The following is a 72,089-nucleotide window of genomic DNA, read 5'->3' as shown; positions in this document are numbered from 1 at the left end:
GTTCTGGGGTCCACATAATAGGGTTGTCTAGCTTCCACGTACCCTGATTGTCTGCCAATTTAGACTACCACTCATGTAATTTGCATGGAAAAGAGGAGAAGAATATCTCGTGTTCGTATGCGAATCAGTATCTATTCAACTACTCTTCTTTTGACAGGCACAAATTCCTATTTTCTTGGGCTAAAAACTCGTGCAGTTTCCGATCTATCCAATTTTTGATCTGTTTCTTAGTGGGGAACCTCTTATTCAACATCACACATTCCTCAGACAGATCTCGGTCCCAGTAACAGAACCATTTGTTGGCTTGAGGTTTCCTGAACCAAGTTTAGAGTTCGCTGCGCCAACCAACAAAACCCTAAATTGCTTGCTCTTTGGGAAAAAACCCATGTAGCATAGGCTAAAATCTCACCCAAAGCAGTATTGGGGGATGGCAAAACTAGGTTTCTGGATCTAGAGGTTAGTGTGATGGGTTCCTGTGGATTCTAGGGCTTATTTCCAACCGTCATGAACCATAACCCTTAAAATACAGATAATTGCAGTAACTTGCAGAAACAGAATCTAACACTTCGCGAAGTGCATTAAACATTCATAACACCAACTAAATGAGAATATATACTACTTTCGTGCATCAATTAAAATGGTATTCATATAAATTTAGATAATTGAGTGAATACATACAAATTGCATAAGTAAACACAAACACACAGATACACAATTGTGGCTTCAAAACAATCTTTATTAGATGTATTTCTTTCTGTTACAGACTTTGCTTCATTATGCACAGAGCTGCAGGGGCTCGTGCACTCAGCCTACGAACTTACCAAGGTCTTTGTGCACTCAGCAGTAGGAGCCTTCCCCTTTGCCTAAGTACAGGAAATAGACTTCGTCAGCTCAGACTACTTTCCCATACAAATATTCTATTATATTATGACCTCTTATGACTCGCTAAGACTTCTTTATAGCTCTTTCCATTACGATACCATGGTTTGTGAACCATGGGTGGGTCAAAAAACATCCTATCTTCTAACAAACTAAGGGAATAAATACCCTTTGACTCCTATGACCTTCGCACTCCGCTCCCTCAAAATGCGGTGACTTTACATAATTAACAAAAATAATTACAAAATTTACCACAGGGGACCCTATCCCAACAAACTATGACATGACATCACACACACACACACACACACATAACATAGTTATATAACTATTTAACATAATATGCTCTTCATAATAACATAAGATGGGTGACACTCAATAACTTTCTAAGATTCAATTTTAGATCTATAAACTATAATTTTCCTTAAAATTTTCACTACCAATATTTGTAGAATTATTTTAATTTAATGATATGAAAACTATATCTCTTAGTTCCCATGCTTATTAAATTTATTAGTTGAGAAATTATTTTGTAAGTTATGCGTCCTTTATTACTTATAGATTAAATTTAATTAGACCCTACTTCAAAATAATCCAATGTAACTAAGGTATGGTATAACTACTACAACCACATTAAAAATATTAATATGGATAATATAGCCAAAGGATTCATAAATATATCTAAAAAAACTATTGCAACATGAAGAATGCCTTACCAGTGCACACATTTACCTAATTAACATGTATAAACACTACAAGAAAAAAGGTCATTGGTGAGGGTCATGCCTGTGACGAACCTTTAAGGTCCGTCACCAATGTGACATATGGTGACGGTCTTTAAAAAAAGCGTTGTTGTAAGTGTATATAGTGATGGTCCTTTAAGGTTTGTCACCAAAGCCATTTTCAATGACACTTTTGGTGAGGGTCATTAAAGGCTCGTCACTAATTCTCTCTTTGGTGACACTTTTGGTAAGGGTTGTTAAATGCCCATCACTAATTATCTCTTTGGTGACACTTCTAGTGACGATATTTTATTGACAGTCACCAATGATCTTTTTGGTTACTTTTGGTGACGATCAATAAATGTTCGTCATCATTGATCATTCCAATGAGTTTTTTATGACACTTCATGTCTGTGACGGACCTTTAAGGTCCGTCACCAATGTTACATATGGTGACGATATTTAAAAAATCGTTGTTGTAAGTGTATAAAGTGATGGTCCTTTAAGGTTTGTCGCCAAATCCATTTTCAATGACACTTTTGGTGAGGGTTGTTAAAGGCCTATCACTAATTTTCTCTTTGGTGACACTTTTGGTGAGGGTCGTTAAAGGCCCATTACTAATTCTATTTTTTGTGACACTTCTATTGACGATATTTTATTGACCCTCACTAATGCTCTTTTTGTGACACTTCTATTGACGATATTTTATTGACCCTCACTAATGCTCTTTTTGGTTACTTTTGGCGACGGTAAAAAATGTTCGTAATCATTGATCATTCCAATGAGTTTTTGATGAAGCTATGTACTTGTTACTATATTTTTTGTCAAAAAATAACAATATGAGACCATTGTTGTGGAGTCTTTTTTATTATGTGTCCAAGGTCATAGTGGTTATAATAGTCAGTCAATTTGTAAAGAATTAATTAGTGTGTATCATTTCCCTCAAGTCATAAGAATATAGTTTTCCTATGAGTCAACACATGATTCATTTCTATTAGGTTTATTATCTAGCAAATTTCCTTTAAATAAAGTTGCACTAGTGTGTGTAGAAACTATATTATTTAATACATAATCAAGCTCTATCAATTTTATTAATGAGAGAGACCTAACACTCCTCAAAACTCATGGAACACCTTAACATGCTCTGGAATAGTACAATAACATTCCTTGGCACCTCGCATGTCTTGGAACATCTTTGTACCTAGAACATCTTGCCATGAGTAGGATGCCCAAGCACATGTTGGCATGCCCTAGCACAGCATAGCACTCCCCTATCATGTGTTGGCATGTGCTGGAACACCTTGGCAAAATATTGCATTGAAAAACATTAGAACATGGCACACATTGGCACTTGGCATGTATTGGAACATATTATAAGTGTGCCTAGCATGCCCCTTTTGAAAAAGATAAAGTCCCAACTTATTAACCCTCTTATTTGTTCATTTCCTTGCATTTTAGCTTGTTTATTCCTTTTTTTTCCTTGAAACTCCTAGACGCATATTGGCATACTATGGCACCATGCACATTGTTGGGCATCCCAAATGTCTTCAAAATGACATCCACTTTCACCTTTATCGCCACCATTTCACTCACATGTCGCAACTCCATAACCATATAATCTTTCATTAGCCACCATTTTCATAAATATATGGGTTAGGATCCATATTTACCAAAGTTATTTATTTTATGTATTTAAAGTGAATTTATGATTAAAAAACTGCCCTCAGAGGTTTGGTCTCGTGGCTAGTGGACGATCTGCTAAGTCATCCATGCCACTATGCAGGTCATGAGTTCGAGTCTCGTCTTAACCGAGGGTCGTTCTTGCGTCCTGGGCAGTTCCTCCTAGAGGTTATAGTGGTAGCCAGTGGGATTCGAACCCATGTAACACGAGTACGATACCATCTCCATTGCCGATTCCGCTAGTCAACAAAAAAAGCCCGTAGAGGGTTGGTCTCATGGCCAGCGGATGATCTGCTAAGTCGTCCGTGCCACTGTGCAGGTCACGAGTTCGAGTCTCGTCGTAACTGAGTGTCGTTCTTGCAGGCTGGGCGATTCCTCCTAGAGGTTATAGTGGCAGCAGGTGGGATTCGACCCTGTGTAATGCAAGTACGATACCACCGTCATTGTCAATTCCGCTAGTCAACAAAAGAAAAATTATGATTAAAAACTAGGAAATTAACAGTTTCATGTATCTATATATGTGGCTTGAGTTTCATAACAAGTGTAGGTCATTTGGAAGCTTCCAAGGCACCCTTATGTGGCCTCCAATGCTCAAATTCAAATCCCCTTCAAAGGAGATTTGGATAAAGGTCAAAGAGGGATATGTGTCCTATTTTGATTGTAACTCTATGAGGTGTCTCATCATTTCTTATTTGGATTAGAACTCTATGAGACACTTAGGGGATATGTGTCTCATTATGAGCTATTTTGTTGTAACTATATGAGATTTTAGTGGATCTTCATTAAATACGGTAGCTTCTTATGTTTTTGTATAAATAGGAGAGCCCTCTCCTTTGAAAGACATGTGTAAAGTTGGAGAAATTCTCATGTTTTTAATAGAGAATTTGTAGCTTATACTTGGAGATTTTAAGATTTAGTTTTGCTTGCATATGGAGGTTCTTCAACTTGCCATCTCTCTTTCTTTTGGATTGGCCACCTACAATGTGTGAGATTTAATTACTTTTATAGATTAAAGTTCATTTGTTTTCTTAGTATTAGTTTTAGTATGATTGTCTAATCTTTGCTTTTCTAAAAACATTTCAATAGAGAAGATTTATGTATTTTCTAATTGGATTAAGTTTGAGGCAAGGGCTCATAGTTATTTAGTTTCTTTTCGTGTTCTTTTATTTACTTTCTGAGATCAAGCTATCAATTCATTGTATAATTGAATAAAGGATCAGGCCAAGAAGGTGACTTCAAAGTGGGTGATTGATGTTCAACCTACGTAATCATTGAGCTTTACTTTTTCGTGATTTTATATTTGCTTTTAAGATGCTCATTTAATTGCATTAACTGATATTCCTAAAGATCATTCTAAGAAATTGATTTAATCATATTTCAAGATTGAATGGTTGAATATTTAATACATGCAATTACTGAGTTATTTTCTGCACACTTTACTTGATTTTCTAGGACATTAGAAGTTAAAGTATAAATAGTTGCTTATGCATCATTCGAAGAAGGTAAAACTTCATAATTGAATGCTAGAGTAACTAAGTATACATTAGTTGTTTTTTATTTCACATGTTAGTTGAATTTCATTTTCATTATTTGATTTCATAGATTAGATGAACTGGTTTTCATTATTTTGTAGTTAGATTGATCTAAACTGAAAGACAATTTCTAGCACATATGGTTAACGCATGCTTCACAAGTTTACGAAACCCTCAGGTTGACAAATTAAATGACAGGTAATCCCTTTGCCCCAACGTTTTGGTGTTGTTGCATTTGGTTCCATTCAAGGCTATTGTGTTTTTTTAATGCTATATGGCATATGACACATGTTGGAGTGAATTCATGCCCATGAGGCATTGCAATTATCACTGGATTTTGGCTCCAGTAAACCACAACATTGTTTCTTGTTCTTTGAATTCATTTTTGGTTATTTACTGACTTGGGTTGTTTGTTCAGGATTTTAGCTACAGAAACTGTGCACATTCTGCAGCTGAACAACGATTCTGCAGCTAATCGACAATTATGCAGCTATGCATTTAACTCAATGATTTATTTGTCAAACAATGCATTCTAACCAGAAATTCACAATCACCATGCCATTTCATCTGCTTACATCATCTTTCACTGTAGCATCATGTTCCCATGCCACATTTTACATGACAATTTTCACTGTTTCATAAAAATTTCAAAACAATCTAACTTTCTCATACGACATCGGAATTTGATGATTTAAGCATCGTTGGAAAGATCTCGATGAGATCTACAAAATGAGGAAGCTATTATCAAATTTTGAAATAGTAAAGAATGAATAAATGGCTGAAATAAACAACAGGTAACTTGAGGAACTACTTTCGACACAAGCATAAACTCTTTTGGTTTTCTTTCATGAACTTGTTTAATAGTATCGATTCTTATTTTTTCTTTATGTAAATGTCATTAATAGAGAGATTGATCGCCTCTCTATTTTGATAACCTTACAATCCATTGGAGAAGAAGTACTATTTTTTGCAGGTTCCAGGAGGAAGAATAGATGACTATAAGCAAATAGCGTCTCTCAAAGACCACATTTATTTCACAAGAAAATGATCATAGCAGCAACAGAGATGAAACATCGATGCATGAGCACATGCTAATGCATATCAGATCCAGCAGTTGCAAGCCTTTTAGATGCCAATGTTTCCAATGCATCCATACTCCTTCATTCAATAAAACCTTCATCTCATTTCCTTTGCAGTTGCATTGAATTTCACTTATTCAGTCAATAAAAATTCTCATCTCATTTTCCTTCACTGCTCATTTTTATTCATAGAAACTATATTTTCCTGCCTTGCTTTCACTAACTCATAACCCATTTTCATAAAGACATTCATCTCACTTACATGCTGATTTGTCCTTTTACTTTCCATTCACTTGTCATTTTCCTTTCTGTTAAATAAACCCTGATCGACTGCAAAATTGTCCATTCATAGTCCTTCAAAATCATTTTTTCATGCTCTCGTTAGATGATGGAGGATTCCTTGAGGCATTCCTTCAAACAAGCTTTGGCCTATCGACATCGACACATTATCTAGGTCCAAGGCTAGAGTCCTCATTAGTACCTTGAGGCTTGTATGCCTTAATGACATGCTCTCTCGCCAACAATCATGTGAATACATCAATGTCCCTTGATCGTTGGATCTTGTAAGTGGCTCGACATCGACTTATTTATTCGCCCTTCGCAAGATGTACTTAGGTACCTTGGCACTCATTGACATTAATGGCGATTTTGCCTTGCATTAGTTAACGACATTCATCAGTGGTTGGTTATCCGATTACCTCTCTTCATGCTCGACACTGACACATTTATTCGCATGACTGGAGTTGTACCATCAGTTTTATAGCGATTGAAGACTATATCATTTCAACATTTTGCAGCAAATACAATAGATTTAGAAGCAGAAATAAAGAATCCACTTCACAACCTCATCAACCATTTATGAAACCAAGAATTAGATGAATTCTACATTTCATTCCATGATCTAGAAGCAACCACACTCTTCAATTCCATAACTCATGCACATTGAAGGTAAGTGAAGGTATGCAGTTTTCTAATTTTTAGTCATGCAATTCCTTAAAATACTAAAATTGTAACTTTGGGAAATTCCTCACTTCCTCTTTCACATTGTCATATCTTTAGTTGGGAGGGGGGGAAGGGGCATCATTTCATATTCATATATCATACACCATCACACATTTTCATTTCATCCTAACATACTTGTCCTAATCAATTATGATTGCATTATGGTTCAAAAAGTTATATGATTTGCAAATAATGCCTAAATTATGAGCAGACTATATGGCTAATTTTAAAGATGCATTCTTAAATATGTTCAATGAGTCTTGCTGCAAAAAAAAGAAACAAGGTATTGAAACAAAAGAACCAATACCAAATAGAATTTGGTTGAAACACAAGAACCAACCAAACATGTTGCAATTCAATGTATGACAATGAATACTTTGCAAAAATAAATAAACTTGTCAAATGCAAAGTTAAGGACATATGATATAAGCCAAGATCATTCAAAAGAAAAGATGGTGCGAGCAAATCAAAGGAATTAATGCAATATTTGCATGAGAACATGCAATTACTCTAGTTGGGGGGTATGTTGGGCCTCCAAAATGTCTTCAAAATGACATCCACTTTCACCTTTATCACCACCATTTCACTCACATGTCACAACTCCATAACCATATAACCTTTCATTAGCCACCATTTTCATAAATATATGGGTTAGGGTCCTTATTTACCAAAGTTATTTATTTGATGTGTTTAAAGTGAATTTATGATTAAAAACTATGAAATTAACATGGTTTCATGTATATATATATATATATGTGGCTTGAGTTTCATGACATGTGTAGGTCATTTGGAAGCTTCCAAGGCACCCTTATGTGACCTCCAATGCTCAAATTCGAATTCCCTTCAAAGGATATTTGGATAAAGGTCAAAGAAGGATATGTGTCCTATTTGGATTGTAACTCTATGAGGTGTCTCATCATTTCTTATTTGGATTAGAACTCTATGAGACACTTAGCGGATATGTGTCTCATTATGAGCTAATGGTTGTAACTATATGATATTTTAGTGGATCTTCATTAAATAGGGTAGCTTCTTATGTTTTTGTATAAATAGAAGGCATTATCCTTTGAAAGGCATGTGTAAAGTTGGAGAAATGCTCATGTTTTTAGTAGAGAATTTGGAGCTTATACTTGGAGATTTGAAGATTTAGCTTTGCTTGCATATGGAACTTTTTCAACTTGCCATCTCTCATGCTTTTGGATTGGCCACCTACAATGTGTGAGATTTAATTTCTTTTATAGATTAAAGTTCATTTGCTTTCTTAGTATTAGTTTTAGAATGACTGTGTAATCTTTTCTTTTCTAAAAACATTTCAATAGGGAAGATTTATATATTTTATAATTGGATTAATTTTGAAGCAAGGGCTCATAGTTATTTAGTTTCCTTTCATGTTCTGTTATTTACTTTCTTAGATCAAATTATCAATTCACTGTATAATCGAATAAAGGATCAGGCTAAGAAGGTGACTTCAAATTGGGTGATTGAATGTTCAACCTATGCAATCATTGAGCTTTACTTTTTCATGCTTTTATATTTTATTTTAACATCCTCATTTAATTGCATTAAATGATATTCCTAAAGATCATTCTAAGAAATTGATTTAATCATATTTCAAGCTTGAATGGTTGAATATTTAATACATGCAATTACTGAGTTATTTTATGCACACTTTACTTGATTTTCTAGCACATTATAAGTTAAAGTATAAATAGTTGCTTACACATCATCTCAAGAAGGTAACACTTCATAATTGAATGCTGGAGTAACTAAGTATACATTAGTTGTTTTTGATTTCACAGGTTAGTTGAATTTCATTTTCATTATTTGATTTCATAGATTAGATGAACTAGTTTTCATTATTTTGTGGTTAGATTGATCTAAACTAAAAGACATTTTCTAGCACATAGAGTGCACGCATACTTCACAAGTTTACGAAACCCTCCAGTTGAAAAATTAAATGATAGGCAATAACTTTGCCCCAACACACATCCTAGCACGTTTCAACACCTGGAATGCCTTGGCACTATTTGGCACATGCTAGCACACCCCAAAAATACCTAGCACACTCTATCACTTCTTGACATTCCCTGATATTACCTGGCATGCCTTACACGTGCTTAGCATACCTTGTGTATAATTTCCCACTATAGATCACCTGATAATGAAATATACTAAAGAAAAATACTTGATCTACTTCTACAAATAAACTTGCGGATGTTAGAAAAATTATATATATGACAGAGAAATGAAAGACATATAATATGAGGAAAAACGCAAACACATAAAACCAGAGAGACACAAATATACGTGGTTCACCCAGTTTGGGCTATGTCCACCACGAACAGCTAGTCCTTCCTTTCTATTATCCAACAAAATGAAGAGACACAACCTACAGCAAATCCAATGTAATATCCTCTGTTTTCTCTCACAGTCTCACCTCTCTATTTCTCGCTCTGAGAATACACATCTATCACACAGCCTCAATACAATGCCCTCATACAAAGAGAGGGGTTTCCTTCTAGGGCAAAAAACCCTAAACTAAACATAAGTTCTACCATCAGATCATCTGCCTAATGAACGACCTAGATTGACTAGAAATTACCATACTTTTACAAGGAAAAGATGGAGGGGTGTATAATATTCTTGGGGTATACATTCGGCTGAAGCAAAGACCTCTAAATAATCATGCTCCACACCCAACAATCTCCCACCAGGAGAATGATTGTAGCAACTCCACCGCTACTTCATTTGCTGGAAAATGTCTCCTCTTTGGACCTGGTTGTTTCTCATCTTCATTGTCATCCTTGAAGACCAATTGAAATTGAGCATATTCTTAGTTTTTCCTGGGTTACAACTTTTGTTAGCATATCTATAGGATTTTGGCTAGGGTGTATCTTTTCTAGCTTCAACTCTCCATCTTCCAACACTGATCATATGAAATAGTACTTGAGCTGTATGTGTTTAGTCCTGGAATGAAATGCTGAGTTCTTTGTAAGATGAGTGACACTTTGGCTATCATTGTATAACGTGCCCATATCATGATCCTTACCCAATTCATCCATAAGCCTTTGTAACCAAATAATTTCTTTACTAGCCTCTGTAGCAGCAACATACTCTACTTCTGTTGTTGAAAGTGCAACAACACTTTGGATTTTTTAAACCCAACTGACAGTTGTTCCACCTACGGTAAATACATATCCTGTAGTGCTCCTCCTATTATCTCTACAACCTACCATATCTGCATCAACATATCCATGTAGAGAAATGTTTGAATCACCAAAGCATCATGCTTGATTTGTGGTACCTCTCAAATATCTAAGAATCCATTTCACTGCCATCCAATGTTCTTTTCCTGGATTGTTCATGTACCTGCTTACAACTTCCATTGCATGTGCAATATCAGGCCTTGTGCAGACCATTGCATACATTAAGCTTCCAACTTCTAATGCATATGGAACTTTATACATATAATCCATGTCTTCATGGGTCTTTGGGCACATCTCCTTACTAAGTTTGAAATGGCTAGCAAAATATGTACTAACTGGTTTTGCATTGTGCATATTAAATCTTTTCAACACCTTTTGTATGTACTCATTCTGAGAAAATGTTAATTTGTGATTTTTCTTGTCTCTAGTTATTCTCATACCAAGGATTTGTTTTGTAGCTCCCAAATCCTTCATTTCAAATGAATTTTCCAATTTTCTTTTGAGCACATTTATTTCCTACATGTTAGACCCTACAACAAGCATGTCATCTACATACAATAACAATATAATATAGCTACCATCATTTTTATTTTTTAGATAAACACAATGATCAGAGTGACATCTAGTATAACCTTGTTCAGACATAAACTTGTCAAATTTTAGATACCACTACCTTGGAGCCTGTTTTAAGCCATACAAGCTCTTCTTCAACCTGCACACTACTTTCTCCTTCCCTTTTACCTCATATCCTTGTGGCTGTTGCATATATATCTCTTCCTCCAAATCCCCATGGAGAAAGGTTGTCTTTACATCTAACTGCTGAAGATGAAAATCTTCAACTGCTACTAGACTTAAAATAGTTCTGATTGAAGTCATTTTAACAACAAGAGAAAATATTTCATCAAAATCAATACCTTTCTTCTGTGCAAACCCCTTCACCACAAGTCTAGCTTTGTACCTATGTTTTCCTTCATCTTCTTCCTTCAACCTGTAAACCCATTTATTCTGCAATGTAGTTTTACCTACAGGCAACCTGACTAAGTCCCAAGTCTGGTTATGCATTAATGAGTCCATCTCTTCTTCCATGGCCAGCTCCCACTTCTTCCTGCTTTCAACCTACATTGCTTCTTCATAACATTCGAGTTCACCAGAATCAGTCAATAATAAATAATATAATGAAGGAGAGTATCATTCAGGGGGTATACTTATCCTAGTAGATATTCTAACACCACTTTCAGGTGTTTGGGGTGCCTGTTGCTATTGTGGTGGTTGTTGTTGTTGTGGTTGTTGATTATTATTATTTTCAGGCACCTTTACTTTTTCAGTGATGTCATCGAGAACTGTGTATTCCTTGTTTTCTTTTTCCTTTTTCTTTTCCTGCAACTAATTCTTATACAAGACTTTTTCATTGAATATTACACCTCTGCTCCTAATGATTTTGTGATTTTCATAATCATATAAGCGATAACCAAATCATTAACACCATATCCAATAAAGGTACATTTCTTTGATTTTGCCTCAAGCTTTGTTCTATTTTCTTTATTAATATGGACAAAGGCCTCACAACCAAAAGACTTTAAAAAATAGTAGTTTACCTTTTTACCTGTCCATGCTTCCTCTAGAACACCACCATCCAAGGAACTTGAAGGCCCTCTATTTATTAGATAAACAACAGTATCTACAACATCTTCCCAAAATTGTAAAGGAAATCCTACATGCAATCTCATGCACCTTGCACGCTCCATTATTTTTCTGTTCATCCTTTCTGACACACCATTTTCTTGTGGTGTTCCTGGAATTGTCTTCTCTCTATGAATTCCATGCTTTGAATAGTACCTATCAAACTCTTTGCTACAATATTCACCTCCATTGTCTGATTTGAAACACTTCAATTTCTTTCCTGTCTCAATCTCAACCAAATCTTTCCATTTCTTGAAAGTATCAAATACATCAGATTTATTCTAAATACAATAAATCCATTTTTTTCTAGTTTCATCATCAATAAAAGTAACATAATAACTGGAGCCACCGAGAGATGATACTTGAGTAGGTCCCCATACATCTATATGCTCAAGCTCTAAATTTTTGCTCTTCTTTTCTTTCCCAACTCTGAGAAATCTGACTCTCTTCTGTTTTCCATAAATGCAATTCTCACAGAAGTCCAAATCAACATTCTTCAAACCCGACAACAAATTCCTTGAGTGAAGAATCTTCATCCCCTCCTCACTCATGTGTCCGAGCCTATGATGCCATAATGTTGCATCTTCTCCTTTAGAAGTTAAAGCATTAACAAAGTTAGAAATACCATTGCATAAATACAATGTACCAACATTTTCGCCTTTTGCTATTACCAAGGCTCCTTTGGTGACCTTCCAAGCTTTATCTATGAAATTTGTCGCACAACCTTCAATGCATAACTGCCCTGTTGAAATCAGATTTTTCTTCAGATCTGGAACATGCCTTACCTCCTTTAGTAGCCATTGGTTTCCATTCCGCTATTTTACAAGAACCTTACCCATTCCAACAATTTTACAGGGTTTATCATCACCCAAACAGACTTGTCGAAAATCTCCTTAAACATAGTCATGAAAATATTTCTTATCAAGTGTGGCATGGAATGAGGCTCCTGAATCTACCACCCAAGAAACAGTAATATTTTCCAAAGAAAGAATCAAAGCATCTTGTAACACCTCACCTGTCACATTTGCTTCATGATTGTTTTCTTGCTGTGCATCTCCTTCTTTTCCCTTCCGAGATCTATAGTCTATATTTAGGTGTCCTTTCTTTCCACATTTCCAGCACACTATCCTTGATCTAGACTTGGATCTACCTTTCCTTGATTTACTGCAATATTCTGAGCTATTTCCTCTTTCCATTCTTCTTCCCCTAGACTCTACACTCAAAGCATTACTTGATGTCTCATCGGAGCTTTTCCGTCACATTTCCTCACTAAGGATAACACCGACAACATAATCAAACTTTAAAGTAATAGATCCAGAAACAGAGTTACTAATGGCCATTACTAAACCATTCCAACTTTCTGGCAATGAGCACAAGAATAACAGAGCTCTAACTTCATCATCAAAGTTTATCCCTACAGAACTTAATTGACTTGTAACTGTATTAAAATCATTTAAATGGTCTGCGACAGATCTACCTTCTGACATCTTCATATTAAATAACCATTTCATAAGAAATACCTTGTTTGAGGCCGAGGGTTTTTCATATAGTTTCGCCAATGCCTGAATCAAACCCTCTGTCATTGTTTCCTTCGAAATGTTGAAGGTGACCGACACTGCGAGGCACAACCGTATTGTTCCGAGTGCCTTTCTATTAGGAATGTTCCATTCTGCATCTGTCATAGCCGTCAGCTTCTTTTCTTTTCCGCTCAATGGTAGGTACAGATCTTTTTGATACAAATAATCTTCCATCTGCATCTTCCACAACGGGAAGTTTTGGCTATTAAATTTCTCGACCTTGAACTTACCATCTTCCAACCATTTCTCCCACTCGAACAAGGAACCCTTCTTTCCTGCGAGTTTATCAGCCAAACAGACCTTTGGCTTTGATACCAGTTATTAGAAAAGTTATATATATGAAAGAGAAATGCAGGACATATAATATGCAGAAAAACACAAACACATAAAGCCAAAGAGATGCAGATAAACATGGTTCACCCAGTTTGGGCTATGTCCACCGCGAATAGCCAGTCCTTCCTTTCTATTATCAAGCAAAACAAGGAGACACAACCTACAACAGATCCGCTGTAATATCCTTTGTTTTCTCTCATAGTCTCACCTCTCTGTTTCTCGCTATGAGAATACACATCTATCACACAGCCTCAATACAATGCCCTCATACAAAGAGAGGGGTTGCCTTCTAGGGAAAACAACCCTAAACTAAACATAAGTTCTACTGTCAGATCATCCACCTAATGAACGACCCAGATTGACTACAAATTACTATACTTTTACAAGGCAATTTTACATCTGTTTTTAGCTTTAGGGGCGCTGCCCCCAAAACCCCCGCCGGGGGACCATTGGCCCCCGGACCCCCCAGCTGGGGGGGATTAACCCCCTTGAACCCCCGCAGGGGGGGGGACAAGTCCCCCCCGCACCCCCCGCATGGAGGGGTGTACAATCTTCCTGGGGTATACATCTGGCTGAAACAAAGACCTCTAAATAATCATGCTCCACACCCAACAACAGAAGCTTAATCGATTTTTAGCAAGATCAAATAGAACACATATAACAAAGAATGAGAAATAAATCACACATGAACATAGAAGAATACTCTGGGGAAAGCCTCAGCTAAAAACCCCGATCTCTATATTATCATACAAGTGGAAATATCTCTAGATTACACAAAGCTTTAGCTCACAAGATATCCAAATCTCAGTACAATCCATCAATGCTACTCATATACTAAATAGACACAACATATGCCTTCCTCTTGTCCTCCAAGCCTCCTATTTCCTTGCGCAGTTTCTCCTGGGTCCTTTGGCTGCCACCTGTGTGAATTGACCTCTCACACAACTCACCAGACTCATAAGTAACTGTGCAATCTCCAAGGAATGAATTCCTTCTGCATGCAAGAGATATCCTCAATGGAATATTCCTGCAACTGATAGTACATTGTCCCATCATTTGATCTCAACTAGGTCTCTGACTAAACTAACATGCATGAGTTACTTATGAGAGAATATTCAATTATCTGAAGTGCAGTAGTTACATGCATGCATGCATTAACTAACTGAACTCACAATCAGTTCAAAAAACTATTGGAACTAATCTAACTGGACTTAACTCAGTTAACTGAGCTATTTAATTATAACTCAAAGTACAACTCATCCTGGTCTCCTTAATGAAGGGATAAATTTATCAATCAAAGGGGAAACTGTTTCATGTCTTCACATAGACTTCATGTTTGATTTTCTACAACTAATCAACTCAAGATGAATTAATCAATTATTTTACAAACAATTGCTAAAATCAAATTTGAATTTGAATTCTCAATTTTAGCACTTCTATTTTTAGCATTTCTGTTATGAAACTAGCTCACAAAAAGATAGAAAAGATTGTTGAATGCCTTAGAATTCAACCTCGGGCAACCTCCTTTACATTACACAAATTAACAATTCTTGGATGATACAAATGACAAAACCTCCTTTCTATATATAGGAGTCTAAGGGGTCACAATATAACCAAGCCGACCTAACAATAATAATATAAAGGCACAAAAATAACAATAGAGGGATTATATGGGGACAATAGGGGCACAACAATATTAATAAGGGATACAACTACAGTAGTAATGGGGGCATCACTAGTATTATAGGGACCTAACATGCCCCTCTCCTTCAAAAAAGTGGTGTTCTCAATGCTTGAGTAGTTCTGGATGCTTCTGTATAAAATTCTCATCCTCCCATGTGGAATCTTCAGCGGATAAGTTCTTCCACTTGATGAGATACTCTGAAATGGATCGATTTTGTAGCTATCGAGTTCTTGTTTCTATGACTGCTTCCAGTTATAAAATAATTTTTCCTTCCTCGTCAAGTTCTGGAAATATTGTTTGAACTGGGGGCTTGTCGCCTATAACCTTCTTTAAACATGAAACATGGAAAACTAGGTGCACTCGAGAAGCTGCAAGAAGCTCCAATTTGTATGCCATAGTACCAATCTTTTGCAACACCTTATACGGACCATAATACTTTGGTGACAATTTATTATCCTTCTTAGCTTGCTTGAGGGACACTTGTTTATATGGTTGTAGCTGTAGGAATACCCAGTCACCTACATCAAAACTTCTTTTGCTGCGATGTTGATATGTCTGTTGTTTCATTCTACACTGTGCCAACACAAGGTTATCCTTTAAGAGTTGGAGAACTTGTTGTTGACGCTCGATGTGATGTTCCACTACTTAAACCTTAGAATTTTCTCTTAAATATGATGTGATAGATGGTGGTTGATATCCATAAAGTTCCATAAATGGGGTCATTTTTGTTGCAGTATGGAAGGAAGTGTAATAACACCATTCAGCCAGAGGCAACCATTTGACCCATTGTGTCTATTTATCAGATACAAAGCAACGAAGATATCCTTCCAAACATTTGTTTACTCTCTCAGTTTTCCCATCAGATTGAGTATGATAAGATGAGATATGAGCTAACTGAGTACCAACACAAGAAAATAATTTTGTCCAAAAATTTCCAGTAAAAATGGGATCTCTGTCACTTACAATAATCTTTGGGTTTCCATGTAGCTTTTGAATTGTTTCCATAAATTCCGTAGAAATTATACTGGCTTTAAATGGATGTGATAATGCACAAAAGTGTGCATACTTGGTAAGTCTGTCTACTACCACCATGATGACACTCATTTCCTCAGACTTGGGTAAACCTGTGATAAAATCCATTGAAACCTCCTCCCAACGTTGGATTGGAATGGATAAATGTTGTAATAGACCTGGTGTCTTAATTGTTTCATCTTTATTTTGTTGGCATACCGAACATTTCGCCACAAAATTTTGAATATCCAATTTAAGGTCATCCCAAAAAAATTCCTTTTTAACCTTGTGGTAAGTTTTTAAAAATACTGAGTGCCCTCCTAAGGGAGAAGTGTGCAATTCCAAAAGAATCTTTTGTTTGAGTTGGGAATTATTACAGAGGTATAAGCTATCTTTGTACCATAACGAATCATTTTTCTAGCTAAATGTATCAGATGTACTGGAATCTTTTTGTAACTTTTGAATAAGTTCCCACACTTCTTCATCATTCTTCCATTCCTCCCTTGCTTCATTTATCCAATCTGGTTGGATCATAGAAATGAAACACAAAAATGCTTCCAAATCCTCATCCTTTCTTGAGAGTGCATCTGCCACAACATTTTTCTTCCCTTTTTTGTATATGATTTCAAAGTCATAACCCAACATCTTTATGACCCATTTTTGTTGTTCTTCACAAGATAATCTTTGTTCTAAAAAGTATTTAAGGCTATCATGATTCGTTTTTACCTTGAAGTGTTTTCCCATTAGGTAGGGTCGCCATTTCTTAAGTGCATGTAGTATTGCCAACATTTCCTTCTCATAAATAGCTTTGTGTAAATACTTTCCCTTGATTGGATGACTTTCGAAAGCAATGGGTCTTTCATCTTGCATTAAAACAACACCATTTCCATTTCTGGAAGCATCACATTCCACAATAAAGGTTTTTGTGAAGTCTAGTGTAACTAAGACCGGTGCTTGGCACATTGCCTCTTTAAGATGTTCGAAGGCCTTTGTTGCTTTTGGAGTCCATGAAAATGCATCTTTCTTCAACAATGTTGTTAGAGGTGCTGCTATTTTCCCATAATTCTTAACAAACTTGCAATAATACCCTGTCAACTCGAGAAATCCTCGCAAATGCTTTATGGATGTAGGGATTTCCCATTCCTTAATGGCTTTAATTTTGCTGGGGTCTACCTTAACTCCTTCATGAGATACAATATGACCCAGATATTCCACCTCTTCTACTCCAAAGAAACATTTGGATCTTTTTGCATATAATTGTTTCTCCTCTAATAGTTGTAGTACCCTGTCAATGTGTTCAGCATGATCCTTCCAAGACTTGTTGTAGATTAGTACATCATCAAAAAATACTAACACAAATTTTCTAAGGAAGGGTTTGAAAATGGAATTCATCAAACCTTGAAATGTAGAAGGTGCATTGGTAAGGCCAAAAGGCATGAACAAAAACTCACAGTGACCCTCATGAGCTCTAAATGTTGTTTTCAGAATGTCTTGAGTCTTCATTCTGATTTGATGATATCCTGAACGAAGATCTAACTTGGTGAAGTAAATTGATCCATGCAATTCATCCAATAAATCATCAATGACAGGAATGGGAAACTTATCTTTAATAGTTAGCTTGTTGAGCTCCCTATAATCTAGACACATGTGCCATGATCCATCCTTCTTGTGCACCAATACTACTGGAGTAGAGAGAGAACTTTGGCTAGGTTGAATTATACTAGCCTCAAGCATTTTTGCAACCATAAGTTCAATTTCACATATGGTTATGGGAAACAACACTTCCATCTTTATAGTTGTGAGTGGTAGGCTTCCTGGTTGCCATAATTTTGCTTTTCATTTTTATTGCTAACCTAAATGCCTTCTCTAATGAATCAGGTTCCCAAAGGCGAACATCATGTTGGATATTTTCCTTTAAAGTCCCTATGAACACATCAATCCTATGCTCCTCTAGAGTATTTTTTACCCTTATGTTCAATTTTTGGAACTCCTCAATGTGCTCCATCATTGAATCCTTTTGTTTGAGACTTATCAATTGGCTAAAAAAATGTTGCTTTTTGTATCCTCATAATGTGCTGTTATTTCTTCCGTAAAAATTGCCCAAGTGATAATTTGTTTACGAGAGCAAAACCATTGATACCATACAAACTGATTTGGTTCCAAATATAAAGTTGCAATACGTACCTTTTCTGTGTTTTGCAAATTATTGAGATCGAAAAATTGCTCCATCTGTAGTATCCATGTTGCGGGATCCTTGCCATCAAACTTCCTCATATTGATTTTTGGAATATGGTGGGTCTTCGATCCAACATTAGAGTCTATGAAATCATGATTAACATTTATTTTTTCTCATCATGGGTTTCTTTTACTACCCTTTCACCATTAGTGACCATTTCTTGTACCAACTTATTCAAATTTATCTTCAATTCTTCCATCTTATCATCCATGCCATCCATTTTAGCATCCATGCCATTCATCTTAGCTTCCTTGCCATCCATCTTAGCTTCTATGCCTTTCTTTAAACAATCCATCTCAGCTTATACGCCTTTCTTTAAACCATCCATCTTAGCTTCTACATCTTTCTTTAAACCATCCATCTTAGATTCTGTTACTTTTTGTGCAAGTGACATTTGTTGCACTTGGTCTCGCAATTTTGATATATCATGTTGCATTTCTTCCTCTTCTTCATGAGTCATGCTAGAACTTTCAGGTTGCTTACTAGGTGTTTGCATTTTCTTTCCTCAGGGAATCAATTACCAATAATAATGCTTTACTATGCCCTTTGAATTCCTTCAAACTCATTTTTCAAACCAAGCTTATGCAAAATTTTAAAAAAACTACACACCTTTTTTCACTTTGTAGGAGCTCGATATTGAATCTGATGTATCTCTGTAATTTCGGATCATCCAGTTCTAAAATTGTGACCTGTAGTAGCCATTTGTGTCCTCTTTCTAGTGCCACTAGTCTGATCGAATTTAGATTCTCCAAGGCAGAGTTATGCACAATATCCGAAGATGACCTGATTATAGACCTTTCCAGAAGAGCGAACTTGTATGAAGTGCCCATGTCACTGTTTTGACCTTAGTATTTGAAATATATACACAAGAAACTATAGTCCGTCTTCTTTCTGTAACTTCTTACGAAATTTCAATTTGATGCTCGAAACAAAAGTTATGATGATTTTCCCAAGGTCACCTGTTTGGAATGTAATTAAGGAGTTTGCAAGAAGGCCAACTTCCTCAGATAATATCTCCACAAATATAGTGTGAAAAGCTCTAAAATTTGGGCCCGAGGTTTAGCACGATTTCGTCTGGGTCTTTTGTTTCGCTTCTGAAACATTGCAAAAAAAAAGTTATAGCGAAAATGCCACGATGACCTACTTGGAGCAGCGAAACTCTAGAATCCAAAGCTCTGATACTAAATGTTATGAAACCAAATCACAAAAAGATAGAAAAGATAGTTGAACACCTTAGAATTCAGCCTCTTCGAGGGGGCAACCTCCTTTACATTACACAAATGAAAAATTCGTGGATGATACAAATGACAAAACCTCCTTTCTATATATAGGAGTCTAAGGGGTCACATTATAACCAAGCCGACCTAACAATAATAATATAAAGGCACAAAAATAACAATAGAGGGATTCTATGGGGCACAATAATAACAATATGGGGACAATAGGGGCAAAACAATATTAATAAGGGATACAACTACAATAGTAATGGGGGCATCACTAGTATTGTAGGGACTTAACAATTTCTTGTTGCTATTTTCAACACTCCCTCTCAACAAGAAAGGGATTATCTGTCACCCCAATCCTATCTCTATGGAACTCGAACTTTCATTTTGACAACGCCTTAGTCAAAATATTTGCATCCTATTCCTCGGTCAAAACATACAACAACAGCATGATCCTCTTCACCACACAGTCTCGAAGATGATGATACCAAATATCGATGTGCTTGGATCTGTCATGAAATATTGGATTCTTAGAGAGTTTGATACAACTCTGATTATCGCAATAGACCACAGTTGGATCCATCCTCTGACCAATCAATCCAACTAGAATCTGCTGCATCCAAATGGCCTCACATGCTACCTGACTGGCAGCCATGTATTCAACCTCTATTGAGCTAAGTGCAACTGATCTCTGTTTCCTGCTGTACCAAGAAACTGCAGCTGAACCAAGGTTGAAAATTCCTCCTAAAGTGCTCTTCCGGTCTTATGGACTCCCTGTCCAATCTGCATCTGTGAAGCCCTAAAGCTTCACTCCCTCTGTTTGTCTGTACCACAATCCATACTGAGATGTGCCTCTTAGGTCTCAGCACATGATTAGCTGCCTTCTAAAACATCTTGGTAGGCTGAACCATAGCTTGACTCAGCTGGTTCACTACAAAGCACAAATCTGGTCATGTGTTCACTAAATACATCAATGAACCCAGAAGCTACAGATAAACAATGGAAGCTACTACCTCACCTGAAGTAGCATCCTCCTTCCTCCAGTTACCTGCTAGAGGAGTCTGCATGGGCTTTCACTTCTCCATGTGGAATCGCCTGAGTATCTCATTGGCATACTTGCCTTGAGACACAAAAACTTCCCCATCCTTCTGCCACATTTCCATGCCTAGAAAGTAGTGCATAAGGCCCATGTCTTTCATCTCGAACTTTCTTGCAAGGTCCTCCTTGCAAGACTTGATCAACTGATCATCACCTATCAATATCATATCATCAACATAAAGAACAATGATCAATGGCTCACCTTCTACCATGATGTGGTAAAGGTTCACATCTGCTTCACTCTTGGTGAAGCCCAACCCGATGAAATAGTTGTCGATCCTGGTGTACCAATCACGAGGTGCTTGCTTCAACCCACACAAAGCCCTCTTGAGTCGGCACACATGCGACTCATGATCGAAGGTCTCAAAACCTTCCGGTTTCTCAATGTATACCTCTTCCTCAATCTTCCCATTGAGGAACACAGTCTTCACATCCATCTGATGGATCTTCCAACCCATCTGAGCTGATAATGAAAACATCGATCTAATAGATGAGTATCTTGCTACAGGAGAAAAAGTCTCATCGTAGTCAATCCCCTTGACCTGTGAGAAACCGCAGGAAACAAACATTGCCTTATGTTTCTCAACACTGCCATCAACTGCTTGCTTTAATTTGTAAAGCCATCCGGAACTCACTACTGACTTGTCCTTTGGTCTTGCGGCAACATCCCAAACACCGTTTCGAATGATGGAGTCGTACTCCTCCACCATAGCATCAACCCAAACTAGCTGCTGCACTACTTCCTCAAAGGAAGAAGGTTCGGTCTCTACACACTCCCCAACTAGGGCCATGTAACCAATGTACCGCTCGGGTGACCTCCTCTGTCTGCACTGAGAAGATGGTTGTCCCACATTCTCTCGTGCATCCATCATTAACCTGTCAGCTTCCCTTTAGTGTTTCTGCCCATCTCTAGAAGACTCAGCATGAGTGGATGTCTCCACTCCCGGATCCTCTACATGCGGCTGCTACACATCAGTCTGAGGCTCCTCCTCCTTAGGAACTAAAAGTTCCTCCTCTGCATGCAACTTGAGCTCCCTCTCAGGTGATACTCGCATGGCTTTCTGCTCATTGAACTTTAGATCTCTGGGTACCACTGTCCTCTGATTGGTAGGCAAGAACAGCCGACAGTTGTGGTGTGTATCAGTGTACCCCACAAGTATCCCCAACTCAACCGTTGGATCTAGCTTCTTTCAGGCATCTTTGGTCACATGGAAATAAATTGATGATCCAAAGATCCTGAAGTGACTCACATCTAGTCTCTTCTCGGAAAACGCCTCCATTGGTGTCTTCATTCCCAGTATATGATTCGGGCTTTTGTTCTGCAAGTATACTGTTGTATTGCATGCCTCGGCCCACAAATGAAGTGGTAGGCTTTGGTCATGCAACATCGCTCGAGCTGCTCCCACAATCGATCTATTCTTCCTTTCGGCCACCCCATTCTGTTGTGGGTTATGGGGTGTTGTCAACTCCCGTTTAATTCCTTCTGCTGCATAGAAGTCCTTAAACTGTTGGGAGACATACTCTCCACCATTGTCACTACACAAGGCCCTTATTTTCTTTCCAGATTATTTCTCTGCCAAGGCTTTAAACTCACAAAACCTTGAGAAGGTTTGATCCTTATTTTGTATAAAGTAGATCCAACATCTACGAGAAAAATCATCAATAAAAATGACATAGTACCATTGTTTAGCAGTGGAGGCTGTAGAGAATGGTCCACACACATCTGTATGAACTCACTCCAGGATTTCTCCAGCTCTACTGTCTTGATCCTGAAAGGAAGATTTCACATACTTACCCAAGGTACAACCTTTGCATGTATCCATTTGCTCCAGTTTTCCCTTGGGTAGTCCAGTAGAAATCTATTGCATGATCTGCAAGGCCCCATGGTGCAAGTGGCCCAATATTCTATGCCATAGCTCGCCAACATCTTGGCTTTGCACCAACTCTGCTTTAGAACTCAATGCAGCACAGTCGTCTACCTCCATCTTGTAGAGATTCTTTACTCAAATCCCAATCCTCTTGGTCTATCTAGTGCCGATATGCCTCAGGAATGCCTTTCCTTTACTAAAGACTACATCATAGCCTTTGTCTTCTAGCATAGCGACGGACACAAGATTCTTCTTCAGACCCGGCACATACTTTACATCAGTCAGGGTGAGAGGAGCTCCATGCTCCCTCTTAAACACAACCACACCTTCACCTGAAACATGGTACTTTCCATCATCGCCCATCTCAATCTGCATCTAGATGTCCTTCTCCTTGAAGGTAATGAAAAGATTCTTGTCTTCGGTCATGTGGAATGAAGCTCCACTATCCAGGTACAAAACACACCCCACCATCGATGAAACCATACATGTGATGAGGGTGAAATCCAATTCGAACTATAAGCCCAGTTCCTCACCATCTAATCCCTTCGAGGATCCCTTCTTGGATTTCATCTGTGGACAATTCGTAGCATAATGGCCCACCTCATGACAATGAAAGCATCTCACTTTTGATTTGTCAACCTTCTTCCCACCATGGGAAGAACTAGATTTGGAATGGGACACCTTCTCTTTCCATTTCCTCACCATAATCGCCAAGGATAGATTTTCTTCATCATCTTATTTTGATGAAGATCCATCTCTGGTGCTTCTCCTTATCTCCTCCTGCATCAGATCCTACCGAAGTCATTCCCAATTTGGCAGTTTCTCTCTTCCATTTACCGCATCTTGGTAGCTATGCCAGCTCTTAGGAAGATCGAGGAGAGCAAGACTCACCATGTCATCATCACCTGTCATGATCCCTACACTTCCAAGCTCATCCTTGTAGGTGGTGAGCTTGTTCAGATATGTAGAGATCGTGTTGCCCTTTTCACACTTGATTTTCCGAAGCTTGTCTTTCAGCGCCAGCTTCCTTTGATCGTTGTTATTCTGATATAGATTTCTTAATGTTTTCAACGTTGAAAATGGTGTCTCCTTCCCATGGAGACTCGAGACTATGTGGTCTCGAATTCCCTCCACAAGGATTCTCCTTGCTCTAGCTACACATTTCTTCATTCCGCTAATTCTTGGGCATTAGCAGCTGCTGGCTTGGGGACTTCTTTATCAATGAAGTCCTTCAAACTATTGTCCTCTAATACCACTTCCATGTGATCCTTCTAGGCTATATAATTCGAGCTGCCATCAAGGGCATACTCGAGTCTCAAACTGTTGAACGCCATTGGTGAAATTTGAGATGTGATAAGAATTCAAATTCTATAATCAGGAACTTCAAACTTCAAACTTCTCCCTTCTTTGTATATTTTTCTTTTCTTTGATCACCTTTGCTCTGATACCATGTAGAATTTCCCATTGTAGATCACCTGATAATGCAATATAATAAAGAAAAATACTTGATCTAATTCTACAAACAAACTTGTGAAAGCTTAATCGATTTTGGGCAAGATCAAATAGAACACATATAACAGAGAATGAGAAATCAATCACACATGAACACAGAAGAATACTCTGGGGAAAGCCTCAGCTAAAAACCTCGATCTTTCTATTATCATATAAGTGGAAATATCTCTAGATTACACAAAGCTTTAGCTCACAAGCTATCCATCTCTCAGTATAATCCCTCAATGTTGCTCATATACTAAATAGACACAACATATGCCTTCCTCCAATCCTCCAAGCCTCTTTTTTCCTTGCGCAGTTTTTCCTGGGTCCTCTAGCTGTCACCTGTGTGAATTGGCCTCTCACACAACTCACCAAACTCAGAAGTAACTGCGAAATCTCCAAGGAATGAATTCCTTCTGCATGTAAGAGATATCCTCAATGGAATATTCCTGTAACTAATAGTGCATTGTCCCATCATCTGATCTCAACTAGGTGTTTGATTGAACTGACATGCATGAGTTATTTATGAGAGAATATTCAGTTATCTGAAGTGCAGTAGTTACATTCTTGCATGCATTAACTAATTGAACTCACAATCAGTTCAAAAAAATGTTGGAACTAATCTAACTGGACTTAACTCAGTTAACTGAGCTAACTAATTACAACTCATCCTTATCTCCTTAATCAAGGGATAACTTCCTCAATCAAAGGGGAAACTGTTGCATGTCTTCACATAGACTTCATGTTTGATTTCCTACAACTAATTAACTCAAGATGAATTAATTAATTATTTTACAAACAACTGCTAAAATCAAAATCAAATTTTAATTCTCAATTTTAGTTCAGGGACTAACTAAAATTGGAATGTATCCCGAAATGCTATTTATAGCAATGCTATTTTTAGCACTTCTATTTTTAGAATTTATTGTTGCTATTTTCAACACCTTGTCACTCCCTCCTTGGCATGACAGATAGCACTCATTAACACTCCCCAACGCACCCTTATATTCATTCACTTCCATGCATTTTGACCTAGTGCTCCCTTGTGTTGTCCTAGTACTCCCTAACACTCCTTAGCATGCATTGGCACTCTCTAGCACACCTTAGCACTCTTCGATATGCTCTTCTACTTCATAACATGCATCACACTCCCTGACACACATTGGCACTTGGCACGTGTTGGCACTTGGCAAGTATTAGCATGTTTGGCATGCATTGAGATGGCTTGGTATGATTTGGCATGGTTTAATATTAAAGTTATTTGGGATCAATTACTGGAAACTATATGAGAAGAAACAGAGGCAGATTTGGCACTTAGAATACATTGACACTTGGGACTTGGCACCTAGTCTTGGTTTTCCTAGCATGACCCTCATGGAAAACATGGATTGACGACTTATTAACCGTATTATGTGCTCATTTACTTGTAGCTTAACTTGTTCCTCCTTTTTGTTCCCTTTACAGTCCCTAGCATGCATTGTCACACCCTTGTACATCTTGACATGCCTTCGCACTTGGCACATCTTATCTTGTTTGACATGCCTTCGCACTTGGCACATCTTATCTTGTTTGACATGCTTCGTACTATCTGACACATGTTAGCATGCCCTAGAATTCCATAACATGCCTTGGCAATCATGACCTTACAATTAGCATTACATTTTTCCATGACTTGGGAACATTACATTCACTAGAACACCTTGGCACTCCCTAGTTTTCATGCCCTTTGTTATCCTCCACAATGTTCCAGGCTATTGAGGAGCGACGGAGGTAATAACGGACCAAGCTTTTAGTTTGGTAGCTAGCCCTACTAAACCAGAGAGCATTTTCTCTATGAAATCACAACAAAGAGATACTAGAATGTAAAGGATTTTAGGCTAGATAGTTAGGTTCAAGTGGGTTTTGGAAAATTTAGGGTTTTGTTGCTAGATAAAGGAGAAAAACTAGGTAGCTAGGTCAAAGGATCAAAGGGTTACAACAAAAAATACAAAAAGGAGAAAGGTAGCATTACTTTTGTGATGGATCTTAGGGTTTTTCGGTGTAATGTAGTATTTAGAAGAAGCAAAAGGTATTAATGAGCATGAAACATGAATTCATTAAGCAAGAAATAAAGTAACACATAATGATTTTTCCATCAAAACAGAGCTTTATGCAAAGAATTTTGTTTATAAAATGTAAGGAAAACCATTGAATAATTGATGAATGGAAAGAGAAGATTAATATATTTCATATAAAGCTATAATAGAGAAAAAAATAACATCACAAACTTACTGCACATGAATTCCTAGATAATAGTTGCAAATTGTGTCCTTTGATTTCCAGAAAATGTCCAAGTACAAGCTACAATAGTTCTCTCCTCTAAAATCCAACCCGTTCTATCACTAAGAAACTGATACATAAAGACCAAAACAACATTGCCCCACTCTTAGGGGTTGAATCAATGACTCTAGGAATTGCTCCATGAGGTGTTCTAACCAAATGCTAATGTCTAAGGAAGTTAAAAATGACTTCTACAATTAAATTTGACTCCAACCTGTCTCATAAATGAGGTCAAATTTACATTAAAAAAAAAAAAAAAACAAAACAAAAAAAACAAAACAAAACAAAACAAAAACAAAAAAACAAAAACAAAAACAAAAAAAAACTTATAAATACTAACCACCCATTATTTACATTTACTTTTACCCCTCACGTTCATCTACTTCACCCTTTTGACTTTTACTAGAGTCAAACTAGGAATTACAAAAAATTACACAATGAAAATTTTACAAAAATCTCAGAAATTTCTAGGTGTACAGCGAGCTGTTGGAGGCCATTTTTGAGTGCCTTTCTGAAGTCCAAATCCAGATCGGAAGCCTTTTCTGGAAATCTGGGAGAGTGTATATGTCTTTAGAGTATTTTTCACTCAAAATGACCAATTTTTGGCTGAGATATGGCCATTCTCCCAAGGTGTCTCCAGGTGCGCAACAAAATGGAAAGAGAGGGGCAAAAAGGTGATTATTGGCCTCTTTTTTGCAAATTTTGTTGAAAATGCAACAAGATGATGGAGCTTAGTGAAAAGAAGTTGCCTTCACTAAGTGGGCCCGCAGGCCATTTTTGGCGCAAAGTCTATTTTTAGACATATGGATCATGGTCTATGAGTTGCAGGATGCTATTTATAGATGATTGGTCATGTTGGTAAAAATAGGTGGACCTCTATTTTAGACATACGGGCCGAGTCTATTTTTAGACTGCCAGTCTAAAAATAGAACAATCGAATATTATTAGCTCTTAATAATATTTGGACTATAAACATTATCTTATCTTCTTGCAGCACTTCAGTTCAAGATACGAATGTGGCACATGCAATTGCCAGAAGGAAATACGCTTTTCCTATGGGTTAGTTGAGCTATTGCATGATGGACTTCAGTTAGAACTCAAGTGATTGAGTTTGGTGGAGTTGATTGAGGAGTTGATGGAGTTGTGTTCAGATTGACTTAGTTGAACTAGTTGTATTTAGTCTAACTGCCAAATACACTAGTGATGAGTGATACGAATTAATTATTAATAAATTCACTAATTATTAACTCATAAATCAACTAAAGAATACATCAATTAACTCAGTGCATGGACAGTTCAGTGGAGACAAGTGTTAGAGGTGGGTGAAAGGGTGAGACTACTATTAGTTGTGACTATAGCTGTGCATGAGATTTGCACAATCATTGATCGAGATTACCAATGAGGATTGCGCAGTACAGGCCAAGGGAATTCGAACTTGGATCATTCCTATTCTCAACTTGGATTGTGTAGTAGAGGCAGGCAAACAGTGAAGGAGATTTGAACCCGTGACTTGTTCAGATCTGAGCTAGTTTGTGTGTAGCAGGTGGAGATAGTATTGAGTACTTGTGAGGAGTATTGTACTATGTATTGTTACATGTTCTCTATCATTATAATATACAGATAGTTGGGGGTTTTCAGCTGTATGCTTTCCCCGTTACATACTGTGTTGATATGTGTGATTGATGTTTCAATGTGCACATGCGATTGTTTTAATTTCACAAAATTGATGATCAATGGTAGAGGAGGTTATGTATTATGCATGCATTCCACAAATAGTGTATAATCAGGATAATCTTTGTGAATAGTGTTATATTATTCAAATTTCTACAAATTTCTCAAAACCTGAGCCCTAGACCAGGAAAGTGGGTAAATGGCGTTTTGAGATGGGTCATAAGCTTTCCAAAAATGTTGATTTTACATCATTTGGAGCCCTGAGGAAGAAGCAAAGCGTGAGCTCGCTCTGGTGCTAGACAAAAAATTGCCAAAAAATTGCAAGTTTACACCAAAACACAAAATTTTCTCCAAACCCTCCCAAAATTTGTCCAGAGATGCCTCCTTAGCACACCCAGAACTTGCTAACACTCCATATCATACACTATTATTCATTCATTTCCATGCAATTGAAACTAGTCCTTCCTTGTGTTTCCCTTGACACTACCTAACATACCTTCTCAATGCCTCCTTAGCACACCTAGAACTTTCTAACACTCCCTATCACACTCTCTTATTCATTCATTTACATGCAATTGAAACTAGTCCTCCTTTGTGTTTCCCTGGCACTCCCTAGCATGCGTTGGCACCACACCCTAGCACCTCACACTGCTTGGCATGCCTTAGCACTTGGTATGTCTTGGAATGACTAGCATGCCTTGGAACTTTCTAGCATGTGTTATTACTTCTTGGAATTCCTTGCACACCATGGCACCCCCTATTTGTCATACCCTCATAGATAGCCTTACTTTTTTTGTGACTTCAGAACCCAACCAAGTCATTGAAAAAATAGTGTTGTCCCTAGATGAAAGTCTCCCTTTGTCTAAAATTGCTTTTTCCATCCCCTTATCATAATCGTAGGCTTACCAAGTCCTATTATGAAATTATCCTAATACACTTCATCCTTGGGACACCTAAAAGACACTCTTATTCATTTGTTTCCATGCACTTTGACCTAGTTCTCCCTTGTGATGCCCTCACACTTCCCAACACTCCTTGACATGCATTAACATTGATTGGAATGTGTTATCACGCCTTTTCATTCCTTGACATGCCCTGACACTCCTTAGCTGTCATGCCCTCATAACTACCCTTATTAGTTTTAGGACTTGGGAACCAACCAAGTCCTACCTCGACTACAACATCTTGACCAAGTTACAGTTACTACAACTATACTAGCCCTTGTTCGCCTAAGAATGGCCTATAACTCATCTTAGGATACTCATGCCCAATCTTAGCTCATCTCAGTTAAGAAGTTACCAAGTCAAGGCTCACGTCGAACCATGGCCATAAAACAACTAAGAAACATAGTTTACATCTTGACATGGCATAGTACTTGGCATATCTAACAATCCCTTGGCATTATGTGGCACATGTTGTCACTCTTGCATGCCTTGGAACTACCTAGCATATAAGTTTGTCACTCCCTCCTGAGCACACTTGGAATTCAGTGACACTCCCTATCATACACTCTTATTCATTCATTTCCATGCATTTTGAACTAGTTTTCCTTTGTGTTTATGTCGCACTCCCTAACACTCCCTGAAATGCATTGGCACACCCTGACACACATTGACACACCTTGACACACATTGGCATTCCCTGGCATGTCGCCTTAACACTATAGCATTTCTTGGCACCACCTGGCATACCTTGTCATCCCCTCCTTACCACACCTAGAACTCACAGACACTCATTATCACACACTCTTAGTCATTCATTTCCATGCATTTGAAACTAGTGCTCCCTTATGTTTCCCTAGCACTCCATAACACTCCATGGCATGCATTGGCACACCCTAGCACCTAATACATCTTGGCATGTTTCCTTGGCTTCTAATATGCCTTAACACTACCTAACATACCTTATCACTCCCTCCTTAGCACACCCGGGACTCACTAACACTTCCTATCACAAAACCTTAATCGTTCATTTGCATGCATTATTTTCACCTATTACTCCCTTGTGTTCCCCTATCACTCCTTAACACTTCCTAGCATGTGTTTTTGATGGACAAAACACTGTATATAGGGCAGCTCATCCTCCATTTATGGACAAGTAAATTTGGTTAAGTAAGTCTGTAATAAGAAATGCGAAGATAACCAACCAAGAGAAGGAAACAAAGAGAGAAGATTTTGGTGTTGTTTATGGGTCTGTTTTAGGCCTAATAGATCCACATGTGCAAAGGAAGGAAGAAATATCTACTACAGAAAAGGTCGAAGATCTTGTTTTTTTCCAAGAAGTCGGATCAATGAAGAAGATAAGCAAGGTTACACACCAAATTATAATAAGAGTTCATATCATCCAAGTGAAGAAGATCAAGGTTCAAAAGGTTGGTCAATCACATGTTCTAGGGTTTATGCAAGAGGGTCAAGAACTATAGATCTGATCCATGGAACTGGAATATGAAGGACAGTTGAGTTATTGAAGGAAGAAGCCTGATCATCATTGACTTGAAAATAAGGAAGTTGAATCCAGGAGGCTTGTGACTTGGCCTTGGAGAGGTCATTGAGTCAAGTGTCTAGGCCATGGTCTTGGTATTCGTCAATTGAAGTCTATAAAAGAAGAAGATCTCGTTTGGGTTTTCCTCTCATGTTGGAGAGGTTTTGGCCCTAGTTGATTGCATATTCTATGTGTCTCTTGTCTCCTCATTGTTTATGAATTGGTAGATGTTTGATGAAGAATATTGTTTTGAGCATCGTTTTTTATTGTGGATTAGTTTTGAATGTGTTTGTGTATGAAAAATTGGTTGGGTTTGTAAACTATGAGTAGAACAGTGTTTGATTGATGCATGCTTCCTACAATAAAATGTGTCTCTTACATAAATAATTAATTTAGTGGAAACATGGGTATTTGGACAATTATTTTGGAATTTATGCACCTTACAAGTACATCAACTCATATAATGCATAAATATAATGGAAAGTTGTAACATGTTGCATCATAGAAAGGATGTTGATAGAATATGATAGCTTAAATGTACATGATAGTTTGGAAAGGTCGGGAATAACTCTTATTTAGTCATAGGTAGCCTAATCAATTCCTTTTTTAATATTTAAATGTCCATGATGATTTTGAAAGTAGGTGGGTAGAAATTCTTACTCATGTTATAGATAGCCTAACGAGTATTTTTCTCTATCTAAAATGATACTAGATACAAAACTTTTTTGTATTGTGTTCTTCTTCAATTTTTTTTTATAATATATCATGTTATAAAAACTTTAAAATAAGATTCTCACTTTGGTTCTGCATTTGTGGTAAAATCTGACTGCAACTTCTGAAAGTAGTGTTATTATGGAGGATACCAACAATATTTTTCACTCCATAAAGGTTTTAACCTATCTTTAGTCTTTGATGAGTTTTTTTGGATGATTATGCTTTAAAAATAAAGATGCATCTGCAGTTTTCTCACTTGCTAATTTAGAATCAATGAAAAAAATCAAAATAATTACTTACATTTATTTGTAGAGTTTACCTGAAATTGATGGAACATGGTGATTACATCAAATGAGTGTGAAATTGAATTTTGAAATTTTATTAATGTCCTCAACGCTTGGAAAATGTAATGGGAGTCAGATGATAAGTTAACATGTAAGGTATTTAGTGAGACATTGCTTCTCTTCTAACAAAAATATATCTAAACCAAGTGCAATACCAGGGGGAGAGGATTTTGTAGTGTGAAAAGCTTAGTTGTGTGGGTTTGGGGCTAATGCATAGTTTCTCCATTTAACTGAAGTAAAATGAGAGGAAATGACGCAATGCATACTTTGCAAATCTTAGTTATGAGGATTTGGGGTTCAAGTCTTAGTCACTTCACAATTGAAATAAAATGAGATCAAATGAGACAAGGACTTGCAAATTATTAGTTATATGTAATGACATTAAAGTGAGTAAACACAAAGTATGAAAATTAGAAGTAGAATCAACCCTTGTGTATGCAAATTCAGTCAAGCATTTTTTTATGGCTGAATTCCCCCTCAAATATACATTTGATAAATGCAAAAGCTTAGAAAACCACATCTATGTAATCGAGGTATCCCTCTTAGATGCACAAACCTTTCCCCTTGGCTTCCCATTGACTTTGAGGTTGTGTTCCCCTACACTCCTATATGCTTACTAGGGATGCTACACTCCAACATGACGGATTCTAAGATATATTGTGATAGGGGGGATGAGGATTTCGGAAATTCTTGTTGCCACAGGAAACTCTTGCCATGTTTAGTTCAACAATATGGAAGCAAAATTCTCATGTAGAAGGATTTATGGTGCTTTTTCAATTGTGGGAAATAGAAATGTCATACATTATGGTGCTTCTTTGTACAATATTACCTATTCATGGAGAAAGATCAATGGTTCCTTTGGTGGAACTATACCAATGTGTGGGTGGGGCTAGGCTCATGAGATTCATTTTTTACTACCATCACAATGAACTACAACCAAATTGACTCATGAGATTCATTTTTTACTACCATAACAATGAACTACATCCAAATTGGTTATAAAAGATTGCATTGTTAAAAGTTAATTTTTAGCTTTAAAGTTTGACATAATAATTATAAAACCAAATCTCATTTGTTTAAATAACATGGAAACCCATAATATTATTATTAGATAATTAAACATTAATAAAAAATATTTATATTTTTTTTTGTTTAATTATATAAAATCCAAATCTGAATTTGTTTAAAATTACAACTTACAACATGGTTAATTATTTTGTAATTTTGAAAAATAAAAAATATAATTTTTTGAAATGAGTATACAATAAGATAAGAAAATATACATTCCATACATTTTGATATATTCATAAAATATAATATTTTTAAAATTTATAAAAAAATAAATAATTATAATTAAAAAATTTAACAATCATCCAAGTTAAAAATTTAATTTCTGCCCCGTTTTCTTTCCCGCTTTAGTGTATTCGAATGAATGTTGAGTAGTTGAAAAAAAGAGGAAAGACCATTATCTCGCATTTTCTTCCCCGCCTTAGTGTATTCCAATGAATATTGAGTAGTTGAAAATAAATGAAAGACCAGAACAAGTTTTCTTCCCCACATGAGTGTATTCTAATGAATGTTGAGTAGTTGAAAAAAAAAGGAAAGACCATGGGCATAGTACAATCTGATCTATGGCTATATGGAAACAGGTACAGGTCATTGGATCAATCTTTAGGGTTTCTAGATGGATGGCCATTCTTAGAATTGATTTGCAAATTTGTTTTATATTTTCACATGAAATGTATGTTGAGTAGTTGAAAAAAAAAGGAAAGACCATGGGCACAGTACAATCTTATCTGTGGCTATATGGAAACAGGTATAGTTCGTTGGATCAATTTTTAGGGTTTCTAGATCGATGGCCATTCCTAGAATTGATTTGAAAATTTGTTTTATATTTATATGGAAACATGTTTGGATCAATTTTTATGGTTTCTAAATGGATGGCCATTTTTAGAATTGAATGCAAATTTGTTTTATATTTTCACATGAAATGTTGTAATTCGTTGGGAGTTATTGTTTCATGGTTGAATTTGGATGCATTGAGAAACAAGATTGAGGAGGATCTCTTCAATGCCTTGCTCACAAAACATGGATCTATTTTTGCTCAGCAAATTTGGACCATGATGGAAGGATCAGAAGCCTTGGTCTTCTTTCAAGAGCGCAAGAAAATACTTGCACAGGTACCCTTTCTATCCTTTAATTACTTCCTTGATTTCAATTGCTTCAAACAATCTACCAACTTTTTCACCTGAAATTAGGCTATTTGGGTTTTGTTTTTTAATAATTTAGCTTCAAATGAACTAGCCTCACAATTACTATATTGGCAATGATATTAAATATACACTGAACTCTTATAGTAGTTTGGTAGTATACCACACCAGAAATTACATAAATAGTAGTTTGGTAGTATACCACACCAAGAAAACAACGGAAAAACAACAATGTAGACTTCTCAGGGTAACTCCATGTCCTCCCTCATTTCAATGCAACACGAAAAGATTTTCTTGCTCTCTTTTCATTTCACCGTAGTTCTTAATCAGAAATCTCAATTTCAAGCTCTGTTACCAGAAACGGAACGGAAGTCTTCGTTTATGAAAAATGCATAAAAAATGGAATGGTACGGAAAACTATTTTATACTGTATTTTTTGTTTTTTAATACAAGAAACTGGGTTTTCCAAAGACGGTTCGTTTCTTGAAATTGTTTTATGGAACTGGTTCATTTGCAATATGGATCTCTTCTTCCAGATTGGATGTCGACATGAATAATAAAAAGCATTGTTTTTTGGATAGTTTTTGAAGGCATTTTCATAGTCTATGGTTAGAAGTCAACCATATATAGCTTAGGTGCTAACGGAACATGTTTGTTGCAAATAGGTTGGGTGTTCTCCCTAATGACAACACCTTGCAATAGTGCTTAATATATCTTTAACAACGTTGACTATTTAGGGATTTTATTAGTTAAAGTTCTGTTATTTTTTTAATTGTAGCCATGATTGATGTGTAGCAGTGTATGGTTAAGTTTTTACAATTTTTTATTTTTTATTTTTGAGTTGCTTTTATTTAAAAGTGGATTTAGTGATTGTACCTAATATTTAAAATGTGTATTTTTATATAAAATTATAAATTTAAATGTATAAGGTTTTTTTATATATATTTTTATAAATTAGTAATCTATATAGATATTTTATATATATTTTTATAAATTAGTGGTTAAATAATTTAGTTAATTTTTCTAGTTAATTAATTATTTTACATAAACATTGGGACACAATATTTTTTTTTCCATTGGTCTGGTTTTTAACCTCTCAAATGATTGGAAAAGGATTTTGATAAAACCATCCTGTAGAAACTTTTATCAACTACTAGATTATCTATAATATTAAATATCATCAACCAAAGACATTAATTTAATATATAAAAAATAATAATTATCTATTATCCATCTCATTAATAGTTTTATCCCATAAATACTCTTTTCACCAGTGATAAGAGAGATTATGTTAGGTAATTTGCAATAATAAAGCTTAAGAGAAACAAGCTATTGATTAATATGTCTATAATACAAACATAATTTCAACTATGATAAATATGGAAAGTTTCATAATTACATAAAAATAGTGATAGAAATAATTGTAAATTTATAAAAACAAACAAGTCTCAAAAATCAAAATACAATCCATCATTTAATAAATTTTAAATACAAAACGAACAGGATTACTACTACAAGAAAGTACTCCTCTTCATTTATAAATAACCAACGTAGATCTATCTCTATCGAGCATAAAGAGAGATCAAATATATATCTCTCTCTCTCTCTCTCTAGCTACAAACCTCTTTAAGTGAAGAGATTTGATCCTCTCAACGCTTGATCCACAATTAAAATGGATCTAGGTTTCTTTAGTTATTAGCCTTTGAATAGGCTACATTGCCGAAAAATACCATGACAAAAACCATGGGAAAAAACCATGGGCAATAAAAAACTATGCACTGGAGAATTTTATGTTTTTCAATTTTTATTTGATTTGATTTTGTTTTATTTTGACTGAGTTAAAATGCCAAATATTATAACATATTCCCCAGGTGGAAGGGTCTCTTGGCACAAAAATATGACAACCAAAAACATATTAAGAGATGCCTAGAATAAAATACCTAGATTATGAAATTTCGTTTCAAGGCTTCAAGGTATCTCTCGCTTGTTTTAATTTATGAAAGAAAATTGATGAGAAAAAACTAATAAATTAAATAAATATTAAATACAGAACCATGGAATATAACAAAATCATGTGCAAAAACTAGCAAATTAAATGAATATAAAGTACAAAACCGTGGAATATAACAAAACTATTGGCCATAACATTTTTTTCAAAAGTTATTTTAACATAAACAAATCTAGGGACTAAAAAAGAATGGTTTGGTAAGTTCTAACCATGGGTGATAACATTTTTTTTTTAAAGTTATTTTAACATAATCATATTTAAGAACTAAAAATGAATGGTTTGGTATGTTATAACCACAAGTGATATTTATATATAATATTTAACTAAGTAGAAATTTAAAAAATCACAATTTAATAATTTATTTCACTTATTTATATTGATCAACCACACTTGTTAATTAGAAATATTGACTCACATAACAAATTTTAATGGATCTAATAGAATAAAATGAAAATTAATAAACAATAACTAATATCAAGAAAGAATATCTAAATTTAACTATTAAAATTTAACATACGATAAATTTACTATACAAAACCATATTTTTTTCTTTCTTTTCCACTGGAAAAATTGTAATCTTTCATTAACTTGAAAATTTACATATTGTAGATGCACTATGCATATGCTATAGAGTCTCTCAGAATTTTGAGGGCTCAGTATATGGTCTATAGAGTATATATATATATATATATATATATATATATATCCAAAATCATCATGCAGGATGTTCGTTTAGTTGTTCTATTTATATGTACATATTTGCCACGCAGGGCTTCTGTAAAGTAGATTCTGTCCACTATATACAAAAATAAGCTGTTCAAAAAGGTAACAAAAAATTCTTGTTTTTGCATCTCATGGGCTAGCTACCCTATGGTAATGTGGATCTATATAAGGTCGATGATAGTATTGATATGCATTTGATCCTTGCTGCTCCTGTATCATCCACTCTGCTCTGGGTAGTGTCATGGCCTCCTTGGAAAGTTGGTCGGCACTGCTGTTGTGTTCCCTGTAGATATGATTGCAAGTAATGTCAATAAACTGCCTTCAATATATTTATTTCATCCAATATGTTACTAAGTGTATGTGTCTGACAAACAATAATATTGTTGAACCAATCTATGATGATCTTCGAGTCTCCAAATATATGAATGTGCATGCAATTATGCCCCAATGAGAAATGCATGAGATGACAAAGAGTGATGATTTCAGCGAAATTGTTTGAGCCTAACCCCAAACCCATCCGGACTTTATAGAAATGTTGTTCGTTGATCTATAAAATAAAACCACCCCCGCACCCCTGCTGCTGGGCAGCGCCATCAAAAAAAGCCCATGGAGAACATTTATCAATATGCGAAGGGTGGCGTGGTCTTCGAGTACGTGGTTGCGGAGGCTCAAGCAAATCGTTATAGGCCGATATGATGTGTGCAGATAGATGAGGCCAGCTCACAGGTTTATCATCAAAATAGCCCGATTTCGAGCCAGCCAGAGGTACCAGCTGATAATAATGGGAAGGCTTTGTAATTTGGATCCTTTGTGTCGATAATACCATGATTCCCAGGCTCTGTTAATATCATCCCCTTCCCATTTGCCTGTGAAATGTATAGATGTGGATACGGATTGCCATAGGTTCATCAGCTCTGTGCAATTGAGGAACATATGGAGACTCGTTTTAGAAGTGCATTTACATAGGGTGCACCAGGTAGGCCCTTATACAGCTCTGCGGCATAAGATATTCCCCAGTGGGGACTATACCTTTTAGGATACACCAAAAAAAGAGTTTTGTCTGGGGGGGGGGGCGCAGTGAGCTTCCATAATGTCTTCGACCAAAATGAGATCATATCTAGTACCTTGTGCGATATCAGCGTTAAATATCCTGTCTTTGGTGTATATATTCCGTTCTTGGATTGATGCCAAATAAGTTCATCCAGCCCCTGTTTAATCCTAATGTGTGACTCTGTCAAAGCATTAATATAGTCAGTCCATTCCTGGTGCCAGTGGAGTGGAAGATTGATCTGTAGTGCGGATTTCCAGCGCTGTTCTAAAATGGATGAATTGTGTGGATCTGCAATGTCAGCTAGCACTTTGATCTCTTGAGAATGTAGGTGTTGTATGAGGGCCTCGGATAGTATATGTCTGCCTCGACTTCCATTCCATGGGTCTGTACTGATACGAGCCATAGATCCATCGTTGATTTTCCAAACCAGGTTGTCCCTGATGAGAGGCATGGATTTTAGAAGTGCTTTCCATACAGATGAGATGCCGGATTTAGGCCAGTTTGGAAGTCGGATCCATTCCATTATGTGTAGAGGCTAGATATACTTGTGATATGTAATGTTAGTCCAGAGATTATGACCTGTGAGTAACGTCCACCCCATTTTTGCAGCAAGGGCTTGTGCAAATGTAGGCAGGTCTTTTAATCCCCAGCCTCCCCATTTTTTGGGCAGAGCTATCTTCTTCCATCCTACCCATGCAAATATGCGCTTGTCCTGGTTCCCATTCCAAAGATATCTGTTGCATATTTGGTGTAGTCTTGCCAAGATGCTCCTCAGAATCCAAGCAAGAGCCATCCAAAAGACCGGTGTGGCCTCCAGGATAGATTTAACCAATACAAGTCTACCAGCTCTGGATAGATATCGGTGGCTCCATATGTTAAGGCACTTTTCCAGTTTAGATACAAGCCAAACCCAGTCAGATATCTTTTGGCTGATAGGCTTGATCCAGAAACCTAAATATTTGAGACCGCGATCTAAGGGACTAATGTAGAATGGAAATAGTTGACGAGAAAAATGGGACTCATGGATAGAGGTTCTGGCGAGGAGGATAGATGATTTAGAATGGTTTGCAAGCATCCCAGTGGTTTATGAGAAAAGGGTGAGGATTTTCGAAAAAGTATGAGAGTCCCTGATGCCGCCATCAAGGAAAATCATGACATCGTCCACAAAAAGAAGATGGGTGAGAAAGTAGTCATCAAATATTTTGAGTCCACTAAATTCCCCATTTCTCTTAGCTGAAGTAATTAATCGACTCAGACCATCCATGACAATCAAGAAGAGAAGGGGAGACAGAGGACAACCCTGTCTGAGACCACGTTCAGAGTGGAAAAACTGAGATGACGACCCATTTATCAGAACAATGAAGGTGGGGGTGGAGATATAAGCCATGATCCAGGTAATGAAGTTGATAGGGAAACCCAGGTGGATGAGGAGAATCTTGATGTAGAGCCAGCTGACATGGTCAAATGCCTTTGCAAAGTCAATCTTTAGGATAATGGCTTTATGGTTCCTGGTCCAAATGGTGTGAAAGGCTTCCTGAACCGAACCAATGGCTTCATGTATCTAATGATGTTCAAGGAAGGCAAATTGTTGAGGGGCAATGTTACAGGACAGTATAGGTCAGAGGCGATTTGCGTTGATCGTGGAGATGATATTGTAGAGCACATTACACAGAGAGATGGGGCGATAATCATCAAAGGAGGAAGGGGAGTCCGATTTGAGGATCAGAGCTATGAAAGTCGAATTGATGGCATTGTATAGTGACCCAGATACCCTGCATTTCTTCACAACCCTTAATAAATCATTGCTGAGCAGTTCATCAAAAGTAATGTAGAACTCAATGGTCCAACCGTCTGGTCCCGGGCTTTTCTCCCTTTTGAACCATTTTAGAGTGCTCTCAAGCTCCCTAGGTGTCACTGGATCAAATAGAGCCTCTGACTCATCCTCATTTACAAACCTGGGGAAGTGTCCAGCGATGTTGATAATATCAGCAATAGTCGAGCCAGGAGGTTGTTTGTAGAGGTTCCTCAAATGAGATGATCCCAGGTGTGAGAACTTATTGAAGGAGTCTGCTACTCCACCTTCTGGCAATGGTATATTCCAGATTGTATTTTTGACCTTTCTACCTTTTGCATAATTATGAAAGAACCGAGTGTTGTCATCCCCTGATTTTAACAAAATGGCTCTGCTACGAAGACAGATGGATTCCTATCGATCTTTTAGTATTTTTGACTTCTGGTTTTCTAGTTCCACCAGGTGAATTTTGTCCTCTGCTGTGGAAAACCCCAATCCTCTTTCATCTGATAGAGTGGATAGTTCAGATTCTATAAGCAATAGGGCTGAGTTTTCCTTTTGGTATTTTTCTCTGGCCCATTTAATAGAGAGGTGCTTGAGCTGAGATAGGTTAGAGCAGAACCCTTTTGCCAAGGTATCTGACCTATCAATCGAGTTTTGAGTCCAAAAATCCTTAACCATCTTGATATATGTAGGATCCTGTAGCCAGCCATGATTGAACTTGAAGGGGGCTTTTGGCTTTTTATGAGGACCCAAAATCTCCAGGTATATTGGGTAGTGATCCGAAATGCCACCAGTACCCACCCATTGTTTGTAAAAATGCAGCTGTTGTATAAGGGTTCCTTTCATTATAAATCTGTCTAATCTGTGGCAAGAGCAGCTTCTCCAATTCTTCTGTTCCTCCAGGTAGGGAGTGGTTTGTTCATAGGGACATCGATCAGGTTATGTCACTCCAGAAGGTCTGTCATATAACCTATGATCGAGTCTACTTGAGCCATGGATCCCCATGATTCACTATATCCCAAGGAGAAGTTTAAATCACCCCCAATAATGATGTTGTCAGCAGTGAAGATAGATAGGCTCAGTAAATGATTCCAAAAATTCTCCCTTTGTTGACAGGGGCCGTATATGTTAATGACTCTGAGGCTCGTCCCAAGGTCTGTCGAGAAGAGGTCTATGCCCATAAACCCCTGGCCTCCCCAGGAAGCTTGTGCTTTGATGGATGATGGATTGAAACCTATCGCAAGGCCCCCCGATCTTCCAGTAGAATCCATAGCCAAAAACTGCCATCCCAGGATGATGGAGGATAAGGAATCGGTAATAGGGTCAGTCGGGCCGAGGGTTTCTTGGAGGAGAATGATGTCAATAGGTACATATTCAATAATTCTATGCATAGCTAGTTTCTTGGAGGCACTAGCCAAGCCTCTGCAGTTGAAAGAAAGGCACTTCATGGAGGGAGATTGCCAGGGGTATTCGCTTCTCTAAGAACCCCATCAATTGTAGATTGACGCCCCGAGGAAACCTCCGCTCCAACACGCTTGATAGCTTTTGACAAAAAATATTTTCTCCCCCGAACAGTCAAGGGAGTCGACCCGGATGATACTAGACCCAAACCAGCAATCTTAAGATGAGATCCCTGAGAGTGTACACGAGGGTGAAGATTATAATGGTGTTTTGACCCCCGAGATGAGGATGGAGAAGAGGATGGCGAGGGGTGAGAATGCAAAGAGGGTGCTGTTGGAGCATAGACCGGAGATGAGGGAAAAGTGCAAAATGCAACAGCCATGGATTGAGTATGCAATGAGGTGCAAGGAGAAATACAAGGGAGAAGGGAGAGATGTACCCAATGCAGTGGCAGCTACTGCAGTAGCCCGAGATCTGGTGACCAGCGGCGATAGAGTTCTGTGAGCGACTCCAAGTACATGTTGAGGGTTGCTGATGGGAGGTCCTGGTGCCGGAGTGTGCATAGAGGCCGGCGAGATGGTCCTTGAGGGTATATTGGATGGCGCAGGGGTTTCTTCCTATTTCTTGTTGAGTGGACAGTCCTTAAATATATGCCCCACCTTGTGGCAGTGGCGACATCTAAATGGAACCCCTTCGTAATCCAATATCTAAACCCTTGTGTACTTCCCCCAGTGCAGAGTAATCTTCTCCTCCAAGCCTTCACGGGTATCCAGATATACCAGGATGCGAGCGAGAGTTCTGTTCCTTGACTCTACGAAGGTTCGATCATGATCAAGATATGATCCCAGTGCATTCCCAATGTGCATGAAGACCTCCTCACTCTAGTACTAGAGGGGGAGCCCCGGCAGACAAACCCACAGTGGACCATCTCCAATTTGTTCTCTCTCCGGATCAAAGAGAGGGCTCCTTCTCTTTAACAGTATCAGCGCCATATGAATGTGCCAATACTTGGCCAGCACCAAGTCTGTGTAATTCTCCTTTGCAAAGTGAAGGGCAAACCAGCCTCTAGGTAAAACTTGCACCTTAGGTAATTCCTTGAGAACCCCTCCCCAAATTTCCTTCACCCATAGGGTGAGCGGGTCGCCGAATACGCCCTCCCGCGGACATGCCCAACAAGTATGGTGCTCACAATGATAGTTGCTTCCCCAATAGCAGACGTATCTCCAAAACGAATCGAGATGTCCCTTGAAGTCGCTTTGACACACTTGGTTCTTTTCTTCCCGGTACGCGGTGCTGATGGGTGATCCACTAATGGATCCGGGGAGCCTTCCAAATGAATTGATTTTGAAGATCTAACCCTAACAGCAGGAGCCTCAAAACAACCCGAGGGCGAGTGAAGGGAGGCAGAGGGAGCTGCAGCTAGCGAAGTGGGAGGACCCGAAGATGTCGTGGTGAAGAAAGTTGTATTGTGTGGATGCGGGTCAAAAGAGTGAGACAGAGGGATAACAGTCGACAGAAAGCGAAGGGTCCCAGGGGACAGAGGGGGGAGGTCCAAGGCAGGAGGCCCTTGGGGGGAATTTCTAGCAGAATGCTGAGCAGGTTGGTGATCCGGTAGGGTTACCACCGGAGAAGTTGTTTGCGGCGATGGGATCGATGGTCGGCTAGAACCAGCTTCTGTAGAAGAGAAATTAGGGCACCCAAATATCACCTGCTCAGGATGCGGGTCTTCTAAATAATCTACAGCCTCCTCCGTTTCCATAACATCACCCATTATAGCTGTAGTCATCCTGAAAGCGACAGATGGACCTAAATAGCCGGGTCGGGTAACAGGCAGCAACAGGTTTGCGGGCAGAGAGTTAACAGGTAACAGTGAGGGTGCTAGCCAAAACCCTTACGGTCTATCGCGGAGCGCTCCATCCTCTCCTATACAAAACCATATATATGATGCATTAAAATAATTAATATAAAACATGATTACATATAATAATAATTTAATCAATGAAAATACAAATATGAGATAGCCATTATACACTTTAACAATAATTATGGTAAATAATATATACTAGCTAGATCCATATTAATTTCGGATATACGAACACCCTAAAGGGATCAAATCTCTTTTATAAATTAATAATTTGTATAGATATTATATATATATTTTTATAAACTAGTAGTTAAATAATTTAGTTAAATTTTTTTTCTCACAAAATAGCAATTTAATATCTAGTTCAATTATACTTTTAAAATATATTATTTTAATAATTATAAAGATTAGTTTTCTATTATAATGGATTAAAGATAAATTTTTGAAAGTTTTCTCTTTAGATTTTGTCTTCAAACACATGTTGTAGTATTTATGGTTCTGCAAGTGGCAATAGTTCGAGGCAACTCTCTATTTTTGGTTCTATATCCAATGGAGATCAACTCAATCTCCACCATCTTGTTACCCAACCATGAAAACAATAACCCAATAATTTTGTGGAAAATGAACAATAGATCCCAAATTTGAGGTCCACTCATGTCACATCCAAGAATATATACAATGTATTTGGGATCATGTATTCATCCGGAAAATGCAAAGGCTAAATCAAACTTGAATTCGGTGCCAAGTGTTTCTTCACTATTGTATTTTCCAACCTAGAGGATCAACATGGCTATTCAAGAATGGCTTATGTGAGAAATGGAATCTTTGTTGATCACTATAAGTATTAAGGAATGGTCAATGTGAGCAGCTAAAGCCTATGAGCAACTACCTATGAACCATAGTATTCGAGAATGTTAATGATGAATGCTTGGTTTTATGTTTCATATTTTTCTTGTTATTTCTCTCTCCTCATTTCTTGAATGCGAAACAAATGTTTGGTTGTATGTTTCATATTTGTCTTGTTTTTCTCTCTCCTCATTTCTTGAATGTGAAATCTCCAAAATCCATTTCTCGTGTCATTGTCATTTCTCGTTTCGTTCCCCCTTTTTGGTTTCTAGTAACATAGATTTCAAGCCCTTCCTTCTAGCTTTGGTTGAATTTTTGCATTGCTCTCAGCTCCAAAAGAAGGTGATAGAAGGGATGGGTAGAAAGCTTAGTACCTGAGATAGAGTTAAAGAGGAAGAAACATTGAGTCAGACACTGTAAGATTCCTTTCGTGGGGTAAAAGGATCACAACAAGACCATGGTAAGCCCCTGAGAGAGAAAAAAGATGATAACACATGCAGTGGTAATAATCTAAGTATGGTGCAGCGCCGTATATTAAGGTCCACCAATGACATCATATCAACAAAAATATAAGAATGAAAATAGATTGAAACAAAAACAAAAGGGAAACCCTCACTAACTCATGAGGCCCTTATTCAATAATTGAGCAACATTTGGGTATGAAAAATCAGGGATCCCTTCTTCAAAGTCCTTATTTTCTTCTATAGATCTCTTCATATTTATGGATGGATCCGACCCTTATTCAATAATCGAGCAACATTTGGGTATGAAAAATCAGGGATCCCTTCTTCAAAGTCCTTATTTTCTTCTATAGATCTCTTCATATTTATGGATGGATCCGACCCTCCTCGAATGGCCATTGGATGAGTGCTGGGTAGTTGCATTCCTTAAACTCCCTGGCAACTGTTTGAAATTTTTTTAATTTAAAACTTTTATACAGAAATTTGACTTTCACATTTTGCAATTTGGTACATATGTTTTCTGCTCATGCCACATTTTTTAAAATAAACTACATATTTATTTTCTTTTGATTACATTTCTCAACTATGGCCGTGGATTTATCCTGGAGAAGTAATGAAAATAATATATGTTCTAGGGAATTGACCATAATATGTTTTTTCATCACTTGTATCGATATACTTTGACAACACAGGCACAGAAACTCGAACCCATTTCTTCATTGCACTATGGCCGATAGAGACTTTCCTAGTTGTTGAGCACAACACATAGCCCATATCATTCGAAGGTATACTGGTGTTATTCTTTCACCTTGAGATGGATATATATTTGTTTTATTGCAGCAGGGAAACAACCGCTACATTACAATATATCAACTATACTCAAAGGTACAAACTATTTTTCTTGTACAACCATGTTGAGAGTAATAAATATCTTCCTATGTGTCATCATAGAAACAAATTCCATTTTGCTAATTCATTGTGTTTCTCATTCTAGTGGCCGCCATTATTGTGCAAGTTTCTCCTGTCACCTTTTACCTCCATGAAGGTTGATAAAAAAATGCTAAGACAATGTTAAATGTGAAATTTTCGCAGACATTCTGAAAACATTTTTGATCCATTTTCTAACATGGTCCAAAATATACTTTGATAGTACTACGATGTATCTCTTCCAAAACTTGATTGTCTTTCATAGCTGGACAACTAATTTGATAAATGATCCCTTTAAGTCTGTCTTGGACTCAAACGTTATTAGATGTTCTTGAATATGGGCCAAGTATTCACCCAAAATGTCCAAACATATCAATAACAATACACTGTAACAGAAATATTCATCCTCATCCAATTATTAAATGCAGAATATTCCTCTAAAAGCCTAGATTTCCCATACACTGGGGCTATTACTTATATAACCCCTGGTTTTAGTTTCTCTTGCATGTTTGGAGATTCAACTGGAATATGTCAAAATATAGAGTTCCTTGATGTCTTCACTTCAACTTCTTGGATGCCATCTCAAAGAAAGGCTCAAAGGATATTCCAAATATTATCTTTAGAGGGGGCCATTTCAACCTGAAAGGCCAAGTATCCATGCCATTAGTCACACCCTTCTATGCATGTGTACATTTTTTTTTTTTTTTTTTTACAGAAATGGTTATGGATTATATTAATTGAGTGGACTAAATGCTAGATTTTAGATTACAATAAGAGGGAGCACAGCCCAAATAGTTTTGACCACCTAAAGTGCTATGGAGCTTGTGGTCAGCTTCTAGCTCTTTTTGGCTATAGCTATGGAATCGATTTCTGTGATTTTCCCAAGCTTATAAGTACAAACAAATTGATTCAACATCAAGCAGTAAAACATATCAGCTGACTGATTATGGAATTGGGTCCCATGTTTCGTCCCCGTCTCTTATCGTTGCCCCAGCAGAGAGAAGGGCAGCTTTATTAGCTTCAAGATCTACTTCTTTGTTGTTGTCTCTCAATACATGGAAGTATTTCAGGTTTTGGAACAGTTTCCCCAAACTTCTGATTCTAGATATCAGCCTTGCCAATCTTAAATCCCGTGGGGATGAGTTGGTCACCATGGTTTTTATTATCACTTGAGAATCCCCAAAAATGTTTGCCTCCTTGACTTCCAAATTCAAGAGCAACTTAAGACCTTGGAAAAGGGCCAAAGCCTCAGCTTGAATGCTGGAATTGATCCTCAGACCCCAAGCAAAGTTTTGGGTCGATATGCCTTTAGTGTTTTTTACAATACCTCCTGCCCCAGCCTTGCCAGGATTTCCCTTTGATGCCCCGTCAAAGAAGAGAGAGTGTACCTTTTGATTGGAGATCCAGTATTGAAAATCTTCATTATTTTTCCCCCTTATTTGCTAGTATTTAGAAGAGGAGATATTTCTGGTAGCTTGATGAAATTGTAGATTTAGGGAGGCACCCCAAACAGTATCTAATTGATTTAGATTTGAAGCGTCCTTTTGATCTCCCAAGCATTCTTTTAACTGGACTTTTATCTTAGCCACTACCACCTTGACATCATGCTAAGTGTTTCTAAAAATTCTACTATTTCGCTCCAGCCAGATCTGCCAACAACAAATTTTAGGAAGGGAAGACCAAGCCGCTTTAATCACTTTGTTTTGGGAGGAGGGCTAAGATATCTATTCTGCCATTAGTAAATAGATCAATTATGGAGCTGGGAAGAACAAAATTGGGGTTCCAATAATCCATTAGCTCACTCCAAACCTGCACAACAAATTTACAATTTAGAATGAGGTGTGTGGTACATTCCACATTCTCTCTGCACAGGGGACACCTAGATGGGCCATGAAATCCACGTTTCTACAATCTATCATCATTGAGGATTTTCCTGTGGCATAAAAGCCAACAGAACATGTCAATTTTTGGCAGAGAGGAGAGGCACTAGACTGCCTTCCAAGGAGCAGGATCAGGAGGGACATGCGTTCTCAAAGAAAGTTTAGCGTAGCCTTGAGCTACGGTATAACCTGTAGGACAACGAACCCCAGCCACGCGAGTCTCTTCTGTGCACATGTGTGGGAGCAATACCGTTCAGCATAGTACGTAGGCAACTACATTCCTGAAGAAGCTCCAGAGGCAGATCAATAAATTTCCAACCTGCCCAACGCATCCCAGCCCACGTGGATATATCCCACAGAGTGACTTTTCCTGAAGCGGTCATCTAGCCACGCAGCGCATTCAAGGAGGAGCATTCACCAATCGGGTCTCGGTCCATGATGCGATCAGTCCAGATATTTATCTTCCTCCCATTTATAGGAATCTAGTAAGCATTGGGGTGGATCAGGGGGGTGGCTTTGGAGCAGAGCCTTACAAAGGGAGAGATGCCTTGGGGGAGAGGCCCATCCAGGCATCTAACTCTCTCACCATTGAAATATTTCCTCCAAAGTGCTAATTGGGCCCAGCCAGACTTGGGCGCAATAATTTTCCAGAGAATTTTGGCTCCCATGGCAATGTTCTGAAGGGAAAGGTTCTTGAAATTTAATCCTCCCTCCATTAGAGGCTTGGAGACAGTCTCCTAGTTTACAAGGGGGATTTTCCTCTCATTTTGTTTGCCTCCCTTCCAAAATAAATTGTGAATATGCTGGTCCATTTTCTGAAGAATGCAACTTGGAGCAAGGAGAACTGAGAACTGAAATAAGGGAAGACTGCAGAGCACAACTTTGATGAGGACTGACTTGCCCGCAATGTTAAGCCAGGTGAATCCCCATGCCTAGATTTTGTTCTTGAATTTTTCCACTTGGGGGAGCCAATCCTTGCTGTAGGCCCGCTTGAGGAAGATAGGGAGCCCAAGATATTTAAAAGAAGTCCAAGCTGAAGAGGCCGTGAATCCAAAACATCTGGCAATGGAACTAAGTAAGTTGGGCATAGTATTCCAAAAGTAAACATGGCACTTCCCCTTGTTGAGACTACTTCCCGATGCCATACAAAACTCATCAAGAGCTTCTTTAAATCTGTTGGCTGAGTGGATCAATGCAACCCCCAGTAGCAAAGTATTGTTTGCAAAAAGGGCACGATTGTTGCTTTTAACCCCTCTTGCAATGCTTATCCATGAGATCTCCTACTCTTGCATTTTCTTGTTTAGATGGAAATTGAGAATGGAGGCTTGGAGAACAAATAGAAGAGGAGAAAGAGGACAACCCTGCTTAAGTCCTCTTGAGGCTTTGAAGAAGCCAACAGCTCTGCCATTTACAAGGGGAGAAATCCATGGCTCCAGATGCATGCCCGAATCCAGTTTATAAATTTTCCCCCAAATCCAAACTTTTGCATAACATTCAAGAGAAAATTGTGCCTAACACGATCAAAGGCATTTTCTAAGTCCAGTTTGATAGCCATACCTTTTTCCTTGCGCTGCTGGCTTGAAAGGATAGCCTCTTGAACTAAAATGAAGTTATCCACTAGCTGTCTACCGTGGATAAAGCCCCCTTGATTCTCTGGAATGATTATGGGAAGAAGATATTTCAGCCTATTAGCTATTACTTTGGTGATCAACTTGTAGCCAGTGTTGCAAAGAGAGATGGTACGAAATTTGTTGAAGGAGTTGGCGCCTTTCTCCTTGGGGATGAGAGCAAGGAACACAGAGTTTGCACTACCTCCAATTTTTTGACAGGCTTGGGATTTTTGGACCATTTTATAGAGATCTTTTTCCACAATATGCCAACAGGATTAAAGAAATCTGGTGGAGAACCCATTCGGTCTTGGGGCTTTGTCTGGGTTCATGGAAAAATGAGCATTCTTGACCTCAGCCTTGGTGACTTTAGCTTCTAGCTGGTGGTTCATCTCAGCAGTGATTGAAGGGGGAACCCAGTTCAGAAGACAAGAATTATGAATTAGGTTCACATCCTCACTATACAGATTTTTGAAATGAAGAAATGTTGCTTGTTTGATGCTTGCAAAGTCCTTGTGATTGGTAGTATCTTCCTTAATTTCAGCAATGGAGTTGAAGCATTTTCTGGCTTGAGCTTGCTTGTGAAAGAAAGAAGAATTTCTGTCTCCCGCTTTGAGCCAAAGGCAATGAGATTTAATCCTCCAAAATTCTTATTCAACCAGGCAGGATTTATGAAAGTAATGTTGGAGTTGGACCTCCTTATCAAGGATTTATCTGGTTACATATGCCTATTCTGAAAGCAAGTGATGTGCATCTAGCTGATTTTGGAGGTTTTTCCTTTCAGCTGCTAGATTAGGAATGGTTTTGGCCCAACACTTTGGAGCAGATTTCGTTCTTCTGAGCTTTTCTTCCCACACATAGAAAGGTGATCCATTGATTGGATGAGACCAACTTTCCTTGACAATGTGCAAAAAGTTGGTTTCCTTGACCCAAAGGGGGCTAAATCTGAAGGGGATGAGGCCAAGATCAGGATGCGCCCGAAGTTCAAGCTTGATAGGATTGTGATCAGATATGCTGCAAGAAAGGATTTGCATACTAGCATCTAATCCAAGCAAAAGAAAGGAACTTTGGACAAAAAATCTATCCAACCTTGCTACAATGTGTCCAGGGCCTAGTCTTTTATTTGACCAAGTATACTTACTAGAAGAGGGCTTGATGTCTCACAGGTCCCAATCTTGTAGGAGGTCCTCTGCTCATTCCCTTGCCGAATCTCGCACAATGCAGCCTCCTCGCTTTTCTGAGGTGTGCAACGTGAGATTTAGATCACCTGCAATAATGATGTTGTCTAGGTTCCCAAGGTTAGCTTGGCTTCTTATTGAGTCCCAATAGGCCTTTTTTTCTCTAGCATTAACCGGCACATAAACATTGAAGAGAAAAAAAGATTCTTTAGTAACAAGATGCTGAATTTTTAGCAGCAACCAGTTTGTATTTTAAGTCACAGATATTAACGAAAACTTGCTATCATTCCAAAGAGTGCCCAGCCCTCCAGAGGCTCCTCGGGCTGCGACAACTTTTGCTCTACTTTTACTCCAGAGTTTTTTGCTTGTTTGGAGGAAGTTTGAGTCCTCCATCTTGGTCTCCTAGATAAGGAATATGTCCAGGGCTTCTATTCTTATTAAGTTTCTTATGGCCTCTTCCTTGATTTTGCTCCCCATACCCCTACAATTACAGGAGACTATTTTCATTATTTACCTTTGCTCTTTTGGGCTCCCTTGGAGCCTTGAGGCTGGTTTCTTGCCATCTTTGGCTTTTTTACTAACAACATCTCCAGAGTTGGCTGGTTGCCCTATAAATTATCCTTGTACGTTTCCTACTCTCTTTTCTCCCGATCTATTTTGTGGCCTCTTGTGGATCTCCTTACCGAGGCTTGGGAGTCACCTATTTCTCCTTCCTCCTCCAAGTCTTCCGACTCTTGGTCCTCTTCCTCAACTTCGATAGGGATTTCTTTTGAGCTTTCTGTAACACTTGCATCCTTGGAAAAGGTTGGTGGGTTACCTTTATCTAAAGACACTGCCTTTTGGTCCACGTCCTCCTGGGTGTCCTCTAGCTGTGAGCTAAGAGGATCGAACTTATTTTCTGGAATAGGCTTGGTTGGGATCTGCTGAGCAGAGGCCTAGTGAGGACCTCTGCCATTAGGGCCTCCCAACTTTTGTGTCTTGTGAGAAGTTTTGGAGCGCTTGAATTGATTCCAGCCATCCTCCTTCCCCTGCACAGCCTCATTGTTGGATGGGAAGCCTCTGGCGAAGTGGCCATAGACATGGCATTTCCGGCACTTGAAAGGCAGCTACTCATAGTCCAGTTTCTACACATGTGTCCAGCTTCCGACATTTATTTTGATGGCCTCTGGCAGCCCCACCTCCAGATCTACTTCTACACAGATTCTGGTGCAGTCGTATTGGTCCTTATTGTTTGCTCGGTCTATGAATTTCCCAAGGGAATTTCCAATGTACATCATGGAGTCCTAATTCCAGCAGTGAACTAGTAGATTTGGGAGCCTAACCCACACCGGGACTGAATTAGGCATGTCCACTGCTGGATCAAAGTCCGGAGTCCATTTATTTAGATACAAACCCTGAGGGCCCATGAAGTAAGGGCCATTTTGGAAGATTAGATCTTTTTCATCCTTTGAAGTGAATTCGAAGAGGAAGAATCCTCTCCCCAGAAAGTAAGAGGTAACACTTTCTTTGATCAATGGCGCCCAGTTTCTGTAGACCCAGCTCTTAGTGGTTTTGGGGGATGGCCATAGCCCAGTGAACTGGGCGATGAGAGCTCGCTCGGCCAAAGACAATGCAACCTGGATCGGGGTTTCTTGGGGAAGGGAGATCTCAGGTATATCATCCAATTTTTTTATGAATTTCGTAGCTTCTAAGTTCTTATGCTTTGGAAGCCCTTCCAAGAGTCGATTGAAGGCCTCAACAGACGAGGACATTGGAGGAGGAGGAGGAGGTGCCTAGCACCTCCATGGGCGCAAGCCCTAGAGTGCGGGCCTGTCACAATCAGAATGCAGAAGCAGGAAGCAGCGCCAGATCAACCGTAGCATGAAGTGAAGCCCTCGGTGGACACGCCTGCAGGGATCAAAACTCGCAGAGAGTGGGCGCGCTCATAGTATTCAGATCGTGTGGAATGCGGATCTCGCGGGTTACAGAGCCGAGATAACTGAAATTCTTATAAAGGTAAAAAAATGAAATCTTTATGCATGTGTACATTACTAAGCAATTTATCATCAATAAATGTTGTTGCAAGACAATAATTTTTCAAATAAATTTCTGAGACGTTTTGGATATCTAAAGAGATTTCCTTATAAAGCTCAAGTTCAGCAAAGCATCCAATATATGGATCATGAAACAGTGGATCCTCGCACTAATATATTCACCATGGGACTGAGACAAAGATATACAAATTGTAAACTCCCTCATGTAGATGAGAAAGTGGTGTTGGAAACTCTCCATGTTAGAATTGACATTCTTACCATATTCAAATGGTGTCCTTCCTCAATCTAAACAATTCTTCAATAATATGGCCACTCTCCCACATGTGTCAATTCTCCCAATCACGCTTAATTGGCACACCACACCTACGCATTTCATTTGATAATGCATATGTCTTGGTACTTTATATCCACTGTAGTGGGCCTTCATCCCTCTTCTATTACAAAGCAAACTTCTTAGGGTAGGGGAAATCACAACTCCCTGCCCTCCCTCATTTCAACGCAACATGAAAATATTTTCTTGCTCTCTTACCATTTCACGACTGTTCTTCAATCAGAAATCTCAATTTCAAGCCCTTAAATCTAGCTTTCGTTGAATATTTTCATTTCTATCAAATCCAAAAGCAGGTGATAGAAAGGATGGGTAGAAGGCTTGGTACCCAAGCTAGAGTTAAAGAGGAAGAGATATTGCGTCAGACACTGGAAGATTCCTCTCGTGGGGTAAAAGGATCACAACAAGGCCACAATAAGCCCCCGAGAGAGAAAGAAGATGCTACTACTTGCAGTGGTAACAATCAGAGTATGGTGCAACACTATATATTAAGGTACCCTTATCATCCCCTCAAGACTTCGATTGCTGAGGAGAGAGAAAATATTTTAAAAGCAGAATCTGGCAAATTTGAGGCTATAATTAGAAAAGTGGAAAGCTTGCACAATTTTGTTTAGAGGCCCCATGAGCAAGTTACAGATGTTGATACACTCTTTGATCTCACATCCACAATCCTCGCTACTATTAACACATCACAAAACAATGATGGTGATACTCCAGTTGAATTTATTAGTAGTGATATTCTAATAAATTATAGTGATCAGGCATATGGAAGCAAGTCTTTGGAGGGAAATGATGATCAAATCCAAATATCATGGAGAAATATTGGGCTTTTAGCTAATTCTGTTTTCCAGCATGTGGAAAGAATTTGTACTATTCTTGGACCAATGGATAATGAACCCAAGCAAAGGAAAGTTATAGTACAGAGAAAACAAACTAAGACCATAGAAAGAACTCGACCTGAAGCAGTGAAAGAGTCCTCGGAAGATGAAAAATCAGAAACAGACAGGAATATGGCAAGCGTATTTAACATTTTTTGAAAACAAAAGCAAACCAGATTAGAGAATTTGGTTCTAAATAGAATATCATTTTCCCAGACAGTAGAAAACATCTTTGCATTATCATTTCTAGTAAAGGATGGTAGACTTGAAATAAATGTCAATGAAAATGGAAAAAATTTTGTTGTCCCCAAAAATGCTCCCAGAGCTACAGAAATGGCATTTGGAGAAGCTTCTTACAACCAATTTGTTTTTCAATTTGATTTTAAAAACTGGAAGTTGATGATGGAAGCTATTGAAAGTGGTGAGGAGTTGATGCCTCACAAAACAAATCCACTTATGATTCCTTGTTCTGAGAAGGCTGCAAAGACTCCTATCAGAGATTTCAAGACAGAGGGGCAAAGCAGTACTTGCAACTCTTGAGGTGCATGAGGATGAATGTGGAAGTTATGATGGTGGTGGAGCTCTTCAAAGACTAGCACCGAAGAAGCGAAATAAGTGTCTCCTTTGACTTTTGCTACTTTTTTGGGTGCTTTTTGTTGAAAACTATCTCTGTTTCGATTAGTGCACTGTAATTCATACAGGAAGCTAATACCAACACTGAAGAAGTGAAATAAGTGTCTCCTTTGACTTTTGCTGCTTTTTTGGGTGCTTTTTGTTGAAAACTATCTCTGTTTCGATCAGTGCACTGTAATTCATACAGGAAGCTAATCTTTAATTTAAGAAATCTAGTATGTAAACAATGCTATCTTGTTCTCATAATTAGTTACAATTAATTTTACTGGCAGTGTAAACCCCCGGTCATGTAGTACACCCCTTTAGGCATGGTTCCAAGGCCTGGGCAGAAGATTGGCATCACGTAAAAGGAAATTGTTAATGTAAGATGTCAAGTTTGATTTGTTAAACCATGATTAGTTTCCTTGTGACGGTATGTTGTAATTTTATGTTTGAAAAGTATTTTGAGATACCACAGAAGAAGAAACTTTCTGATTGTGTAGTTGGTTTAATTTGGGAATACATAGGGATGAGAGTAGGGTAAGGCCAGGCGAAAATAGATGTCAATACAAAGGTTCAAAATACTAGCTAGCAGCCCTTACCATACCCAAACCTTTTTACTGGCACTATAGAGATAGAGAGATCCACCCAGAGGTTTGTGGAGAACAAGTAGGAATATGCATGCTCTGGATTGACTAATTGCTTAAGCCTAGTGCAAGCAGGCACACCTAGTAGATGGAAAGAGATTGGGGATATATATCTTTTAAGTATGTGTATATGAATTTCATTATGTCCCCTTTTGATTTTCAAGGTGGGAGGAATGCAATGGAGAAAGGGAGATCATATTTGTCCTCTATATCCCACCTATTAGCACACTAGGATAAGTCCGAATAATAAGATTTGGGTTTGATCATAAGTATATGATTGTAAAATCATGAACTTTATTAAGCTAAGTCATCCTTTAGTTGAGTTTCATCCTTTAGTTGAAGCTTCAAGCAAGATACTCAACCTCTTTTAACCCTTCAGTCTTCCTGGAATAGCTACAGAACAACCCTATTTAACCCACATTGAATGCCTCTTCTTGTTGTGATCTTAAACTTCAAATTTCGGCCCTTCTCCCTACAAGAGAACCCAAGAACAACGCTCAAAACAACCTCTATTTCACACGTTGTACCTACAACAAAACATAAGACTTCCACGTTGCTTCTAGGGCTTCTTTCTTGCTATCTTATGGATCCTTCTTGTAGTGGATAGGGCCTCCCTTTGACTGCGTCTAGGGCCTCTTTGAGTGTCACTTTAGACCTTCCTTGACTACTGCTATATGCTTCTTCTTGATGACTGATAAGGGCCTCCCTCTTGCAACGGATTAAGGCCTCCTTTGCTACGGATAAGAGCCTTCCTTTTGCTGCGTATCTGGCCTCTCTTGACTACATCTTTATGCCTCTCTTGACTGAATCTTAGGCCTCTCTATTGTTGTGGCTAAGCCTCCTTTTGAATGTGGTTAGGGCTGCCTTTTACTGCAGCTAGTGCTTCCTTTTCGACTATGGCTAGAGCTCCTTCAGGACTGTGTATAGGTCTCCCTTCATGACTATAGCTAGGGCTCCTTTATGACTGCAACTAGGGCTCACACTATTGGAGCCTGCTAGCCTCACGCTGCATGGGGACTCCTACATTGTATCACTCTCTACTGCTTCATTTGTATCCATCTCTACCCACATCCGCCAATCCTGCTACTCTCTCTTCGGGGCTCCCGTATCAAGGTAAAATCCAAGAGGTTGGGTACCTCAAGTATCTTCCCCTCATCGCTTGTATTCCTCCTAACTATAGCTCGATGTCTCCCCACCTATTCTCTAGATGTACATGAGCACTCCCTCTAGTCCCTAGCATGCCCTAGGACACTATGACATGGCACTAGTGCATTAAATATGTTAAAAGGTCACTTTCTTGTTAATTTGACCATGAATATCTCTTCTACAAAGAAATATTTCTTAGCTTTGTTTAAGTTAGTGGTTTGATAAGAACATTTCTATTGTCTCTTCACAGAATTTCTTAAAGTTTTTACATTTATGCTTTTTGAAAAAAAAGGGCTAACATTTTACCCTAGCTAAGTAAGGATTCTTTAAATAACCTTCTAGCTTGGTTCCTTTTTGTTCCATATAATCTTGGAAAAGTGTCATCAATTTACATTGAACAATGTAAGATTATAGTCTTCTCCAGAAACAATCAAGCCAACTCTTTCGTTTTGAAAATTACCTACTAGTTCTGGACATATTCTTTGAAATTTCTATTTTGAAGGTGTTGGATTTAGGTAAGTGATACAGAATGCACACCTACAGTTCTATTGTTTACCTATTTTTCAGTGAAAATTATAGGCAAAATTGGAAGGGTTGGACATGAATGTTCCAACCATACTCTTATTGGCCTGCAATACATATATTCATAACATATACCTACAATACTATTGTTCACCTATTCTGCTAGTGCATATTGTAGGCAAACTATTAATGTTGGACTTCGTTGTCTCAAGTTCACACACCAACGCTAAAGATGCAACATATTGTGTGAAACCTTAGATATGTTTGACATTGCAAGCTAACTGTTTAAATAAATGCATGTATAAAACTTATATATTAGCAAAATAACCATCAATATTTTTTTCTAGCATTTTGGGTGGAATTCACAATAGTATGCTAAAAGGTGTCATTTCAATGTCTGGAAATTAGGATATATAAATGTGAGATATATACTCTACATCTTTGGGTTATCTCCTCAAATCTGAGTTTTCTTAGGTACATGTTAATTGTTTGAACTTTGAACTTTGAATAAATTCTTGAATGGACTTCGTAAATACTCGAATGAATGGACTTCATAAGGCAGTGGTACCATAAATTGTGTTATTTCAAAGATTTGACTTCCATATTTTCACAAAATACTATGTCCTCAATAAATACTTATATGTATAGATACTATTGTTTATGATTATATATGTGTTGGAGTGATTCCTTCATGTTTTACTATAATCTTGATGCTGACAAGCTTTTGCTGACTTTTTTCATTAATTATTCATAGAATATGCAAAAGATTTCATTGTCAAAATGTGGCAAAAATTACATTTCTCCTGATTTAATTTTTTATTGTTCATGAAAAGATAATCATGTTGCAGGAATGAGGTATCCTACAGTCAGTTTCAATTTTTGGATATTTTTTTTCCTCCGATTTTTTTACAAGGATGTAGATTTGATTTTCATGTTGATGGTTTTTGCACGTATCTTATCTAGCCCCAAATGTTGGTAATGGAGCGGATCTTAAGAAGTAGTCATGGAAACAGACTATCATAGGTTAATGTTACAATACCACTTCCAACTGGTATCAATTTTTTTTTAATGGTAAGTGACATAAAGAAGAGTTATTTAACGACAGGGTTGAAAGGGAAACCTCATGTCTTAGTTCTAAGTCGTTTATTTGCATTTCTTAGCTCTAAGTCATCTGTTTTTGAGCTTTACCAGATCAATTATTTCACTAATCCAATATTCATGGATTGTATTTCTCACCCAATGTTAGTTACTCGACATGGTTGATATAACATTCAATTCTAGGCCACTTTTATTTTAAGTTAGAGATTTTATTAATTAAAAGGATGTTCATATTTTCATTGGTTTACTTGGAGCTTGATTTAATTTTTTTTCTTTCTAAATTCCACGTGGATGTTATTTTTCCAGGGTGAGCTATTTGCACCAGTAAGGTCAGATGAGTCCCAGAACATAGGTATACAACAAGAACATCTTTGGCCTTTGTTGTGTATCTGTTATTCTTTATATCATTGATGGATGGTTATTGATTATGTAAAATAGAGGATGGGAAGGTCCTGCCAATTCTCTTGACAAAACAAAATAAAATGGAGTGGTAGAATTTTGTTTTAAAGGGTGAGCCAGAAATCAGTACTTGAAAGGTAGAACTTGAGAATGGTAAGCTATCTGATCTGGATCTAGAGACACAACAGACCGTGGAAAAAAAATGATGGTATTGACGAGTCTTCCCAGAAAATAAGCTCTAATTGTTAGACCACTGCCCAAATTTCAGTTATCTACAATGGAAATAGTGACTCTAGATTTATTTGTATGAATAATGACTTTGGCCATTGTCCTATTCATTTCCTATGAATGATTTTGATTTTCAAACTCCAACTAGTTTGTTGTAAAATTAAGTAAAGCTTTGATGACAAACTTATAGTTTTCAAATCTCTTTTCTAAATCTATTCTCTTGAGCAAATTTATCTTTTTACTTTAGGTACTGTAGATTCATACCGTGTGACATATGCTATGATATAATTGCCTGGATAAATAGACATAAGTTTTGTACACCATAGTCTTTTTTAAATCTAAAGAAACAATATTTCCAAATACAAAGTTTATTAATTAAGAAAATCTTTTAGACTTCTTTGCTAAGCTATGATTATATTTTAGTAGGGGATTTTGTGTATGCTGATATTGTGTTGTCTCTTTAGTTTTTGTTAGGTAACAATGGTTAATAAGGAATGTGTTCTTGAGCAGCAGGCACAAATCTTATTCTACTATCAACATGAAACTCCATGGTTTACAGGCATGGAAACAAAAACGCAGATGTTAGTAGGATATCCAAAGTCCATGTTGGATGAATTTAATACTAGTGATGATTTTGATTCCTTGTCAGATAAAGAATGTCATGAGTCAAATTAAAAAAAATAGAAGCAACTCAAGAATGAAGGTGAAGTTATTGCTTTCTGTCCAAGTCAATTTCTTTTATTTGTTGGTTGCTGTCATGTTTTGAGTGTGGACTTGTGAAATCCCAAATTGCATGTTGGCTTATGTAAAGGGGATATATATATAATTTTTTTTTATCATGTGTCGTTCATGGTTTCTGGAGATCCATGTTACATTTGCACAGAAGTTTAGATATCATTCAGATATCTAAACACCAAACAACAACAACATTGAGATTTTTCTTTCACTCAACCTATAACATATTGCATCTATCTTCATTAATGTTTTTCTTCCATATGTTATCAACTTATGACATTTCCTTTGCAATATTTGGTGCATTTTCTAGCAATAGGTCATTTATAGATTATAAATGTCTTCAGACTTTCACTTCTAATTGAGTATTCAACTGAAGATATTGATTCTCTTATACATAATTATTTTTCCCTCCACCCACTTTTCATAACTTCCATAACCATTAGGTAGGGACCTGCAACTTGGATGTTTCTTTGATTGTTTAGTAAAATATTGTCGAGACTTTAATTAATTGAAAGTTGTAGAATTTACAATTTATGAAGTTTCAAGGTCTAATTTGAAAAGTCTAATTCTTTAAAGGGTGCTAGCTCAATGGAAGAGCACCTGCTTTACAAGTAGGAGGTTGGTGGTTCGATTCCATCGTGCCCTGACATGATCCATATGGAATGAGCTTTTGACCATCACCAATGAGCTTTGGTGACATTTTTCAACTGTCACCAAAATATGAAATGGTGTCGGTCAACGAACGCCACCATATATATCCATCAATAGTAACGAACCTCAAAGGTCTGTAACCATAAATCGTTGTTGTTGATATGAAATGGTGACAGTTGATGTCCGTCATTATAGTTGTTATTCGTGACGGACCTTGAATGTCACCACAACATCTATACTTATGGCAATGCGGATTTTGGTGAGGGTCAATGAACGTCATCATATATATGCACCAATAGTTACAGACATGAAAGATCCATCACAATAAATCGTTGTTGTTCATATGAAATGGTGATGGTCACAATCTGTCATTATAATCAATATTCGTGACATAACTTAATGTCACCATAACACCTATAGTTTTGTTGATGCCACCTTTGGTGACGTTTAGTTTTTTGTGACGGAGGCTATGGTCCGTCATCATTGCTCATATGAAATGGTGACGGTCGCTATCTGTCATTATAAATAATTATTGGTGACAGACTTTGAATGTCACTACAACACCTATACTTTTGGCAACGCCACCTTTGGTGACGTTCAGTTTTTGGTGACGGGGGCTATGGTCCATCACCATTTCTCATATGAAATGATGACGGTCACTATCTGTCATTATAAATCATTATTGGTGACGAACTTTGAATGTCACTACAACACCTATACTTTTGGCGACGCCACTTTTGGTGACGACGAAGGCTCTTTTGACCGTCACCAATGCGCTTATGGTGATATTTTTCACCCCTCACCAATTTCCTTTTTTCTTGTAGTGAAAAAAGTTATGGGTCAACTTTAAGTTGAGAAAAAAAAGGAATTACACATCTTATGGTAAAATGGACCATTTTTCTAAATAAAATTTTCTTATATATAAATGAATGTTATAAATAATAATGAGGAGCTGATCATGGAGGAACTTTTTAGAATAGGAATAATCTCAAATCCCTAGGAAATTGATGAGCGGGGAGCCAGTTGGCACAAATATAATTTTTTAAATTTATTAAAAGTAATAGACCATTTTGCTAAATAAAATTTGCTTATTTAATAAATTTTATACATAATAATGAGGAACTTATTAGAATTGGAATAATCACAAATCCCTAGGAAATTGGTGGGCAGGGAGCACAAATATAATTTTTTAAATTTATTAAAAGGCAATGTGATGCAGGAGCATCAGCATTAGCCAGCAATCTGGAGGATTGTCCACATGTTGTGGCTAATCACAATAAAATTCATTGACTGTTTGGTTCAACTTAGGTTTACTGAGAGGAGTAGACTTCATAAATAGTTTGTTACGGAAATAAATGTGATTGTTTTATTTAGAATTAGAGATAAGACTTATTAATATTGGTGTAATCGAGAGAGATAATATTAGAATATTTTGTTGTTAAGATCTTTCGAAGAAATAGGAGGTTTCTGTTTGCTATTATTAGGAGAATTAATAGTGAAATTGTAGGAGCGAGAGAGGGGATTAGAATGGGCTCCGTGTGGAGCGAAAGCTCGAATGGGTGTGTGTGGCTTGGAGTGGTGTGAGAATTTAGATTAAATGGGTGAACTGTATTATATGTGTAACATAGATTATTTTCTTATGTAAGTGGCTTAAGGCGAGATCTGTTCCTTTATATGCCATGAATAAAACTGATGTTATGCATATCAATGTATGATGAGTGTAATGCTGGATGTGTTGTTTTCTTTGTACAGTGGTTGAAGTCGTTACGACTTGAATGTTTATTTAATCTGTAATATTTCTGTGTTTATTGCAAACCTGGCGCTGTCGAATTGTGTGAATTGGGGAATTCATGAACACAAAGAAATTGTGAAGTAAATCCTTATCGAATTCCTGGAACGGAATTAAAGGATATATTGTTTGATTGCATGAGTAATCGGGTTTGTGTGTAAATTATTGCATCAGAGCGGGGAAAGATTTTCATGTCACACCATATAGCCATAATCCCCAGAGGCGAAGTGTTATAAACGGGTTAAAAATTAAATCGGATCTGGAAACTTTGCACCGGAGTTTGGAAGCTGCCAAATGTTGGTGGTGATATTAAATACAACGATTCACAATCGCCTATTAATATTACATCGACGCAGATGAAACGGAGTGCATTTGGAATTGTAAAGTTATAGGGACATCGCATCGGAATTGGGAGATCAGTCGACAGTCGTGGCAGTTAAGTTTTCGTGATTTCCGAGATTTGATTGGAATCGGATCTGAACTTTGGATAGTTGGAAAGTGAGGGCTATGTTGTAATTGCGATGAGCGATTCCGACTGAATCGCATCAGAGTAGGGAGGTTGTATAGCGTCAGCGTTGTGCAATCGGAACAGTTGTAAAACAACATATATGATAGCACAGTGGTGGTTGCGAATACAAATTAATTAAATCGCATCGGAGCTGTAGAAATGATCTGCAATTGTGGCATTCAAAGGAATTGCGATCGGAGATTCCGATAATATCATATCGGAACTGTGGACAAGTATTACATTGGCGTAGTGGAGAATACTTTGCATCTGTTACAATTGAAGCCATACAGAGATTGCAATTTGCGAATGTGTTGGTACATTCGGTCAACCAGATCTGGGCACGCAAATATACATAGATTTTGTTTATAAAGGTGTTTAATATCCGCTTTTGAGTTGACTAAAGAGTATAGCGGGATCGGAAAGAACAAAAGGTATTTTTTTAAAAAATTTGATTCAGAGAGTTTTGGTTCTGATAAGAACAAAGGGTGTTTATTGGGTGTTGGAGACCCATTGGGACCGTTCATTCAAATTTCATTGTTGCTGTTGGGTCAAATTGGGATTACCGAATGGTAAATGCGTAGGTGGCGATGTGGATGCGTTGTTGCATGAGACAGCTTAATACACTGAATAGAAAAGGGCGCATATGTATGGTGGAGCTTTGGATTCAAGGAATGAATGTAAATGCCGAGGGGTTTTAAATCGAATGCAGAATGCTGTAATTATTTTCAGTTTTAAGCAGCAGTTTGAAGATCTGAACCAGGTATTGAGGTTTAAATTTAGGCAAATGCTGAGATACATTCTTATATGAACAAAGATTGAGGATTCTGGGTATTGCAGGGTTCAGGCTGCATCATAATGCTACCTAACAAACTCTCTAACACACTACAACCCTTGATAAGCATTCAGAAAAAGGATATGCTAAGCATATTCCCTTGAGAATCATTCAAGGTCGTCAATTAAAAAAAATTAAAAAATTACAACCCTTGATAAGCATTCAGACAAAGGATATGAGCATATTCCCTTGAGAATCAATCTAGGCTGTCAATTAATTTTTTTTTAAAAAGTCAACAGATTATCATCCACCTTAAATTGAAATAAGAAGCCTTCAAAAATAGTTAATCATAAATTACAAGTAATTATGACAAACACCAATAAGACACTTGGAGTAATAATTTCAAAGGAAAGTTGTAATCTAAAGCTATACCTAGTTATATGTTAGCTAAAATTAACATAACTATATATATATATATATATATATATATATATATATATATATATATATATATATATATATATTTTATATATATATATATATCATTTATATATATATATATTATATAACTATATATATGTGTGTTCAAGTTTCAACTATGCATCATTGATACATACATTGAATCCATGATGAAAAGTGCATTTAAAGTGAATAAACGCATTTTTAATCATTTTTAATTTATACCATATTGTTTCATTATGTAGCATGTTGTACCGAAAACATTGTCTTCATGTGCTTGTACCTAGTACATGTCATGCGTCAAAGTCAAACATTATAAGAACTTGTCTTATGGAGTATTTGGTTGGCATGAAATTTTATTAGTTTTACAAATAGGTTTATTTTATTTTTTTACATATATTTACATATTTATGCTCTATGAATAAAATGCATTATTTAGAAACAATAAAAATTGTGAAGTTAGATTTGATAACCTCTTTTGATTATGCTTACATGGAACACAATACTTTGGCTGATAAATTATCAAAAAAGGGATCCTAAAGTTTAGGACTTCAAGCTAGATTATTGTACTCCAATTTAGAAAGGGTTTTCTTCTCAATATTCTTTCTAAGTCAACATTTTTTTCTTGGATTAGTTTATATGTATTCTATGTAATAGATTTTTATTCTATGTAATAGTTTACTCAACATTTTTTCTTGGATCAGTTTATGTCTATTATATGTAATATGCAAAGGCATCTCCCCTATGTTTCTCAACCGCAAGTCATAAGAGTGTGGGGGTATCTTCTATACATGGTCGGGCTCATGATAGATCACATAGCCCACCTAGAGTGTGTGATCCACTAATATATCCTACCTTAGACACTATTCAGAGTGTCAAAGACATTTCTTTTGTCTACGATGATGATCATGCTACCGATAATGGACCTTCTTCACCTACTATAGGTACATATCCTGCATTTTTAAATACTCTTTAAACTTTATGTGTTTATGTCTTTAAATGATCTTTAATTTTTAAATTGTCTTCAATTGATGTGTTTGAATTTAATTTATGTGTTATTATGCTTAGTTTGTTATATATGTTATTTAATTATGTTTATGATTTGCAGAACCTCAGCAAAGAAAGATGAGGATCATCTTGCAGTGTTGATCCCTTTGTAGAATGATGCTACAACCATTATTAAACTAGGTGATGTTAGGGCCCAACATACATGGATCACACAACAGCTGGGTAAAATCCTTGCTAGCTAACCTACTAGGCACAAATTGATTTTGATGTTGGAGAGCATCGAGAGGTTGATCGATGCATACAAGGGTGAAAGCCCATAGAACCACTTCCTACATTCCATACAAAGGATGAGGAGGCTAAAGGTTAGAGGCCCAGATACTTAGGAGGCAGTGAAAACTACCACCAAGGATATTGATGTTTGTGGGGCATTGTTTGACATTATCCCTCCATACCATCATTCTAGACATGGTGGTTTGATTCCACTCAAATTATTTAGAAATGTTGATGCAACCCCCTATGTTTATGATTGATTCAATGGAGCTTGGGGCCAATTCCCCCACCATGACCAGGTCCCCATTTACTTTGAAAATAATATATATGTGGAGTTTGTGCTACATGTGAATTTGGATTACAATGATACCAGATCTAGTTTTATGGATTCGTCTTGGGATGTAGTTATGATTGTTGGGGCTTGTAGGGACCCTATCTATATACCACTACCTCCGAAATTGTTTCCATTACTATCTTGGAGCATGGTATTGATGATAGAGCTAGAGGAGTCGTCACAACTTGATGCTGAAACTAGGCACACCATTTGACATAGCATGAAAATGATATTGACTAGTGTATAGGATGCATTGCATGGAGAGATGAGTAGACCACCATCGTTGCCTCCTAACTCGCCAGTTCCATTATGTGATAATGCATATCTTGAGATTCCACGCATCGATGCATGTATGTATCATGATACCATCTATGACACTTGGAGGGTGCACGACCCACATGACCTAATCCAGGTACATATATACGAAACTTTTGACTCATATTGTCAAATTATACATTATTTATATTAATTAATAAGTTTGTATTAGATTGAATTTATATTTATAAGAACATGATAACATGTAGACACAACCTAGCTACTTGGATGAGAATCTAAGGTCATCCGAGGGGGCAGTTGACCAGCTTGAGCAACCTCCACTAGCATATATTTCCATGGGATCTCCTCCACCTCCACCTCCACTTCTAGTGGCTCAGGATACACATGTCGAGGTAAACATTTTTATTCCTAAGATTTCAACATTTTCCTTTTCTTAAAGTTACATCCATGCTAATTAATTCATAGACTAATTATAATTTGTCTTTGACATTGTGTACACAGTCCCATATGCAGAGTGGTGTCAATGTCATAGTTATGTGGACACATGAGTGGGGTGTTGGTTATATCTACATTAATGATACAGGTCCATAAACGTAGGGCCAAATTGTTGAGCCACAGGCATAGGAGCACCAAACCTAAATTAATCAGACCCCCATCCTACCTAAATTGGATTTGGCCTCGAATGAGGTTAGTAGATTCACATGTAATTAAATGTGATTCAAAATCATTTATTTACATATTGTTTATTCTGTGCAAATAATGATCTAATTAATTTGGATTTGAATATGTTATATTGCGATACTAGATTATGGATGCGTACTTTGGGCAACATAACTCGCATAGGAGTTCTAATGAAAGATTCTAGAGTGGATAATTTGTATATTTTCAGGCCCATTTGATAGGGAACATTCACATATGATATGTATAAACTTGTATATTTTCATACATGGCAATTTATGGATATATTTGTATATATTTTCACACGGAAAATTTATTGATGAATTCATTATATTTCAGTTTATGGATGTTCATTAAATTTTGGTATATGGATATATTTTATTGTTTTACTAGTTTAAAAAAAAATCTATATAGTATAAGTTTTATTTAAAAAAATAACAATTTTGATTTCTAGTTTCATAGACTAAGAAAATAATTACAATCTTACTATGATGCAAGTCACTTTGATAATTAAAATGAACTAAAATATATCATGGTTCAATTAAAAAACACAAATTATAGGATTGAATTTAAGTTTTTAATTCAATTTTAAAAGATGTCTATTAAGCAGTTCGAATAAGTTTTATTCAATTTTATTTCTTTTGAGGTCATCTACAAGAGCAAGTAGTGATAACATAATATAAGTCATATGTAAATTGGAATTTAATATATCAAAAAATAATTAATGGTAAGTTTCTATAATTTTATATAATTTTATGAATTGCCCTAAATTTACTTGGCTATCCAAATATTTCAATCAATTCCTTATCTTAAGACCTTCAATTAAGAACATTCAAGAAGTAAAATTTTACATAATAACAATTTTGATTTCTAGTTTCATAGACTAAGAAAATAAGTACAATCTTAATACTATGATGCAAGTCACTTTAATACTTAAAATGAACTAAAATATATCATGTACATTAATTTAATATTGAATATGAAAATGATTACAAATATGTTTCATATTGGCTTGTAGAAAGTGTCTTTTAGTGCAATTAATGTATGTTAATTTAAATAATTAATTATATGTTTCTATAGTTTTATATACTTTTATGAACTTACATAAATTTACTTGGCTATCCAATTATCTTAATCAATTCCTTATCTCAAGGTTCAATTAAAAAACACAAATAGGATTGAAATTTAAGTTTCATTTGATTTTATTTCTTTTGAGGTTAGCTACAAGAGTTTGATATATATATATATATATATATGTGTGTGTGTGTGTGTGTGTGTGTGTGTGTGTGTGTGTGTGTGTGTGTGTGTGTGTGTCTACTTGTTGCACTTTTTACAATCCGATATGAAGCACATGTGTAACTATTTCCATGCTTTATATCAAACTCATATATGACATTTATTAATACAATACAAATATTTCAATGTTGTTCATAACCAAGATAGCTGAATTTCCATTTCAAGTACACTAATTTTATATCAACTTGGTTGTTAGATACTAAAATAAATTTTCTAGAACCCATTACGATGTATAAAATTTCTTCCATGCTCAACATGAATACTACAAATGACACATATATATATATATATATATATATATATATATATATATATCAAATGTGGTTGGTAGGGCCTCTATTGAGCTACAGGCCCGATTAAGCCACTAAATCGCGTAAATGGCTCAATCAAGGGTTTATTTAACCCTGATCGAGCTATTTGAATTACATATTTCTAGCACTTGGCCGAACATTTAAGCCCTCAATTGAGCTTGTAAGGTCCTTAAAAAAATAGATTTAGCACATTTTTTGCATATTTCTCTACAACACCATTTTGTACCCTGTGAGACTTAAGGTAATTTTTTCCTTAAGTGGCAGAGTGGATCATATTGGATCCGTGAAAGAATTTATGTAATGGCATATGAGTTCGACATTTTCAAATTCATCTGATATTTTTCATCTAATTACTTTTAAACATAATGCTTGAAATTTGTTTGCAGAATTTGAAAGGGGTTGAATAAAAAATCAATAACATAAAATACACAAAATGAAAAAAATGAAAAAAAATACCAGCATCTTCATTTATGAGTTCTCTTCAAAAAAGTACTCTTGGTTTTTGAATTTATTTAAATAGTAGAAAAAATCCTTACATGAACACGTGTCTGAAAAATGCAATTGAAACATTAATTCACCAACTTCGAAAAATAATAAAAAATTAATTTTTCCTAGAGAAATAAAGTTTTAATATACATATCTTAGTTCTATCTGTTTAGATCATGCTTATATGTATGTATATATATATATATACACACACACACACACACACACACACATGTTTTAGACTAAGTTATGCTACGCGAATATATGCATACTTGTTAAGATGTGTGAAAGTTTGCAAGGAAAAGCATTTTATTTAATGGAAGATTGACATATTATACGACACTAATTTTTTTTGCAAACAATATCATTAGGACAATAACATAATTCTCCACAAATTTTATTTTTACTCCGAATCAAAATTCACAAAGCTTATATGAATTTTGAGGGCTTCAATTCGATAAAGAGTAAATTTTTGAAATTTCATTGCCACATTTGGCCCAAAAGTGTAACTCATCTTCATGCATTCACCCAAGAGATGGGTCAATTAGAGAGGATAGATGAAATATTTTACATGATTTACTATGTGTGTGTGCGCTTCATTGATGAAAAAGTTAATATAATAAAATATCCATAAAATTAGTTTTTAGGAATAAATTGGAATATAATGTTTATAAGAAGAAATTTATGCTTAAATCACATTCAGAAAGTCATTGTCGACGCATTTCGAACCAACCAGTGTGGTTCATCGTCAGGACAAGTTGAAAAATTAGATCTATCTTTGCCAATTAAATACTTTGAGAAGAGCTTCCAACGGCTAACTAGGACAACGTCTAAATTTGACTAAGGACCAGGGTCAAACAAATCAGTTATAAATTAAAAGTAAACAAGGGACCTATATATAAAGTATATGAATAAATTTAATTTAATTAAATTGGTAGTTCCATAAATCGTTAAAAGTATTAACTAGATAAATAGAAAATAAATATTAGTATATAACTATTAAAATTATAAATTATTTATTTAATTATTTATTTATATATATATATATATATATATATATATATATATATATATATATTTTAAAGAGGAGGTTAAGTTTAAAGGTAGTTGAAAATAATAAAATAATATTCAGTTATACCTGAAGGAATAAACTACCTTTAAAAAAAAAAAAGGTTAGATTTAATAAAATTAATATTAGTTCAGATTATATTTAAAAAATAAAAATAAATAAATAGAAAGAGCGACACAAATTAAAAAGAAGGAGAAGGTCAGGAAAAGGACCAAAAGAAAACCACAGAGCAAGAAGGAGATACCCTAGGAGGAAAGAAAAAAGACAAGGCTCTAAGGGGGACAACGAAAGCTCGAAAGGGATAAAAAGGGGGGGGGGGGGGGGGGGGGGGGGGAGAAAAAGAAAGACAAGGAAGAAATGGCAGGGATCTTTCCCTCCAATTGGTGAAAGATCTCGTGGACCCTAAGGAAATGAAGGGTGTCTACTTGATCCCTTGTTCTTGTGGGACCCCTTATATCGGGGAAACAGGGCGCTCCATCCATCAGAGGATCAACGAACATGCAGCTGACCTAAGACATGGGAGAACCAAGTCTTCAGCGTTAGCAGAGCATGCAGAAAGGACCAAGCATCAAGTTTGTATAGAGGAGGCCAAGGTTATTGCCAAAGTGGCTCAGTTCCATCATCGTAAATTTAGGGAAGCTATTGAAATTGAAAGAAGGCCTAACAATCTCAATAGAGATGACGACTGGATGATCAGTAGTTGTTGGATCCCTGCCATTTCTTCCTAGTCTTTCTTTTTCTTCCCCCCCCCCCCTTTTTATCCCTTTCAAGCTTTCATCGTCCCCCTTGGAGCCTTGTCTTTTTTCTTTCCTCCTAGGGTATCTCCTTGCTCTGTGGTTTTCTTTTGGTCCTTTTCCTGACCTTCTCCTTCTTTTTAATTTGTGTTGCTCTTTCTATTTATTTTTTTATTTTTATTTTTTAAATATAATCTGAACTAATATTCTTTTTATTAAATCTAACCTTTTTTTTAAGGTAGTTTATTCCTTCAGGTATTATTATTATTATTATTATTTTCGCTGAATATTATTTTATTATTATATTTATTTATTTATTTTGATTTTGATTTTGATTTATTTATTTATTATTATTATTATTATTATTTTCAACTACCTTTAAACTTAACCTCCTATTTAATACATACATACATACATACATACATACATACATACATACATACATACATACATACATATATATATATATATATATATATATATATATATAATATTAAATAATTTATAATTTTAATAGTTATATACTAATATTTATTTTCTATTTATCTAGTTAATACTTTTAACGATTTATGAAACTACCAATTTAATTAAATTTAATTTATTCATATAATTTATATATAGGTCCCTTGTTTACTTTTAATTTATAACTGATTTGTTTGACCCTGGTCCCTAGTCAAATTTAGACGTTGTCCTAGTTAGCCGTTGGAAGCTCTGCTCAAAGTATTTAATTGGCAAAGATAGATCTGATTTTTCAACTTGTCCTGACGATGAACCACACTGGTTGGTTCGAAACGCGTCGACAATGATTTTCTGAATGTGATTTACGCTGAAATTTCTTCTTATAATTGTTATGGATCGCAGAAGCCTCAATTCAACCATTGATTCCCTGCATGGAATATAATGTGTTAAGAGAGGAGAGAAAGAGGATTATTTGGAATTAAATGAAGCAATTTGTTGGGATGCAGTGTACTAAGTAGTTTGTAAGGAACTTATCAAGACCTATGCTCGGGCCACCATTTGACCCTCTTCCATACATTATTAGGGGAACATATGACCAATTTTATTTTAATATTGGACATTCCTACCATTTTGGATCATATCCCATTTTTTTCTTTTTGTATTTTTGGTAAGTCTATTTTTAGCAAGGGGTGCCACCTTGGATGCCATGTGATGTTGATTAGACTTTGACTAAATGATGGCATGACTAATTACACTCCATTAATTTATAATACCTCATGCATAGGGATTCCTAGAGTGAGTATGCATTTCCTTTCTTAAATTTAGTAACTTCCACCTAACTCCACTCACCTACCACCTGTTAGTTGAATTTTAGTTCTATTTTTGGAGTTTTACTCGATAGTTATTGCATGTGAGAGTTATTATATCGGTTATAACTGATTTATAAATCCACTTACTTCTAGTTGACTCTATTATTATATTTTTTTTCTAACTTAGGGTCTCTCAATCTATTTTTGACTCACTACCCAAGTAGGGGAAGTGATTTTCTAGTTAACTGAGTGCATGCACTAGGAACCTCAACTTAATTTAAATTGGTTATTCATCCTAGAGATTTTATATATTACATTCATATTCAACAATAATAATCCATCATATTGTCATATCATGTCTCTTGTGTAATTTAAAATGTATCTTTAATTACTTAGTCATTCTTCTAAGCAACTTCTTTCTCTCTCTTCTCTGTTGTTTTGTAGTATCTACTCTAACATTTTTTCACACATAGATCTTGATATTTTGTTTAAAATCACACATTGTATAGGAAATGAAGTGTGATTGTGAAGAAGATTGATATTATATTACAAATTTAACATGTTAGAACAACCTATAGAGATAATGGACTAGATATCAATAATCCTGTCTCCTTTCAATTACTTTGGCTAGAAGCCTAATATTATAATGTTGCTTTGTTGCAAGGGAATATATAGAACAACTATGGGGGATAGAAATTAAGCCTATATTGGCTAATGATAAATTGAAATATTTCAACAGAATGGATGAAGCCTGTGGGATTCTATGTTTTTCAATCTCCATTGATTTTTTATTTCATATAGATGAGTGTAAAACTCCTAAAGAGTTTTGGACCAAATTGGAGGAACTATTTGGCAAGAAAGATGGGTTAAGGAAACATCAACATGAGAATGAGATGATAACAATGTATCTATCCAACTTCAATACCATACAAAACTACTTCTCCAAATTCAAAACATTAATGTCTTAGGTAAGAGCTTGTGGCCTAGATAGGGAAGAAGAAAACTTCATTATTTGGTGCTTTCTAAGCTAGGATCTAAGTACTCGATTTTTTTATCTTCATTCCATATTTCTATGTTTCCATCCATAAAAATTGGAAGGTGCCATATTTATATCAGTTTATTGAGTCCTTAAGACAAGAGAAAACAAAGTTCATACTCATGGTGGCTCTTAAATCTACCCATGGGGGCTTCATTGGGGGAGAATTACCATATCACGTGCATTCATATTAGGGTATATATATATTGAGGAAAAAATGACAATATATTGAGCATATAATAGGGGGTAAATGGTTTTTACATTGGTGGGTATAAAAAATGTTAATGAAGAAATGAATACCTACAATATCTAGTGAAAGTAGGGGTTTTAAAATTGGGAAGTTGTATTCTGCTTGTATTGGTAGGGGGTTAACTAATGTGATTTTCAGAGATATTTTCCAATATGTAGTCATATTAGGGGTATTTTTAGTATGTCGCGAATGCACATGATGTGTCAGAGGTTCATTGAGTGAATCCACCGTAAATCTACCAAACCCCATGCACTTGTCATAGGAGTTAAGCAATAATACTAAGTAGAAGAACAAGAATAAGAAGGAGTCCAAGCAAAATCTTGCTGAGGAGGGTTCAAATTTAGGAGGAAAGGGAAAGCAAGATAAGAATAAGTACACATATTACAATAACTGGTTCCATCCTAAGAGCTCTTTCATGAAGAAAACAATTTATCAAATGGTATAGGTACTCCAACATCATCATGTGGGTGATTACATACAAGAT

Source organism: Pinus tabuliformis, chromosome 3_2, assembly GCF_031772625.1.
Source record: "Pinus tabuliformis cultivar Carrire ecotype Pingquan chromosome 3_2, CPIR1, whole genome shotgun sequence".
NCBI lineage: Eukaryota > Viridiplantae > Streptophyta > Pinopsida > Pinales > Pinaceae > Pinus > Pinus tabuliformis.
Note: the sequence above shows the minus strand (reverse complement) of the source record.